Source organism: Castanea sativa, chromosome 5 (genome assembly GCF_040712315.1).
Source record: "Castanea sativa cultivar Marrone di Chiusa Pesio chromosome 5, ASM4071231v1".
In the NCBI taxonomy this organism is placed as follows: Eukaryota; Viridiplantae; Streptophyta; class Magnoliopsida; order Fagales; family Fagaceae; genus Castanea; species Castanea sativa.
The window spans coordinates 29,556,187-29,624,418 of record NC_134017.1 but is presented as its reverse complement, the minus strand read 5'-3'; the positions used below and the strand labels follow the sequence as shown (position 1 = coordinate 29,624,418).

Below are 68,232 nucleotides of genomic sequence, written 5' to 3'. Positions count from 1 at the left end.
ATTTTTTGAAAATAATTATTCCAAATAAACCTATATAAATTCCTTATCCATTTGAAAATTATTTTCCAAATGAGATTTTCTTTTCCTTAAAATTCAAATTATCTAAAAACCATGGAATTTTCCTTCTCTTTGAAAGACATGTTTTTAAAAGGCCAAAAATGAATTTAGTCATAAAAATACGCTAAATTTCCTATCAGAAACTGACGCTAAGTATTGAGTTGTTTCCCCTTCCCCTATTCCAAAAAAAAGAAAAAAAGAATCGGTTCATAGTTGAGTCTAGTCCCACATCGCTTAGGTTTGTGTTAGGAGAGGGATTTATAACTCACTCCGCGACTCTAACTACCGCATGCAGTTTTGGAGTTGGCATGTGAGTTTAAGTCCTTATTCCATTATGCTAAGTATTGAGTCGTTTCCCCTTCCCTTATTCCAAATATAAAAAAAAAAGGCAGTTTTAGAGTTAGCATGTGAGTTTAAGTCCTTATTCCATTCCGCTAAGTATTGAGTCATTTCTCCTTCCTCTATTCCAAAAAAAAAAAAAAAAAAACTAACGCTTGCCATTGGTAGTTGAAACCATTTTTAATAGTGCCGATTAGCACTTACTGCTCTATTTTCCTCTAAATTTTCAAGAAGTGTTGTTTTCTTTAAAAAAATTTAAAATGAGTTTTCCATGAAAATCCCCCTGAGGATATTTCCTGCTGCTTGTCCAAGGCTTAAATCAATTGGGATTATGGACTCCTAAATCTAGCCAAACGTATCCAAATTTATCCATTGAGTTTTCTTTGCATGAGGTAATAAACTTTGGGTATAAATTGGACAATAAGGCTGCCATGCTTTTTTAAAAGAGTTAAGTTAGTTGTATTTAATTCAAAGATTATGTCCCCCTCTCACTCTCTTAGGCTTGAGTGCTGCTATCCCACACTCACACGTTCACTATGGGTTTGTGAGAAATCGATCAATTTCTGGGCAATTAATCCTTCTAGATGGCAGACACTCAAGATCAGATGATTGGCTCATTTTCTTGCCAAGCAAGCTAAAACTTATTCATGAGCTACTTGATTAACTTATTCTTTTCCTATATAGTGTAAAACCATGACTAAAATGTTTTACCTCTTCACAATTTTATGAATTTTAACTATAAATATAATATTTATGTCATTAATAAGATATAATTAATAATTTAATATTGTATGAATCTATTGACAAATTTATACAATATAATTTCAAGTCTTTATAAATATATTTTTAGACAAGTATACAAATATAATATAATATTATATATAGTTAAATAGAGCCCTCGACCCTCGTGTTTATGAACACATTATTTTTTTGAATTTGACTTGTATAATAATCAAGCCTAAACTTAAGGCTTGAGCTTGTTTTGTTTTCTAAACAAATGAATATAAACAAGTTTTTTCTCAAGTCAAGCTCGAGCTGTTCATAAATAGCATGATTCATTTACTGCCCTAATAGATGTACTTGATGAAGGCTCTCTCTTTCCAAATAGAATTTTCATACCATCAAATAATTGGACAAATAAATGCAATCTTGGGTTAATGTGCTAAGCATGCTTAGGAGAGAGAAATTCTTGCTCAAAGCGAAGAAAACTGTGAGAGATGTATGTCTTGACCTCAAGGTTTGTGAATGTGCCCAAAGTGAAAGTTGCAAGCATATGCATAAGAGCTTATTTAGTATATTATACCGCTTGCATGATTGCCCCTACCCATATGTGCTAATCTCGATCGATTGTATGACATGCATCAAAGCTAAAAATCAATGGTATTCTTCTAGTAAAACAAAAGTAGGTTCTACTCAATGCATGTCATACATTCAATATAAGATATTTAACTTGGTTGTGCTAATTATTTAGGTCAATAGGAGACACCCTAGGTTGGGGGCAATGCCCCTTTCACAATAGCTTACATGAAGAGTGCTTGGGTCAATCATCACAGTAGACTTCTTATAGTATACTTTTAAATTAATTTCTTAGCTTGGTATTTAGTATATAAATAGAAAACAATGTAACAAGATTCTTGATTGCACATGAGAGATATAGGAAGTAAACAAGGGGGGTGTGTGTGTTGAGTTGAGTTGGGTCGGGTTGAGGGGTTTTTTTCAGGGAGAGGATCACCTCCAATTTAGAAATCTGCAGTTTCCTCCCATTTTAAAATAGATGAGTGGCACGTGGAAATAAAATGATCTAAAAACTAGAAAATAAGCAATTTGTGTTTTCAAAAATAGAAGCAAAAGTAAACCTTTAGGCCACAATTGTTGGATTTAGAGCCACAGTCAACAACGACAACACATGGATCAATGGTCAAAGTTCAAATTGCGCATGGTGGCTGAAGGAAAAAATTCTGGTTTTGTATCTCATACAAAACACATAGCGGAAGCAACGAACAAGGATCTATTTCATTCATGGTTGATAACGTGCACTATGTAAATTTCAGAATTTAAGAACAAGATAGCGTACCTTGGAGTGGAGAAATTCAAAACCAAGATTAGAAGCACTTGGGAACACTTTTAATCTTCACTCCAATTCCACTTTACGCCCAAGATGTGTGGTCTCTCAATCAGTTTTTCAAAAGGAGAATGAAAGTGTGTCTCACACTCTCTCACACACCGTTTCTTTTTCTTTTCTAATCTCTTCTAATAAAAATTCTGTATGTTTCTCCCTTTATAACTAACTGATTATCTAATTGGGCTGGCCTATTGGGCCTTTCCAATTGGGCTTTAGTGTGTGGCTTGGAGTGAGACCAAAAGGGACCAATAAGACACTAGCTCCAATGGGCCTTGGGCTTTTCCGTCAACTCTTGACAAGTCCAAAGTTACCATTAATTATATTTAATACCACTATATAAATATAATTGCACTCTAGGCCTTATTAATAAATTATATCCCAAGACTTTATTATACACGTAACCCCTTCATAAAATATTCGTAGTAACACAAAGTCATAAATATAGACTGCCACTTTGTAAATTACTACATCTTATCCTTGAGTACCCGGTTTAATTATTTAAAGTTATTCATTATATATTTATGAAATTCAATTTCATAAATATATACTTTAGTAATTTCTTACTAAAGTGGTTAGGCCTAACTCTCTGAATAACTGAAACCATTAAACTTATTTCAAGGGAATATTTTATATCTCCATCAAGAGACTATGAATTCCATCTTGAGAATATATGTTTCATCAACACTAAATGTGGCTGCCCAACATACTGAGGTTTTGACCGTCACTTCAGATCTCACTCCTGATATAGCAAAGCAACCTACACTTCATGATCAGGTCCATTATTCTCTCAGGATTAAGAGTTCATGAAAATAGAAGTCGTGAGATTTATTATTCATTTGACAGTTAGTAGGAGAATAATAAATCTCACAGCGGTCCTGTTCAATATGTCTTAACTCTTAAAACATATCAACATATCAACTAGAAGTCTTCACTTCCATGATCAAGACAAATCATCTTAGTTGACACGTTATAGTCTTCGCAGATGAAATGCCCAATTTCATCACCGACTACGAACTATAAATTCTGAGTTTACAAAGAACTTGTGATTTACATCTTCTGTGACTTTTCACATTAATCACATACAATGCATCTCATGGACTATATGATAATGTCTCATATTCATGTTACCATTATTTTAGATAATAATAAAATAACTTTATCAACCACAATATTAAGTCATACATCATGTCATACATAATATCATACATAGCATCATACAATAGGATTTAAGGGCACCAATCCTAACAATCTCCCACTTGCCCTAAAGACTATTGTGCACTAATCTAACTCCCATTCCCTCCAAATGTGACTCGAAAGTCCTTTGAGGCAAGGTTTTGGTAAAAGGATCTGCTAGATTATTTGCACTTTCAATCTTTGCTACCACAACACCTCCACGAGCAACAATGTCTCGAATGATATGGTACTTCCTCTCAATGTGCTTTCCTTTCTTGTGATTCCTTGGATCTTTGGATTGTGCAACCGCTCCACTATTGTCACAAAATAATGTGATGGGAACTTGCTCCATTCTCACAACACCAAGATCAGAAAGGAATTTCTTGAGCCAAACAGCCTCCTTTGCTGCTTCACAAGCAGCAACGTACTCGGCTTCCATGGTGAAGTCCGCAATACAAGATTGCTTAACGCTCCTCCAACTTATGGCTCTACCTCCCAAGGTGAAAACACATCCTGAAGTGGATTTTCTGAAATCTAGATCTGACTGAAAGTCTGAATCTGTATAACCAATGGGAATCAAATCCTCACTATGGTAAACAAGCATATAATCTCTCGTTCTCCTAAGATACTTGAGAATATGCTTTACAGCTTGCCAATGTTTTGGTCCTGGATTTGATTGATATCGGCTAACCATGCCAACTGAATAACAAATATCTGGTCTAGTACAAAGCATGGCATACATGAGACTTCCCACTGCAAAAGCATAAGGAACTTGTCTCATCATATTTTCTTCCTCTTGAGTCTTAGGCCTTTGGTCATCAGACAGAGGAACTCCATGTCTAAAATGAAGCAATCCTTTCTTGGAGTTTTGCATGCTAAACCGTTCTAGAACCTTATCTATATATCCAGCTTGTGATAAGCCTAACATCTTATTCTTGCGATCTCGCCAAAGCTTGATCCCTAGAATAAAGTTAGCCTCACCCAAGTCCTTCATAACAAATTGGCTTGACAACCAAACTTTAACCGATGACATTACCCCTACATCATTCCCAATGAGTAGAATATCATCAACATAAAGCACTAGGAACATTACTACTTTGTCTCGATGTTTTTTGTACACACATGGTTCATCAAGATTTTGTTCAAAACCAAATGACTTGATTGCTTGATCAAATCTAATGTTCCATGATCTAGATGCTTGTTTAAGTCCATAAATGGACCTATTCAACTTGCATACCATATGCTCTTGGTTCTTTGCTATGAAACCTTCTGGTTGCAACATGTATATTTCTTCTTCAAGTTTGCCATTAAGAAATGCAGTCTTGGCATCCATTTGCCAAATCTCATATTCATAATGAGCAGCAATGGATAAGAGAATTCTGATAGATTTAAGCATGGCTACTGGCGAAAAAGTTTCATCATAATCAATACCTTCTTTTTGTGTATACCCTTTCGCCACTAGTCTTGCTTTAAAGGTTTCAACCTTTCTATCTATCCCTCTCTTTCTCTTGTAAACCCATTTGCAACCAACAGGTTTAATGCCGTTAGGCGCCTTTACAAGATCCCATACATGATTGGAATCCATAGAATCCAATTCAGATTTCATAGCTTGGACCCAATGATGTGCATCTATATCATTCATTGCTTCATCATAAGTGTAAGGATCCGATTCAGCCTCTTCTGAGATAGCCTCATAAGTTTCTCCCAAACCTATGAATTTTATAGGAGGCCGAATAATTCTCCCACTACGACGAGGCACCTGTGTACTAGACATCTCATGAGTAGTATCTTGTGGTGTATCTAATACAGTCACATCATCCTTAGTTTCATCCATTGGTTGTTCAACTACAGGTTCATTCATTTCAGCCAAGACAACTCTACTTCTAGGAGTAAAATTATTCATATAGTCATTTTTCAAGAATTTGGCGTTTGTGCTAACAAACACTTTATTATCCTTATGACTATAGAATAAACCTCCAACTGTTCTTTTTGGATACCCTACAAAAAATACCACTTCTGTTTTAGATTGTAACTTGTCAGATTTTCCTTTCAACACATGTGCTGGACAACCCCAAATGTGGAGATGTCTCATACTAGGCTTACGCCCATTCCACAACTCTATAGGTGTTTTAGGAATAGACTTCGAAGGTACTAAATTCAGAAGATACATTGCAGTATTTAAGGCATATCCCCAAAAAGAAATTGGTAGAGTCGAATAACTCAACATGGACCTAACCATATCTAAAAGAGTCCTATTCCTTCTTTCTGCTACACCATTTTGTTGTGGAGTTCTAGGTGCAGTTAACTGGGATATAATTTCATTTTCAGTCAAGTAATCCTTGAAATCACCAAGAAGGTATTCGCCACCTCGATTAGATCGAATGGCCTTTATGTGTTTACCCAATAGATTCTCAACTTCAGCCCTAAACTCTTTGAACTTTTCAAAGGCTTTGGACTTTCGTTTCATTAGGTACACATAACCAAATCTAGAGTAATCATCAGTGAAAGTAATGAAATACTCATAGCCACCTCTTGCTTGGATTGACATAGGACCACATACATCTGAATGTAATAGTTCTAGCAAATCTTGGGCTCTTCTACCCTTTGCATTAAAAGGTCGTTTGGTCATCTTACCCTCCAAACAAGATTCGCAAACTGGAAAACCATCAAAGTCCATGGGCTGTAAAAGTCCATCTTTGATTTGTCTTTGAATCCTACTTGAATTAATATGACCTAAACGCAAGTGCCATAGATATGCATCACTAGTAGAAGGAAACTTTCTCTTTAATGATTTCACATGAGAGTTACTATCTAATTCAGAATTGTATAATTCATGCTTATCAGGAGTTAAAATATAAAGACCATCTACAATATTGCCAGAACAGATAAACACTTTATCCTTCTTTATTACAACATTGTCTTTCAGGATAACACAATATCCATGTTTACCTAAGTAAGTTGCAGAAATTAAATTCCTACGAACATTAGGTACATACAAACAGTCTTCCAATATTAAAACTCTAGACTTAAAACACAAATTAAACACTCAATCGGCTTCAACCGTAATCTTGCTCCCATCGCCCAAAGTAAGAAATAGTTCTCCCTCATTCAACTTTCTCGGTCTCCCCGGAACCCCTGCAAAGAATTGCAGATATGATTAGTACAACCTGAATCCACACACCAGGAATCCGTTGGATTCTGTACCAAACATATTTCAAGAAGAAATGAACTTTTCATACCCTTATTCTGGGCAGCCTTGAATGTTGGACAATTCCTCTTCCAATGTCCTTTCTCACCACAATGGAAACACTTTCCTTTGGTTTTCTTTTCTTTGTTGGCAACCCCTAAGGCAATTTGTTTACCATCTTTCTTAGTGAAGTCCTTCTTCTTCTTCTTCTTACCTTTGCCTTTCGACTTAGGTTGAGAAGTAGAAGCTTCACCCACATTGGCTTCAACACTAGAAGTACCAAGGATGCCTTCCGCCGCCACTAACTCATTCATTAATTCAGACAAAGAATAAATCTTTTTGTTCATATTATAATTGAGTCTGAATTCCTTGAATAATTCTGGTAGTGACTGGAGTATCATATCCACTTGGGATTCTCCATCAATGTCGGCACCTAAAACTTCCAATGTGTTCAGATTAGCAATCATCCTAAGACAATGCTCTCTCACTGAACTTCCTACAGCCATTTTGGTATTATAAATTTGCCTTATGGTTTCTTGCCTTGCAGAACGGCCTTGCTCACCAAACATCTCCTTCAGACTATGCATTATGTCCGAAGCAAGTTCTACATCCTGCATTTGATGCTGTAGAACATTTGAGATAGATGCTAGGATGTAGCACTTGATCATCTCATTAGATTTCTGCCAACGATCATATCGTTGTTTTTCCTCAAGAGGAGCATCTAATGAAGGAAAGTTAGGACATGGTTGAGTAAGCACATATTTGTGCTCTTCAGCAGTAAGAACAATGTCCAAATTTCTTTTCCAATCAACATAGTTGGATCCAGTCAGTTTGTTTTGGTTAAGAATAGAAACAAGTGGGCTAAATGATGCCATGACAAAATCTGAAAATAATAAACATGAATATAATAAGTAAATTGGACATTATCAATTTAGCATAAAAGCATATAATATGGAACCTTAATAAAACCATAAAATAATATATGCAACGACAACCCAATCTCATATTCAATATCCCTCAGCATAGAGTGAACATAAAATACTATGGTTGATTGAGAACTATACTCATTATTAGTACTATCATGATAACTCTTATCAAATACTAATAATATGCCGTTTTATATTTAGCTTCTAAGTAATAATAATAAGAACTCAGCATAGAGGATACTATAATACTTAGTCTAGTGTATACCATTGTCTAGAATTATGTGTAACCACATTTCATCCCTTTAACAGGCTTATTTTGTAGTACCATGATAAAGCACCCTCCACATGGAATGCAAAGCTCGAAGCTAAGACAAGGTGTTTATCAAAATACTATAAACCAGGAAATTCAATCTTGTAGGACCATGAAATAAATACTCTCCGCATGGAATGCTAAGCTCGAGGCAAAGACAAAGTATAAATTTCACACTACTATGAACCAACAATGGAGGCTGTGGGATCCAACCCTTGTATTTCTCTCCCACTAGATATTTTAAATTAAAGGTTTTTAAGGTCAAGAACCATAATAATGCTAGACACGTTGAAAAAATAATCCTAATCTAATTAGGAATAAAATTTCTTAATCCTAGCATTAATATATATAAATATATATAACATAATAAAAATCCATATTATATTATATATAATATAATATACAAATTAATATATATAATATATAATTATTACTTTATATATATATATATATAATATATGATTATTATATTATATTATATATATATATATATATATATGATTGTCAGAGAAGGTTAGAATCCATACGGATTCACCTTTCTAAAGCATGAAAAATGGCGGCCAAGCCATGCAACCATATTCATTAAATCCAGTCTGTGACATTAAGAACCCAAGCAGTACAAAAACTGAAGCAGTTTTTTTTTTTAAACGGTTACTTCATCAATTAATAACTACCATAAAGCATGACAATCCGTACATCAACTATGAATATAACAATCAATGCATCAACACTCAATTGTATTCATTTCCAAGCACTTTACTACAAGACACGGCTTCACACAAAAAACAATATATCCTTGTGAAGAAACGGATATGTATATACAAGTGATACAATTCTCTTCATTATATTCATATGATGCAGAAAATTAAAAACACAAAGACAACGGTTTTTCTTAAATTCTAAAATTTAATCACACATTATACAATCATGATATGAAAACCTGGCTCTGATACCAATTGAAGGAAAAAATTCTGGTTTTGTATCTCATACAAAACACATAGCGGAAGCAACGAACAAGGATCTATTTCATTCATGGTTGATAACGTGCACTATGTAAATTTCAGAATTTAAGAACAAGATAGCGTACCTTGGTGTGGAGAAATTCAAAACCAAGATTAGAAGCACTTGGGAACACTTTTAATCTTCACTCCAATTCCACTTTACGCCCAAGATGTGTGGTCTCTCAATCAGTTTTTCAAAGGGAGAATGAAAGTGTGTCTCACACTCTCTCACACACCGTTTCTTTTTCTTTTCTAATCTCTTCTAATAAAAATTCTGTATGTTTCTCCCTTTATAACTAACTGATTATCTAATTGGGCTGGCCTATTGGGCCTTTCCAATTGGGCTTTAGTGTGTGGCTTGGAGTGGGACCAAAAGGGACCAATAAGACACTAGCTCCAATGGGCCTTGGGCTTTTCCGTCAACTCTTGACAAGTCCAAAGTTACCATTAATTATATTTAATACCACTATATAAATATAATTGCACTCTAGGCCTTATTAATAAATTATATCCTAAGACTTTATTATACACGTAACCCCTTCATAAAATATTCGTAGTAACACAAAGTCATAAATGTAGACTGCCACTTTGTAAATTATTACATCTTATCCTTGAGTACCCGGTTTAATTATTTAAAGTTATTCATTATATATTTATGAAATCCAATTTCATAAATATATACTTTAGTAATTTCTTACTAAAGTGGTTAGGCCTAACTCTCTGAATAACTGAAACCATTAAACTTATCTCAAGGGAATATTTTATATCTCCATCAAGAGATTATGAATTCCATCTTGAGAATATATGTTCCATCAACACTAAATGTGGTTGCCCAACATACTGAGGTTTTGACCGTCACTTCAGATCTCACTCCTGATATATCAAAGCAATCTACACTTCATGATCATGTCCATTATTCTCTCAGGATTAAGAGTTCATGCAAATAGAAGTCGTGAGATTTATTATTCATTTGACAGTCATTAGGAGAATAATAAATCTCACAGCGGTCCTGTTCAATATGTCTTAACTCTTAAAACATATCAACATATCAACTAGAAGTCTTCACTTCCATGATCAAGACAAATCATCTTAGTTGACACGTTATAGTCTTCGCAGATGAAATGCCCAATTTCATCACCGACTACGAACTATAAATTCTGAGTTTACAAAGAACTTGTGATTTACATCTTCTGTGACTTTTCACATAAATCACATACAATGCATCTCATGGACTATATGATAATGTCTCATATTCATGTTACCATTATTTTAGATAATAATAAAATAACTTTATCAACCACAATATTAAGTCATACATCATGTCATACATAATATCATACATAGCATCATACAATAGGATTTAAGGGCACCAATCCTAACAGTGGCGTGTGAAGCTGAAGATGGAGGCTAGATTCTTGGGTTTTGTGTATTTGGTTTTGCAAAAAGGACTGAAAACAACTCAAAATCTAAAGGGGGACTTGAATTGCTTGATGGCTCGATTCTATGGCTTTTGATGGCGGCGAGGCAGCAGTGGAGAGGAATTTGTGAGGCCTTGTGGAGGTAGTGAAGGTAGTGGTGGTCTTGAGTTGAACAATGTTGGTGGTGAAAGCAACGATGGTTTAGAGATGGTGAAGGGAGAGGCAAGAGAAAGATGATAAATTGTTGGCTTTTTTTAACCGCTGGATCACTTTATTTCCATGTGTCACTCATCTATTTTACAATGAGAAGAAACTGCAGATTTCTAAATTGGAGATAATCCTCTCCCGTTTTTTCAGCATAACTAACCATAGTGGGTCAAAAAATCCAACCCAACCCGACCCATTATAAGGGCATAACCTAACCCACATGGGCTAGGTTGGACCATGGGTTGAAATTTTTTTTAATTGCTATTATTATTAAACTGAACATTAGAACAACACCACCACAAATTATTTTAAATTTTAATAGTGCTTCAAAATTCAAGCTAACACGTGAGATAAGAAGGAGATTGAAATGAGAACTTAGGGTTTGGTTTTTATTTAGGAAGAGGAGGAAAAAAGTAAATAAAAAAAAATGTTTAAAAAAAAAAAAAATATATATATATATATATATATATATATATATATATTAAATATAGGTGGGTTGGGTTAGGTTACCCAAACCCAACCTAATCCACTGCAAAAAAAAAAAAAAAAACCACAACCTAACTCAACCCACCAACCCCTAAAAACTGACCCAACCTAATGGGTTGGGTTGGATCAAGTCGATTTTTGTGGATTGGCGAGTTGGCTGCACACCCTTAGAAGTAAATAAGCCTATAGTTAGTACTCTCACCTATCTACGTGGGGGACATGAGTAAGATTCTCTTAGGGTCTGTTTGGTTGGAAGGGTGGAAAAGTAAGAGAATAGAAAATGGTGGGAGGATAGAAAATATTTTAATTTCTCTCTTTTTTGTTTGGTTGGGAGTGGAAAATTGGAGGGATGGAAAAAATGATTTTGTATAAATTTATTCATACACCCCTATTAAAAAATGATGGCCAATTAATACAAAAAAGTGACAAACAACAAAAAAAAAATAAAAAGCAATCACCAAATTTATTAAAAAATAAAAATCATGTCCCCAAAAAAAATCATGTCTAGTTTAAAAAAAAAAAAAAAAAAACTATAACACCCATAGCCCATAAAGAAAAAAAAAAAGACAATGTCCAAGAAAGAAAAGAAAAAAAAAGGAAAAAAAAAGGCAACGCGCCCACCACAACCCTAGAAATCAAAAAAATGAAAAAAAAAAACAAAAACAAAAACAAAAAAGCATCGTCAGGAAAGAAAAGAAAAGGAAAAAAAAAAAGGAAAAAGGCAACGTGCTCAACACCAAAAAAAAAAGGGGAAAAAAAAAAAGAAATGAATTGGATATGGACATTTTTGTCCATTAAGTAGCCTCATTTTCTTCTTTTAATTTAATCTCCATTTTGGAGAGAAAACTTTTTGATGAGCCTAGAGAAAACACCTGAGTCCCACCATTTATTTTCTTTCTTTTCCGCCCAACAAAACACACTCAAAAAAGTTTCATTTCCATTTTCTTTCCAAAGTTTTCCATCCACCCTATCTCACCTCCAAACAAACACACCCTAAGGAATGGATTGATGATCCTATCGTTCTTTATAAAAAAAAAAAAGATTCATAGATGTTTCAATAGAGAGCAATCTAGAAATATTAAATGCAAATCGGAGAGATGTACAAAGAACTAAATAATTAGAACTCCCTTACCCTTTTTTTTTTTTTGAGAATCATTACTCTCTTACCTAAGTGGACATGTATATGATTCTTTTTTTAATGAGTTCCAATTAGCAAAATTGATAGTCTCTTTCATCGAATAAAAAATCCGGGGTTCATACTTTGTCTACACTAGAAAGCAACTAGTGTCTTAGCTTTTTTTTTTTTTTTGGTTGAGAAACTAGTGTCTTAACTTGATAATAAGAGAAATTATCATGAAATGAACATTGTATATTTAAATTCTACCATATCAAATAAATAAATAAAGACATTGGCCCACATATTGATAATTTGATATACTAGAGCAATAAAGAACAATTAAGGAAGACTATTAATTACATATAAGTAACTACACAGAAAATAGTTACTACCTACACATAACTTAGATTGCAAAAATAAAAACATATAGGTCAATACAAATAAAGGACATGGGTCCTCGTGGGTTTTAATTAGCTTAATTATTAAAGTTTTCGATAGTTAAATAAGAGATTTGAGGTTCAATTTGTGCATACACCAAAAAATTGATTAATATGTTTGAGTAACAGATATCATTCAAAAAATATATATTAGGTTTGGAACACCCGTTATATCCAAAGACCAACAAAACATAAAACATAAAATAGTCTAGAATTACATACCAAAAAAGAACTTGAGATGGAACTAATTCTTAAGTTTGCATTTTTTTTTTTTTAATCTCAACTAGTTGGCATCTTTTAGTGTTTACAAGGCATTATAAGTTTCAAATCCCCCATTGTGACTATTGAATTATAAATACTAAAAATTTAAATTTAAATTAAAAAATACAGATGCAGAGAATATATATTATAATAAAAGACTTAAAAACCGGTTATTGTATGATTTAATTAAACTGGTTCAAACATGTGAGTTCACAACTCTTAACCAACATTCTAGGTTCATTGTTATCTAAAAAAAAAAAAAATCTAGGGTCATCATTAAGAGATTCATCTTTGTTGTCTGGTGTGTGCAAAGTGTACTATACACTTTAGGGAGAACAGTGTATTTAAAAGTTTTGGGCACTACCTTATGGGAGTCTTAGGTGGCAGACTCATTGGTATGAGGTGTAACAAACACATACCTGAAAGTCCTAGATTCAATATAACAAACTATCGATCCAAAGGGTTTCTAGAGTAAAATGAACCGTAGGTCCTAGATTTAATATAACAAACTATCAATCCAATGGGTTTTTAGAGTAAAAACTGCAACACTCCCTTCTTTTCTTAGGTTTGTTAGTTTAAAAAAGAAAAGGGGTAGGGACAACGTTTGGAGATAAAAACAGAACACTGGCTAGTTTTCATTTTAAGATTATTGGTTGAAACTTCAAAGATAATAGGAGACTTCCATCTACCATCTTTGCAAGCAAGAAAAGAATTGAATTGAAAAATGACACGTATCTCTCTATCTATGGGTATATACTAGTCCAGAAAAACCACGTTTGAAAGTTGAAGTTGAAACTTGAAACAGAAGCCGCAACGAAAAAGTAACAGAAAAACTGAGATCTCTTTCTTCCTCTCTTCTCTTCCATTGTGCAACAGAAAAAGCCGTTGACCCTAAGATCTAGGAAGTGAGTGACTCACAAAAGCTTCAATCTTTTGGTAAGTTTTCTCTCATCCGTTTTCTGAGATCTAAAATTTTCTTATTGCACAAAATTTTGTATTATAGACACAGAAAAATATGAATAGCGCTTATTCTTCAATACCCAAAAGATCATATTTAGAATTACAATCCCACAATGATTCTCAAAATCTTAGATCTCCTCCCATAACCCATGTCAATTTGGTCCCTTTTGATGATGAAGAAGGAGTTGGTAATGGTTATTTACATTCCTCCAACGGTTTACATAACGATGATGGTTTTGATGAAGATCTTGGTCCTGAATTTGATAATCATCCTCTTATTGATACTGGGTCTAAAACCGGGTCTGGGATTTCTGGGGCTGTCTTTAATTTAACTACTACCATTATTGGGGCTGGGATTATGGCCTTACCGGCTGCAATGAAGGTTCTTGGGTTGGTTTTGGGGATTTTTGTTATTGTCTTGATGGGTCTGCTGTCGGAATATAGTGTCGAGTTGCTGGTGAAGTTTTCGGTTTTGGTTAAGGCCTCCTCGTATGGTGAGGTTGTGCAACATGCGTTGGGGAGACCGGCTAAAGTGCTATCAGAGATTTGTATAATTGTGAACAATGCAGGTGTGTTGATTGTGTATTTGATTATTATGGGGGATGTGATGTCGGGTTCGCTTAATCATATTGGGGTTTTCGATCAGTGGTTGGGGCATGGGGTGTGGGATCACAGGAAGCTGTTGATCTTGGTTATTGTGGTGTTGTTACTTGCACCGCTTTGTGCATTGGAGAGGATTGAATCATTGAGCCTGACTTCAGCTGCTTCGGTGGCTCTTGCAGTTTTGTTTGTAGTGGTGGCTTGTGTTATTGCATTTATTAAGCTTGTTGAAGGGAAAATTGAGTCTCCAAGAATTGGTCCAGATTTTGGGTCGAAAAAGGCTATTCTGGATTTACTTGTGGTGGTTCCAATCATGACAAATGCTTATGTTTGTCATTTCAATGTTCAGCCTATATATAATGAGCTTGAGGGGAGGACTCCTCAGAAGATGAATCGGGTAGGTAGGATCACAACTGTTATTTGCATTGTGGTCTATGCCTTTACATCCGTATCAGGGTATTTATTATTTGGGCAGGGTACAGAATCTGATGTGCTGACCAATTTTGATAAGAACCTTGGGATTCGTTTCAGTTCAGAATTGAACTATATTGTCCGGGTTGGATACATTTTTCATTTGGTTCTTGTTTTCCCAGTAGTTCATTTTTCGCTACGTCAAACAGTGGATGCCTTATTGTTTGAGGGGTCGGCTCCACTTTTAGAGAGTAGGAAGAGGTCTTTAGGGTTAACAGCAGTTTTGTTGGTACTTATATATTTTGGGTCCACTATGATTCCCAATATTTGGACAGCTTTCAAGGTTACAGGGGCAACAACAGCGGTGTCATTGGGTTTTATATTCCCATCTCTTATAGCATTAAGGTTAGGTCAGCAAAGGGGTTGTTTGAGCTTTGGGGAAAAGTTCTTGTCCAGGTTGATGTTAGTATTTGCCATATTAGTTGGCATTTTTGGAATGTTCGGCAATATATATAGCATCGAAAGCCAATCCGAATGATCCTTTTCATAATGATTTGAGGGTATTGATTTGGATATTTTATGCAGATTAATGGACAAAGCGTCTCTGTTTAAGGTTTATTTTTTGCCCAATTTGAAAAATCTAATGAAATTGGGTGATGATGGATCTTAAACACAATGCTTCAGTATGTGGTGATTGAAAGATCAGAGGAGTTTGCTTATGTTCCAGATAGAATGTTCTTTTATGCTTCAGAAGAACTGTGACAAGGTAAGCTGACATGTCAGAAATGTTTTAGAGGAGAGTACATTGATATGTCCACCACATGCAGGTTGTACTGTATTCTCAAATTGATTTATGTCAAAATTTTCTTAGTCCCACATTTATTTTTTTAACAGGGGATGCTGTTGTAAGTTGTAACTGTATAATTCAGAAATAATACTGCTGTTTAAATGAATACTTCACTTTTATTAGCAAGGATGAGTATTTAATGAGATTATTCTTTTCCGTTTGGATTAAAATGAGTTGAGAACCAATATAAACATCGGCAATAGTGAGAACCTTTTATCATATCTATCTCTCCATAAAATCAACAAAAAACTGTATCCTCTAGTCTGTAATGTTGGTTGTGATGTCTCCTTCACTAAAAGGGTTCTTATGAATGCGTTTGGTCAGCTTTCACTGCTACACATTCCCTTGTCAATTTTTTTTTTTTGTTTTTTTTTTTTATATATTATTTTTTTAAAATTTCCTTAAGTTCATCATTATCTGTTAGTTCGGGTTTTGGAATGCTTAAAGATACCAGGTGAGACTGATTTTGGTAGTCAACTGATTGCTGCCAATTCTATAGGGGTAACTTTGGATTGTCTGTGTGGATTTTATTACAGGCCTTTTAGCATTTCTATCCGAGTAAGGAAATGTTGTTATGGACCTTTCATCTTACGAAACCAAGCATGGCTGGGATTTGTGCAGAAATCAACCTTTCATTGTCAAAGGCTAATTGGATCCTATTCCTGGTCTGGTCTCTGCTGTTGAGACAGTTGGGAGAGGTTGGGTGGGATGCTATATATTATGACAATTAGTTTTTGGTGTAGAATCATTGAACTGTGATGGAGTTAAGCTTCCGTCAAGTGAACTGGCATGAAGTGGTCATTTTTGGAGACGTGTTATGTTTGTGTCATGTGCAATATGCATTGGAGCACCAGATGCAATCAAACTCACAGGGATGGATTTACCAGTTATTTAGTGCTGGTTTGGTAATATTTGAAATTCGACAGTTCACTATGAAGTTAAGCCAGAAAACAAGAAGAAAGTAAACTGGTTAAGTGCCCGTTTGGTTGGGCTTTTAGGGGCTGAAACGCAGCTTTATGTAAAAGCTGGGTTGCTTTGGGCGTTTGGTGAAGCAAAAACGCAACTTTTGGGTAAAAGTTGCGTTTTGAGCCAAGGCAAAAACGCCCAATCCGTTTATGGAGGTTTGAAGGTCTATAAATAAAAAGTTCAGCAGCGTTTTCAACTATCCATTGGGCGAGTCCGAAAATTACCAAATTACCCTGACCTTCATTCCTCTCATCTCATCTCTTTGCTCCGCTGGGTGAATCTTCTTCCTCTTCTTCTGCTTTCTTCGTCTTCTTCTTCGTCTTCTCTGCTTCTTCCTCTTCTTTTGCTTTGTTCGTCTTCTTCGTTCGTCTTCTCTGATCTGTGTGTGTGTGTGTGTCTGGAGGAACTGAAGATAAGAAGATCAGGAGATAAGGACGAACAAAAGATGTGGAGGAGAAAAAAGTGAAAGAAAAAAAAAAGAAAAAAGAGTTTTTGGGTTTGGTTATGCAACATAGAAGAAAATATAATGAGTAAGAACACAAATTATTTTACAATTTTTTTTTTTTTTAAAGTTGTGATGTTATAGAGTATGTAGTGGAGAAAAAATTATGGGTACTAGAACAACTCATTTAAAAGATAAGTGTTAATAAATTTTATTTTACAAAGATTAATTTTAAATTAGTATTGTGAAAATATTGTGACATTTTATTATATATCTAAACTTCTTAAGTTAGTACTATTTTTTTTAAGAAAAAAAATAGTACTATTGACATAATATTTTTATAATAATTTCATAATAAAGTTTATATAGTAAGTTGTTATTAGTTCTCATCTAGATGTACTAGTGACATTTTTTTTTTCCTACTATTAACAACTTGTTATATAAACTTTATTGTGAAATTTTTGTGAAAATATTGTGTTCATAACTTGCATTAAAAGAGATAATTAAAACAAAAAATTCTTTTTATATAGACATTGTCCTTTTTAGTAATTTACCCTTCAAACGGCCACTTTTATAAGTGCTAGCCAAACACTCGCTTTTTCAAAAAGCACTTTTTAACAGTTTTTACCAAACACTCAGCTTTTTGAAAAATCACTTTTTCATTATGCACTTTTTAAAAACTCAACTTTTTCATTATGCACTTTTTCAAAAAGCCCAACTAAACTCACCCTAATTCAGATGACACCTAAAAACAATGGGCGTTAACGAGGAAAATGGAACTTGGAAAGTCTAAGCTTGGGGGGTTAAAGTGAGTACACTCATTGACATGTATTTGTTTGTGCTGGTTCAGTGGATAATCTAGTTCAGACCATCATTTTGGCCTAGTTGTCCTCTACCCTTCCTGATGAGCCGAAGTCTTCTGCAAATCTGGAACAACCTTGGCCATAAGAACTGAAGATAATGCTTGCATTTCAAATGTAATCCAAGTTGCCATAGAATAAGAATTTTGTTGGAAACGGAAGCATTGACCATAACAACAATAAAGCATGCATGCAATGCAGCTGAGATAGGAATAGAATGCAATTGTTACAGTAGTAAAGAGGGCAAATAAGCCATTAAAACAACTCTTTTCGTAACTGTTATATTTTAAAATTTTTGAATCAAGGGCAGTTAAGGAATCATGGGAACTATAATCAAGGATGAATTCTTTTAGAATTACAAATACGAATTTAGGTCTCTTATCTTTGCTAGCTCTACATTAGAATAGTGAAAAAGGAATACATGTGATTGGCCCAATTTTTAAGAAATTCCTAGCCAACCTCAAAATTTTGAATCAACATTTTCTTGTTATTGTAATGTTTGCATAACATCGTGTATAGAAAAAAAAAAAATCAAAGGTAACAACGTTTAGTTTTTACTAGGCAGAAGAGGCGAAGAATAGGAGCATTCATCTTACTACATCAGGATTAAAACAATGTACAGTATACAATACAAGAAAGAATAAAAATATGCTTGGACCCCTAACCAATGTTCAGCTAAGGGAAAGCCAAAATTTGAAAAACTCATATCTCAATAAGTCATTTTTGACTTCTATTCTATAGTCGGCAGAACCAGAACTAGAATCTGAACTTAGTAAAACCTAATTTCCTTGTTAAATTATGAAGTATCAGACTTGTAATTTTGAGGCTTTCGTTTGTCTAAGATCACAAATACGTGATGTTTAATCCAAATGAAAACAAGCCCACAGTGGTGCATTTCAACTCCTGAACCCTTTGGTTAAACTTAAAAGTGAAGGTGTTCAGTGCCTGAACTCGCCAATAATCCCCGAAAGAACACAAGCATCCCTTAAATGGTGGAATATACTCCCATCTCGAATAACAATCTTGCAGTGGCTAAAATTGGAAACAAATTTCTTAAATGAGTGATCACAAATTCAGAGATTCTTCATTATCTGAATTGGTGTTCCATTTGGCATGCACAAGATCCCATAGGCAATGGCGAGCTTCTCACCATGGTGGATAAGGTCAGCTTGTTTTTGCTCCTCTTCCACATCAGGCAGAACACAAGATCCCTTAAGGCAGTAGTGTAACTTGTTCTTGATCTGAATCCAGCTGATACCTGGTTCTTTGCTCACTCCCCTATCTTTCATTGATTGCCTTATTTTTAAAAATGTGTCCCACATACCTTGAGATGCATAAATATTTGGATGCAAGCTACAGCTTCAGAAATTCGTCCTGCTCTCCCGTGGAGATCTACCATACAAGTATAGTGATAAACCAAAGGGGTAATTCCATAATCTTCGCTCATGGAATTAAAATAGGCCCAACCTTTATCCAAAAACCCTGCATGGCCACAAGCGCATAGAACCCCAAGAAAATTGATTTTATTAGGAAAAATCCCTAAGGCTTTCGTTTGTTCAAAAATCTCAATCGCTTCTGTACCTAGTCCATTCTGTGAACAGCCACCTAAAACTGCATTCCACGGGACTATGTCTCGGTCAGGCATTTTTTCAAAGGCACAAAGACCATCCAGACTCCCACACTTAAAAGTACATTGTTATAAGAGCATTACAAACAGACAAGCAAGAATTAGTTCCAAATTTGTACACTAGGAAAACGATTAGTTCCCCAAAGCTTGGCTGCACCAAGGCATGCACAAGCACTGAGGAGGCTAGTAGCTGTTAGTTGGTTTAGACCTCTAGCTAACATGTGAACGAACAATTTAAAGGCAACATCTCCTTGCCCTGCTTGCTCATAAGCTAAAATAACCGCAGTTCATGAGACCACATCCTGCGAAAGCCTAGAAATGAGTGAGTTCCAAGAAACAATATCCCTCACTCTCTTTGTACTAAAAACTTGTGAACTATCTCCTATACTTTTGCACTTTCCATACATAGAGATCAGCCAATTTCCTACAAAATAATTGAATTGACACATTGTTTTAATGGTCAGTGAGTGTATCTGTCTACCCACCTCAATATCTCCAATGTCTGAACAATCAAAGGGAGAACTAGTAAAACTGGACTGATTTGGAACATTTCCAGATCTATGAAGCTCTGTAAACACACTCTGAAGCTTCTCTGCTATGTCCATTCTGTACAAACCCTTAAATCATGGCAAACCACGAAGCAGCATTTTGCACAGGGATAAGCAAAAAGATACCTTTTGCTTCTTCATTCATTCCATTCTGGTCATACGCAGCAACCATAGCATTCCGTATAACCACATTGGGGTTGAGAATCTCATCAAGTACGCATCTGGCTTCATATATCATCCCCTTTTGAGCATATGCAGTTTCAACAGTGTCATTTAGCAACACCCTTTACTGGATCCCTCTCATAAATTGCAATTGCTTTGTCCAAACTATGACATTCTGCAAATGCTAAAATCATTATATTGTGGTCCATGAGTACTCATTCCTTTCTGGCATCATCTCAAAAAACTAAACTCCAAACTACCAATCCTAGTATAATCATCCAAAATGGCAGTCCCCACAACCACATCGTCTTGATTGCCAGTGTCCTTAAAGTCTCAACCAACTCTAAATCATTCAACCTCATTACCGCTAATAATGCCACAACCAACACCGCCTGGTCCAGTCTCACCCCACTGCCCACCATCATCAAAACACACCCCACGCTACTCTGTACTCACTTATCTCAATAAACTCGGATACCATAACCATCCAAGACACCAAATTCCTCTCCCCCATTTCCGCAAATAACTCATCTGCCTCCCTTATAGTACTGCAATGGCAAGAGCGAGTAATCATTGAATTCGATGACATCCTCGAGCACTCCTCAAATCACTATTCTGCACATAGGCACTAATCATAGCATTCCAAGAAACCACATTTCGCTCAGGCATTGCCTTAACGAGCACTCGGGCCTCATCGACGAGCCTGAATTTGGAATACTTAGTTAACAAAATAGTCCAGGTTCTCACATTCTTGCCTTGAAACGCACTGAAGAGAGTTTGTGCCTCGTGTAAGAGACCGTTTTGGGAGTACTCAGAAATCATGGAATTCCAAGAACCCAGGTCTCGGTGAGGCTTTGATTGAGTCGAACAAGTGGCGTGCCTCTGCGTCACATGGTCAAATTTTTTGCTCAATTTTCTACCTGTAATGCCCTAAGTTCTGTTCGGTTGGAAGAGGGGTAAAGTGGGTGGATGAAAAAGTGAGAGGATGAAAAATATTTAGTTTTTCCTCTTATGTGTTCAGTTGGAGAGGTGGAAAAGTGGGAGGGTGAAAAACTCTCCCACTTGTTCGGTTTGAGAGAAAAATAGAAGGATGAAAAATGTAATTTATATAAATTGACTATTATACTCTTGTTACATAATAGGTAAGAAATAGATTTATTTGTACTCATTACATAATATAAAATTTATCACATCATATATATAAATTTATATTATTATTTTTATCATTATAATGTAAAAATTAGATTAGGTAACGTTGGAAAAAAAAAACGAACGTTCAAATAAGGAACGTTGAAAAAAAAAAAAAAAGAACGTTCTGGTAAAGAACGTTGAAAAAAAGAGAGAGAAGAGAACGTTGAAAAAAAAAATAGGTGGGAAGAGGGTATTTTTGTAAAAGTGCCACCATAACACTTTTCTCTCCAGATTTTCCTTCCGATTTGGAAGAAAAAAAAATATGGGCTCAGAGAGAAAACTTTCTTCTTGGTTTTCTCTCCTTCCTATTTTCCTTCTCCAAATGAACAGTGGAAAACAATATTTTCTACTCTATTTTCCTTCCTCTATTTTCCATCCTCCTTATTTTCCAGCAAAACGGACGGACCTTAAGTGTTGGAAAAATAGGATGGAGTGAATAAGAAATTGATATTTTCTATGTTCACTTGAACATGTTATTATAAGTGGTAAAAATCCAGAGTCCCACATTGAAAAGAAAAGAGTTAATATATGAGTTTATATACTCATGAGTTGGACATTGAGTTGGGCTTTTGGCATATGTGGACTGGGCCTACTTGTCCAAATAATAATATTTTATTATTTTAATTTTTTGAGTCAGTTAGTCTTTGCACAACAGTTTAAACAGAGAGCCTGTTCAGTAACGTATAATTTTTACATAATTCCTCATTCATAAAAACTTTTTTTTTTGAGAAAAAACTCTCCTAGTGAGAATATTTTGTACATTTCATTTTGTGTCAAAGAGAGAAAAAGAGACCTTGAGTAGTTCGCATAGCACGATATTGTATGCTTCGTTTTCGTGTTGTAGATCATTTTATCCTGGAAGGCAGACGTCCGTGAGTTTCAAAGCACCACAATAATTGTGTGAGGGGTGAAATCTGCTTTAAGAAAATTGTGTCAAACACAAGACTTGACCTGAATTGTTCATCCTTTACGCATTTGGTCTCTGAGTTGTTAATTATTTTGCAGATTTCTTTTTATATATATACTTTAAGTATTTGTTAATTGCCTTTGCCTATCACATTTATTTGTGTTATTACTTATTTTTAGATCTGTGTATTATTCCTTTTGTTTTATCACAAAAGTAAATTGTTGAAATATGTCCAACACTAAGTCCTTGACTTAGTCTAAGCCAACACCACACACACTACGGGAAACACTTAGAATAGATTATATAGGGACTCACACACATGACACACACTGTTTACAGAAAACCAACCCCCAACTTTTATTACTTAATATCAAGTACGAAGGAAACCCTTTAAAAGCCAGGAGAAACACAGAATTCTCCCTAAGGCAAAATACACTGCTGTTGACACCCTGACAACATTAGGGTCATATACATAGAAATAATTGCTATGGCAGCTACTGCCTAGTTACTGCATGGATCTTGGACAATCTGCTACTTATGGTCTGACTTAAGACACCTTGAATTGACGCTGTCTTAGTTTTCTCTCCACGATTTCAACCCCTACATAGTAGGTTTGAACATTAAGAAAACCAAAAACTACTTGGTAATTTCCTGGTAACTACTCCTGCATATCAGCACATGCACAACCCATGTCTCAACAGATCATAGGGCTTTTGCCCACCATTCAGCAGCCCACACAACATCTGAATAAATGTTTTCAAATGTTTGGCCCATGCCTAAGTTGTCCCCCATCAGCCAGCACAACCCACATAACATGCCCACATGCAGCACATACTAAGTAATTGCTATTAGCTTACTAGCATCTATCCATGCATTTAGCCAGCACTCACCAGCCCAATGCCTTGCACACATCATCTATTTGCACATCCTCATGTAGCCCAACCCTGCCTTGCACACAAGCAACCAAGCCTACACAAGCAATTAGCAACTAGGCCACCAATACCATGCACCACCAAATAGGGTCAACACCACCTATTGATGCTCATTATAAAACCAATTATGCCCACCATGGCCCTACTTTACCATGGTCTTGGGACATCATATGGAGCAAGGTATCTCCACATGTTGCCCCCTCAAACTGCTCATCGTTCCAACTCAAATAAGGAGGTTGGGCATGTCCCCCTTGAAGAGTCTTTAGGAGCATTACTAATCTAGCATGAGAAACCATCAATGTATTGAGAAAACATGAAGCCAAATATCTGGCCTAATGCTGCCCAAGCATCATCATTCATCATGCCATCATTAGCAATAAGTAAAGCTCCTATCAAACCACCCCACCAGAAGAAGCCGACCTCCTCGTCGGTAGGGTAGCTTCAAATGCCTTCACTTCCTTTTCAAACTACCATAGTGTTGATGCATTCTCCCAACTTGCTTCTAATTCAGTTGCCCCTTTCCACTTCACTAAGTAATGTGTTATCATGTTTCCTCCCTTTCGATAGCCTGTTACCTTCTTGCTAAGAATTCTGTCTACTTCATGGTCAAACTACACCATGATAGTAGGTGGAGCACGCCTTGTCTTATTCCTTGCAGGATCTTCACTATCCTCGTGGTAAGGCTTTAGAAAACCCACATGAATCGTTGGGTGAATCTCCAATCTTTCTAGTAGTTTCAACTTGTAAGCAATATTGCCAATTCTCTTCACAATTTCAAAGGGACCATCATACTTTGGAATTAAGCCTCAATGCACACTCTCACTTCTAAACTTCCTCCAAATTTGTGAAGTTAGTTTCAACAGCACTTTGTCCCCAACCTGGAACTCAAAAGGTCTCCTCCCTTTATCAGCATACTTCTTCATCCTTTGTTTTGCCTTCAACAAATTGTATTATTCTTTTTGTATCAACTCTTGCTTATTCATAGCAAACTTGTATGTTGCAGGATATCTGCCCCATGAACGCTGTTTTACTATTCCCTGAGGAGTCAAGGGCTGCTACCCCATTGCCAACTCAAATGGATTCATCCCAATTGAAGAAGACTTATGCAAATTATAGGCAAATTGCATTGAATCCAACAAGTCTAGCTAGTTTTTCTAACTTGCAGTCACAAAGTGCCTCAAGTAATTTTCCAATACAACATTGATTCTCTTGGTCTAACTATCTGTTTATGAGTGATTAGCAGTTGAAAACTTCAACTGTGAACCCAGCAACCCAAACAAAACTGTCCAAAACTGACAAGTGAAACAAGAGTCTCTATCACTTACTATATCTTTAGGCAAACCAAAGTACTTCACCACATTTTTGTAAAACAGATCAGCAACCACTTTTGCTGTATAAGTACTTGGTGAAGCAATAAACGCTGCATACTTTGAAAATTGATCGATAACTACAAACACTGAACCCATCCTTTTCACTTTAGGCAACCTAGTAATGAAATCCATTGAAATAGAAAACATGGATTCTCTAGAATAGGAAGTGGTTGCAACAAACCAGCTTCCTTTAAGTTATCCCCTTATCTTGTTGACAAACGAGACAAGTTTTGACATTCAACTCAATGTTCCATCTTAGGTCAATAGTAAGAACAAGACAAAAATGCATTCATTCTTTCCTTACCAGGATGTCTTGCCCATTGTGGATCATGAGTCTCTTTCAACAACTCTCTATGAATCTTTCCACCAAGAACATACAGCTTACCACCTTTTGCATACAGCAACCCATCCTCAAGCCAACAGAGACGCACTAGACTTGCAGTCACATCCTACACCAATTTCTGGTAGCTAGCATCAAGCTTTGAACTCCCCCTAGTCCTTTCCAAAAAATCTGACTCAACTCTGATCAAGGCATCAACATACTCTTGCACTTGTTTGTGGCTAAGTGCATTTGCTACTTGGTTGTACTTGCCAGGTTTGTGCTTCCACAAAAAATCATACTCTTACAACAACTCTTGCCATCTAGCTTGCTTAGGGGATAGCTTCTTCTGTGTGTTGAAGAAGGTGTTAGCCACATTATCATTCCGCACCACAAACTTAGGCCCCAACAGATACGCTTTCCATACTCACAAAAAATGTACCACTATAATCGTCTCTTTCTCATGTTCCAAACACTTCCGTTCTTCTTCATTCAGTTTCCTACTCTCATAGGCAACTGGATGCTTTTCTTGCACCAACACACCACCAATTGCTTTGTTAAAAACATTAGTATGGATTTCAAAGGGTAACTCAAACTCAGGCAAGCGCAGCACCGGCTCATTGACATAATAGCTTTAAGCTTCTCAATAGATTCTTGGCATGCATCTGTCTACACCCATTTCTTATCCTTTTTCAATAAATATATAAGAGGAGCAACCTTTTTTGGAATATCCTTGAACAAACTTCCTGTAATAGTTAGCCAATCCAAGGATAGACCGCAACTTAATCACTTTGCTTGGTGGAGGCCAATCAAGGATAGCCACTCATCCATCTTCACAAGACCTTTCCTAATTTTATGCCCTAGGAACATAATCTCTTGCTAGGCAAACTCACACTTCTCTTTTTTAACATACAATTGATGCTCTCTCAATGTAGACAATACCTTCCTAAGATGTTCCAAGTGATCCCTCAAGGACTCACTACATATTACTATGTCATCTAAGTAAACCAAAACAAATCGGTCTACAAACTCATAGAATACATCATTAATCAAATTGCAGAGTGTAGCAGGGGTATTAATTAAACCAAAAGGCATATCTAGAAATTCATAGGAACCATAACAAGTTACAAAAATTGTCTTTGGTTCATCCCCTTCAGCAATCCTCACTTGCCAATAGCCCAACCTCAAGTCCAGTTTGGTGAAGTAAGTGGCCTTGCACAATTTGTCAAAGAGGTCTTGAACCAAAGGCACCAGATACTTGTTCTTTACTGTTGCTTTGTTCAAATCTCTATAGTCCACACTTATTTGCAGCAAACCATCTTACTTCTTTTGGAACAGAACTGGAGCACCATAAGAAGCTTTAGGGGTCTGAATGTAACCAGTATCAAGCAACTCAGAAAATTGCTTCCTCATTTCAGCCAACTCAATAGGGGACATTCTGTTGGAAATATGCATGTACGCAGCGGAAAAAATAACGGATCTACTTCATTCGCAATTGAAAACATGCACTATGTAAGTTTCAGAATACAGAATCAAGAGAGTGTACCTTGGTGTAGTGAATTTCAAAACCAAAGATCAAAAGTTCTCGGGAACACGTTCAATCTTCACTCCAATCCCACTAACGCCTAAGATGTGTGGTCTCTCAATCAGTTTTTGTTCAAGGGAGAATGAGAGAGTGTCCAACACTCACATACACACCATTTCACAATGATGTCTCTCTTTTTCATATTTTAAAATTATGTATATTTCTCTCCTTATAACTGATTATCTAATTGGGCTAGCCTTTTGGGCCTTTCCAATTGGGCTTTAGTATGTGGCTTGAAGTGGGACTAATAGGGACTAATAAGACACTAGCTCTAATGGGTCTTGGGTTTTTTTGTCAACTCTTGACAAGTCCAAAATTACCATTAACTATATTTAATACTACTATATAAATATAGTTGCACTCTAGGCCTTATTTATAAATTATATCCCAAGATTTTATTATACATGCAACCATTTCATAAAATATTCGTAGTAATACAAAGTCATGAATGTAGACTGCCACTTTGTAAATTACTACATCTTATCCTTGAGTACCCAATTTAATCCTTTAAAGTTGTTCAACATATATTTATGAGATCCAATTTCATAAATATATACTTTAGTAACTTCTTAAAAAAGTGGTTAGGCCTAACTCTCTGAATAACTGAATTTATTAAACTTATCTCAAGAGAATATTTTATATCTTTGTTAAGAAACTATGAATTCCATCTTGAGAATACATGTTCCATCAACACTAAATATGGCTGCCCAACATACTGAGATTTTGACCGTTACCTTAGATCTCACTCCTGATATATCAAAGTAACCTACATTTCATGATCAGGCTCATTATCCTTTCAGGATTAAGAGTTCATGTAAATAGAAGTCGTGAGATTTATTATTCATTTGACAGTCATTAGGAGAATAATAAATCTCACAGCGGTCCAATTCAATATGTCTTAACTCTAAAGACATATCAACATATCAACTAGAAATCTCAATTTCCATGATCAAGAAAAATCATTTTAGTTGATGCATTGTAGTCTTCGCAGATGAAATGCCCAATTTTATCATTGATTACGAACTACAATTTTAAGTTTACAAAGAACTTGTGATTTATATTTTTTGTGACTAAATCACATAAATTACATATTATGCATCTCATGAATTATATGATAATGTCACATATTCATGTTATCATTATTTTAGATTTTAATAAAACAAATTTATCAACCACAATATTAAGTCATACATCATGTCATACATAATATCATACATAACATCATACAATAGGATTTAAGAACACTAATCCTAACACATTCGATATAGAGCCTTCGAATGAGGCTTTGAACTAGGAACCAACTCAATCTTGTGATCAATAGCGCACCTTGGGGCAAGGGTCTTATGTAATTATGGTGCCATTACATCACTAAATTCCTCTAGCAGTCTAGCAACAACATCTAGAACTTCAACAAACTTGTATTGCTTGACCCTAATCATTGTAGCCAAGTAAGTCATCTCCCCTTACTTTAGTCCATGCTCAAATTGCATGGTTGACACCATTGGCTCTTTCCCTTGCTAATCTTCCTATTTCCTGACATACGCCTAGAAAGAACATAGCAGGGCTGCCTCTCATAAAAAATAAGCATCACCCCAATGAATGGCAACAAAGCAACTCTTGCTTCCACAAAGAACTCATCACCCAAAATTACATCAACATCATTCGATTGCATGATGAGGAAATTTGCATTTCCTGCCTGCTCGCCAACCTTAAACTTCATACCAAAAGGAATTTCAGAAACAAGTTTTGCCTCAGAGTTCACTGTCTTGATCTTACTTGGACACTTACTCACTTTCAAACCAAGTTGTTGGACTATACAATTAGCAATGAAATTGTGGGTAGCACCAATATCAAGCATAGCTTTAGTCCCATTCCCGTTCATCTTCACTTGAACATAAGACTACCCCTGAGAAGTACCTTTTGCACTAAGTGCATTCAACAATTGTAAGGGGTTCACATGGTTGGGAAGTTATTCATCGAAATGCCCTCTATCATCGTCAGCAACAATGAAATTGAGCTTTTCATGCTTAATGTCACCAAAAATTACATCAAAATCATCCAACTACATGATCAGTAAATTCTCCTTTCATGTCCACTTGCCAACGTTAAACTTCACACCAAAAGCAATTCATGAAATAGGTTTTGCCTCTGAGTTCACTACCTTGATCTTACTTGGACACTTGCTCACTTTTAGACCAAATTGTTGGACCATACAATTAACAATGAAATTGTGGGTAGCACCAATATCAAGCATAGCTTTAGCCCCATTCCTGTTCATCTCTACTTGAACATAAGACAGCCCATTAGAAGTACCTCCTGCACTAAGTGCATTCAATAATTGTAAAAGGTTCACACGGCTAGGAACTTCTTCCTCTGACTACCCTTTATCATCTTCAGCAACAATGACATTAAGCTTCTCATGCTTAGGGCAATCTCTTGCTCGATGAGGGTCATTGTAGATAAAGCAGCCTGCATTAAGTTTTGGTTGCTCTTTTCTTTGTTGAGAGTTGGAACTTTCACCTTTGCTCTTACTACCCCAATTTTTCTGCTGCTTATCCTTATTCTTCTTGCCTTCTTTTTTCTTCTTGTCTTTGCCTTTGTTCTTAGACTTACGCTTCTCATCATCCCCACTAGGCTTAGTGTATTTGTAGTCCACTAAGGCATCTATAATAAACATAGCAGCAGACAGATCACACACAACTTGGCTCTTTAATTCCAACTGTGCCCAAGGCTGCAACACAAACATGAAATTGAACAACTTGTCTTCCTCAGACATGTTCTTGATATCAAGCATCAAAGATCTGAATGTCTTGACATACTCTCGCGTCGTACTAGTGTGTTTCAATTTCTTCAAGGAGTCTCTTGCAACCCAAGCAATATTTGTAGGCAGGAATGAATCCTTCAATTCTTTCTTTAAGGTACCCATAAGTCAACCTTCCCTTCTAGCACCATCTGCATCATTTTCCACACGAGTTCTCCACCATAACTTGGCATCCCCCAAAAGATACATGCTAGTGATAGTCACCTTCTTTTGATTAGGTATCTTAGCAGCCTTGAAGTACTACTTCATGTCCCAAAGGAAATTCTCCAAATCCTTGGCACTCCTAACACCATTAAAGGGTTTTGGTTCAGGCACTTTCACTTTTGTGGCCATGCCTCCCTCCCTAGAAAGACCACGAATTGCCCTCTTTAACAAGGCAATTTTTGTTTCAAGTTTCCTTGTGTCTCTCTTGCTGCACTGCTCTGGGCATTCAATGCAGCATTCAACTCTTTAATACGTATAAACACAACATCCCTCTGTTTAGAAAGTTCATTCCTCACCACTAAAGTTTCTGTAGAAAGTGCATTCAATCTGTCACACACAGAAAGTTGTTCTCCCTATGTAGAAACCCTAAGTATGGTTTCCAAGATTGTCACTCCTGCCTTGGTGTTCAAAGACATTGCAACCTGGCTCTAATATCAATTATCATAGGGTCAAATTTTTCACTTAATTTTCTGCCTGTGATGGTCCTACGTCCCTGACTTGGTCTCAGCCAGCACTACACACACACATACTGCAAGAAACACTTAAAACAGATTATATAGGGACACACACACACACACACACACACACACTATGTTTACAGGGAACCCACCCCTAACCTTTATTACTTAATCTCAAGTAAAAGAAACCCTTTACAATCCTGGAGAAACACACATAATTCTCCCTAAGGCAAAATACATTCTGCTATTGACACCCCCAACAGAATTAGGGTCATATACAAAGAAATAACTGTCATGGAAGTTATTGCCTAGTAATTGCTTGGGTCTTGGAGAATCTACCACTTGTGGTCTGACTTAGGCCACCTTGAATTGATGTTGTCTTGGTTTTCTCTCCACGTTTTCAACACTTACATTGCAAGTCTGAACATCAAGAAAACCAGAAACTGCTTGGCAACTGCTCTTGCATATCAACACATGCATAGCCCATGTCTCAACAGATCATGGAGCTTTTGCCCACCATTTAGTAGCCCACACAACATCTGAATAAAATTTTGGGATGTTTGGCCCATTCCTAAGCCATCCCCCATCAGCCAACACAACCTACACAACATGCCCACATTCAGCACACACACATTAAGTAACTACCATTAGCCTACTAGCATTTGTCTGTGCATTTAGCCAGCACCCACCAACCCAATGGCTTGCACATAGCATCTATTTGTGCATCCTCATGCAGCCTAGCCCTGCCTTGCACATAAGCAACCAAGCCCACATACAAGCAATCAGCAACTAGGCCACCAATGCCATGCACCACCAAATAGGGTCAACACCACCTGTTGATGCCCATCATAAAACCAACTCTGCCTACCATGGCCTACTCTGCTATGGCCTTAGGGTATCATATGGAGTAAGGTGTCTTCACATGTTGCTCCCTCACACTGCTCATTGTTCCAACTTGAATAAGAAGGCTGGATATGTCCCCTTTGAAGAGCCCTTAGGAGCATTACTAATTTGGTGTGAGGAACCATCAATGTGTTGAGAAAACATGAAGCCAAGTGACTGGCCTAATGCTGCCTAAGCACCATCATTCCTCATGCCATCATCAACAGCAAGTAAAGCTCCTAACACTCTATGACACGACTAAGTTTGGAGAGGTCTATGATGGTTTTGTTACATTGGAAAAGATGAGTTTTTTGGAGAGAAAGAATAATAGTGAAAGAAACGACATATCATCATTGAACATAGTGGGAGATGTTGGAACTGATCTCTCACTTTGAGAGGAATTAAGTCACTTTGTACTTTGCTAGCCACAACACACACACACACACACACACATTCAACGAGAGTAAGTGAGGGGATAAGAATCGGTTAATAAATCATGTTTTGATAATAGTTACTTAAAAAAAAAAATAAGTATGCAGTACAATTAAAAATAATCACAATTGTTATATATATATATATATATATATATATATATATATAAATCATAATTATATAGTTCAAATTATACATGACATTAGCTTACACTTTTTTATAAAATATACATTTCTAAAATATGTAATTTCTATAAGGGCAAATAGTTGAATCTTAATAGGAAATCGAAGGAATAGAATCCAAGTACTTTATCTAAGTTTTGTTCATTCTAAAATATGTAATAGTTTCTCATTACTTTATCTAAGTTTTGTTCATTCTAAAATATGTAATAGTTTCTCATTATATATATATAGATATGATTTATAAGTTAATTGGATTTAAACTCTTAGGTTTTTGCACCCAATAATTCACTTGTCACAAAAATTAAAAAATTAGATGGACATGCGGCAAAAATTGGACTCTAATTGATTTCCAATTTAAAATCTCATTGGACTCTTCGATTTTTACACTCAATCTTTTTTGGTACAAAAATTAAAATTTAGATGGGACACATGGTGCAAAATTAAGAATTCAATTTTTTTTAATTTAATTGAATTTTCTCTAAACTTTGGCTTTTAATATATATATATATATATATATAAGAAACTGTAAAAAAAAAATCATTTTTTCTTTCATTCACATAAAGGCACTTGTTAACAAAATTCAAAAAAAAAAAAATTATTGATCTATTCAACTCATTGTTATGGAGATATAATTACTAATATAGGTAATTATATATATATATATATATATATATATATATATTAGTAAACAATAATACTTATTAGAACAGACAAGAAAATAGTAATATTAGCGTTTTAGCTAATTGTATATGGGTCATATTAACAGTTGCAATTTTTTATCCTCATTTTTATGGGGTGTCAAGGCACTTTCAACTTACAATAGAGTTTTTTATTAAATTTTTCCATTTTCTAATAGGCGCAAATACTATTTTGGTCCTTACATTCTCAAACCATAGTCAATTTGGTCCTACATTTTGGTAGTAGCCAATTTGGCTCTTGCTATTTTCAACGTAAAGTCAATTTGATCCCTACCGTTAAATCACTAATGGAAAATAACTATGTGGCAAACAATGTCTATTATTAGGACACTTAGGGTTGATGTTGCTTATAAAGTAATATTAATAAACAAAAAAAATGTCACCTCACTTAAAAATATATAAAAAGTAAAAAAACACAAAACGAAAAAACAAAATTAATTCCTCAATTAAATCAAAAAAAGAAAAAAAAATCCCCATAAAGTTTTTTTCTTTCACTTTCTTGCCAACCAATCACACAATGCATCCAAAACAAATCATCTCTAATTCATTTTCTCTTCTTTTCTTCCACTTTCCTGATAACCATACACTGAAACCCATCTGGATATCAAATTCCCCAAGAATAGCTATCGGCCACCACTAATCATCCACATCCATTAAAACCCGGTCACACCGCAGCAACAAAACCCAATTGAAGCCATGCTAGAAACCTCAAATGATTACAACCCATTCGTAGCAACAAAACCCAAATCAACTTAAAGCAAAATTTTGAGACCCAAAACAACCAACTATGCTACAATGAGAGAGTTTGTGTTTCAAGTTCATCAAATCTCAGTTTGTTTATTGCGCAAAACTGGGATGACATTGCCATGACTAGCCATGTTTGTTTGCGTGCATGTGTGTGTAGGTTTGGTGGCTAATAGAAGACTTGTGCGCTAGCGACTTTGTGTATCACTGAAATTATTTCAGTGAGACCCACAGGTCTTGTGCTGCGTTTTGCGTTTTTTGGGTCCCATTACACTGTTTATGAGACTTACAAAAGTCATCCAAACACAAATTTCAATATAAATTTGAGTCTCACAACAATATTTATATATTTAAAAATTATTTTGGTATAGTGTTTTCAGGAATAAATTTTCAGTTTTCAACAAATAAGCGGTATCCAAACACACCTTTAATGGCTTGATGCTGTGGGGGGTAAAAGCTCTTGAATAAACGTTTGGGCTTTGGGCTTGATTGGCTAGTACCAATTTGTTTTGATCAGGGCCTCTAGGCCCACAAGTTAGTCTGCACTGTAGAGGTCCGAGGAGTTGTCTGAGGAGGAGTGCCTCCTCGGACAGGCCCAACAATGACCCTGAGACTTGCTAAATGGGTTAGAGGCAGGATTCTAGTGAAACTGATGAGTAAAAGGATGATCCAAGCACTCTTTAGAAGCAAGAACGTGTGAGAAATATCTGAGGAAAAAGCTGCTACCACCACATTAAAAGCCCTGCATCTACCTCTCTAGCCGCATTAATGGGGAAATGACCTCTGAACAGTAGAATTCAGCCTTCCTGCTATTAGTTGAAGACTTCGAGAAGGTGATGGATGGGACAAGTATCTAAGGGGAAGATTTGTATGACACGTGGATGAACCAGTGAAGAAGAAGAAGTATATAAGGAGACGAGAGAGGAAAGAGAGGGGGACCGGCTCCTTAGCTAAAAAAAGAACTAAGAATTGTAAACTTTGGCATAGAAAGAGAATATTTATACAAATCGTTCTCGGCTTACATCCGAGGTCTCTTTTTCATACTTGTTTATCATTTGCATAGATTGTGGCACTCTAGCTTGTTAATTGAACTTCCAACATCCCAAACCTAGGTTTCAAATCCATACTCTACAAATTTCGTTGTATAAGGCTCATTAGGCCTGAGCCCAACACTTGTTTTTGGGTCCGGGTACAATTGTGCACTTACAGATGCTATTGCTAAATCTTAGATTGGATTGATGACATTTTTATTGCTTAATTATGTGTTCATAACAGACCCACTTATGCCCCCCTCCCCCCAATCCATTCACTACTTTGCTCCAAGAAACTCTGCCCTTTGCAAATGACCCAAAATGACATGTCTAACAACTTTAGAAATTGTAGCTCACTGTGAAAACCTTCAAGAAGCCATCTAGACCCCAATTAGCCTTCAGACACCAATAAATTGTGATATTGTGAACGAATTGCAGCGAGTGATGATGCTGTGTTATACGATCGTGTTAACGAATTTCTTCTCGGATGCAGTGAATATTTTCAGCCTAATTAAAATTTTTTTTTGTATTTTTCTAATTTTAACATTTTTTTTGGTGGTGGCATTTTTTATGTTGGTTAAATTTTTTTAATATTATTTTATAAGCCACGTCAGCTTTGAATGTGCTAACAGAACACACATAGTTTGCCACATTAACATTTTCTGTTAATAACTTAACAGAGAGACCAAATTGACTTCAAGTTGAAAATAATATGGACCAAATTGATTCCTACTAAAATGTAAGGACCAAATTGACCACAACCCTAAAATATAAGGATCAAAATGGTATTTTCGCTTTTCTAATATAAGCCGATCTTTTTGAAGCCTCCGTAATAGGTGCCAAAGGCACTCGCTACAAGAATCCATTTTATAATTTTATTTATATATATATATATATATATATATATATATATATATATATATATATATTAAGCACAAAATAACTGATAATATACCTATTTTTTATCACATACTTTTATAGCATATCAATTCGAAAATCAAATAATATACATGAGAATATATGATTATTTTGAGATATGGTATAATATATAATTTACTTTCTAAATTTATGGTAGATAATTTGTTCTCCCTAAAAATTAAATAATTTCTAAAATCAATTTCTACTTCTCTATTTTTACAAATATATAATTTTATAATTTTTGGTGTTTGTAATTAATATCATTATTTTTTGAAGTGCTCCATGTTCTTCTAACTATTGTAATTATACAATACATTTTTCTAATTTTTTTTTTCGTACAACTAAAATTTTTAAGTTTCAAGTTTTGTTATTCAAATTTCTAATTCTCTTAAAGAGATTATTATGATAAGAAAAAATTATTACATAATTGCAATTGATATGCACATTCAAATACATGGTCATGTAGATTGTGTTTTGATATAAAATCAAATTCTCACTTCCAAACAAACTAAAGATTAACTCAAACAAAAACTAAACCAAAACTATAAGAGGAAGTGAGAGGACTTGTGATGAGAAACTACAAAAAACGCAATACCAAACGTATAAACTCAAAGTAGAGATGTTAAAAAACATAAAAATTCATCAACTTAAAGTAAAGTTGCAAGAAAGAATTAAAAATAGAGAGATGGAGATAACATAATCACCTTTTTTGGGAGAGAATGTAACAAAGAATAGCAAAGTTTTTTTTTTTTTTTGATAGGAAGAATAGCAAAGTTATAGAATAAAAGATGATAGGAAGAATATTCATGTTAACGTGTAATAGGTTATGGCCTTTGGCCCACCTTATTTTATTTGTATAGAACACATACTTGTATTGCACACTCTGCTTCCTATATAAAGATACTCATGTATATTTTATTATTTGTGAAATACAATACTATTGATTCAGTATTTCTAACATGGTATTAGAGCCACTGTTCTGACATTTTTGGTATGCTATTTGCAATCTAGTCTTCTCAGTGCTCTCCGCTACCCCCATCATCGATGTCGCCGTTAAAGTTACTGTCATACACTGAAGATCACTGCCTCCTCCAGAAGCCGCATTAAATTTTGCCTTGATCCTGTCGTCACCATTACCATCGTAATCATCTTTCTACAATCTACATCATTGGAAAAGAATTGGCGTCATCGGAGGTCTCATGCGCCTTCACGCGCCACCTGAACTCACTATGCTGCTGTTTTGAGCATTCTTTGATACCTAAAGGACACTCTCTTTCATGGTCTTTACTACTCTGCTCAGTCTCCTCTCGTTCTTCGTGCATTATCTGATGTTGATTTGGTAGGAGATCCCACTGATCGAAAGTCAACAACTAGTTATTGTTTTCTTCTTAATTCTTCTTTGATCTCTTAAAGAAGTAAGAAACAAAACGTTGTGGCTCACTCCAACATTGAAGCGGAATATCGTGCCCTTGTTGATACCACATCTAACTCTTCCGCTTTCGATGATGGCTTCTTAAGGATTTAGGTGTATCTACATCCTCTGCCACTCCTCTTTATTGTGATAACTAGATTGCCATTTGTATTGCTCACAATGATGTCTTCCATGAACGAAATTAACACATTGAGATTGATTGTCATTTTATCTATTACCATCTTGTCCATGGTGCTCTCAAGCTATTCTCGGTTTCCTCTAAAGATCAACTTGCAGATATCTTCACCAAGTCACATCCTAAGGGACATGTTTTGGTTGACAACCTCAAGTTGGTCTTACACCCACCTTGAGTTTGAAAGAGAGCTGTTAATGTGTAATAGGCTATGGGCCTTTGGCCCACCTTTTTTTACTTGTATAACACACATACTTGTATAGCATACATACTTATACTGCACACTTTGCCTCTTATATAAAGGCACTCATGTATTATTTATTACTTGTGAAATACAATACTATTGATTTAGTATTTCTAACAATTCAAAATAAAAGATATAGTTTTAAACACCAAATTACCAAAGTCGTGCTATGAAATAGAATAATATTATATCATAAGATATATATATATATATATATATATATATATATATATAATATTTATAATAAAATAGGATCGCATCTAACAATCAAAGAAAAAAAGATAATAACTTAAAAACACAAACAAATTATCAACTTAAAGTATAACTCAACATAAAAATTCATTAATTTAAAGTAGAGATGCAAGATTGAATTAAAATTCCACCGAAAGAAAGGAATATATATATATATATATATATATAGAGAGAGAGAGAGAGAGAGAGAGAGAGAGAGAGAGAGAGAGAGAGAGAGAGAGAGAGAGAATAACATCTTCTTGAGTGAGAAAAATATAGATTAATGGGAGAGAATAATATATTTATAATAAAGAAGATGGGATAAGAAGAATTAAAATAAAAGGAAGAGTATCAACTTATTTATGGGTTGGAGTGGGTAGACAAAAGGCTAAAAAAGAGGAGGAAATGTTGGAGGAAGTTGAAAATTAATAAAGAGAAGAATTTTTTATTTTGGGGTTAAAAATTAGAGAGTAAGAGTTGGAAATATGTGGATTTTTTTTTCCAGAGTAGCAGCATTTTTTTAGAGTCAAGAAAGTAGCAACACTAAATACTACGTTTTGGCTTTTATATATATATATATGAAACAACTTATTTATGAATACGTAAACACTAGAAATTAAATGGGTGATGTGTAGCAAAGTGATAGACTAGCATCAAAGTGGGTGACCCTTGATTATTATATCTCTCACTCCAAACAGTCAATAGGTTAACCAATGTCCCAAACCTTGACATTAGCTATATCCAACAAATACTCCCCCCCCCCCCCCCCTAAAAAAATCTAAGAATCATATCTATCAATCACTTTTTTAAAAAAAAAATATTACTATATAAATAGCCACCGCCCTCCTGCATGGGGATCAAATCAAGGCTACCTCATTTCCCTGTATTAAGGAGGTACCATTCGGCTCAACTCATATGGCATATCCATCAATCACTTGGTTGAACTATTGAGCAAGTATTGAAAATTGTTGGAGCATTTTAATATTAATCAATTAAAATGAATAAATATTACAACATAAATGTAAAGATGTGGAAGTGAATATGGAAGATGAGGAGTTAGTGAAAATGTTTAATCCCACATTGAAAAGGAGAGAGACTATTTTATTCTTTTAATTGTGGTGATTAATATGCTAATATGAATTGACTCAGATATTAGGCTAGATACATACGCAAGGGGGAGGTGAAGGGTGGAGGTGTCAAAAATAGAAATGAATCAGCCTCTTGGATATTCTTACTTGACAGCCCATTTAGAATAATTACCATATCCGTTGGTGAGTAAATGACCTGAATTAATACTCCATTTTTATTATGGAAAAAAAAGAGTCATTAACCCACTTAATGGACTATCCGTTTGGGCCTTTTCACTCTTCAGAAACTCCTTATCTCACCATCAATTGTGTAACTCCAGCCCTGTAACACCCACTACATCAGAATAATGGACATAATTAATCAGATTAATTTGGGTAGTAATTTCGTGAGGCCTATTGAGCCTATAAATAGACTCATTCAGACCCAACACAAATTACTACAATATACACTAAAAAAAAAGATAGAGGTTCTTAGGAAGGAAGGGTGTTCATTCTGGTGGAGCTTTGGGCTTGAATACTTTGTGCAAAGGTTGTTCTAGTCATACGACACTTGTTGGGTTGTTGTATCATGGGGGAGACAAGTCAGAGAAGGTTTGCACCGGTTACAAAGTTTAGCCAACCAATGGCTTGAATCTCCTTAAAGAAAGCGAGTGTCGCGCCTTAGTCTAAATAGTGTTGTGTAATTTTTCTCTTTAAATAAATAATATTCAGTTTCTCGTTGCGTTATTTCCATTATTATTGTGTTTGCACCAACAATTTTAAGGAGATTCAATGTATGGAACCTACATAGGAGAAACCAAATAAGCCTGTTGGAGATCTCAACAAGCCATTTCGCTTTAAGGGAGCCCACTTCAAGAGATGGAAAGGAAAGGTCCTCTAAGAGTCTTCTCAAAGTTGCCTATAGCCTCACTGACAAGAATCCATCAAAGGTTTCTACTGATGAGATGAATGAGGAAGAATTTAGTCTCCATCAAGAAAAAATAGATAAGTACACAAAAGATTAATATAATTATCACTCTTATCTTTTGAATTGTCTTGCCAATCATTTCTATGATTATTATGATACAATTTATAATTCTGTTAAAAAAATTTGGAAAGTTATACAAAGCAATTATGATACCGAGGAAGCCGGTGCAAAGAAGTATGCTGCTAGTAGATTTTTCTGTTACCAAATGGTGGATGAAAAATCAGTGGTGGATCAAGCACAAGACTTCCAAATGATTGTGGCAGAATTAAGATCTGAAGGTATAAAGATTGGAGACAATTTGGTGGTAGTTGGCATAATTGATAAACTACCACAATCTTGGAGGGAGTTCCAAAAGACTTTGTGGTACAAACAAAAGGAGACATCCTTGGAGACTTTGATCACACGCATCCGTGTGGAGGAGGAGGCTAGATGACAAGATATACTCATGACACAAGAGAGCAATGGTAATTCCACCACAAACGTAAACCTTATTTTAGCCAATAATAATATGCCCAAAAATCATTTTCCTAAAAATGGTCAATTGAAGCCTAAAAAAAGAGTTTTCAAAAATAATAATAGACCCCAAGGAAGGGGAAACCCAAATAAAAATTACAATAAGAACCAATGGCCCCCTTCACAAGATCAATTTAATAGATCCTGTTTTGTTTGTGGCAAGAGTGGGCATCTTGCTCAATTTTGCAAATTTCAGAAATGTAAATTTGTCCCGCAAGCTAATGTAACCGAAGAGCCTTTAGTGGGTATGGTTATAGACATCAATATGGTGCAATATGTTGAAGGGTGGTGGGCAGATTCTAGTGCTAATAGGCACGTCTGCTAGGACAAGAATTGGTTCACATTGTACACTCCTTTTGAAGAAGAAAAAATTGTTATGCTTGGTGACTCTAGCAAAGCCAAGGTTCTTGGGAGTGGTGATATTGATTTGAAATTCACTTCTGGACATGTGCTAACATTGAAAGATGTACTTTACACTCCGTCCATGAGAAAGAATTTGATGTCAAGTTTTTTACTTAACAAGGCTGGCTTCAAGCAAACTATGGAATTTAATAATTATGTTCACTAAAAAGGGATTATTTATGGGCAAGGGTTATGCTTGTGATGGAATGTTTAAATTGAATGTTGAGAATAATAAAGCATTTACCTGTTCAGTTAATATGCTTTCTTCTATTAATTTTTGGCATGCTCGTTTGTGTCATATAAATAGTAGATATATGAGAATCATGAGTAGTTTAAGATTAATTCCAAGACTGACAAAAGATTTTGAAAAATGTGAAACTTGTAGTTAAGCTAAGATTACAAAAAGGCCTCATAAAAGTATTGTAAGAAATACCGATTTATGTGAATTTGAGAGAATTTTAACTCATGGGGGAAATAAATATATTATCACTTTTATTGATGATTTCTCAAAATATACAACTATTTATTTGTTGAAAAATAAAAGTGATGCTTTTGAAAAATTTCAAGATTTTTTAAAAGAAGTTGTAAATCAATTCGGTAGAAAAATAAAAAGAATAAGAAGTGATAGATGCCGTGAGTGTGAATCAAGTGCATTCAACTCATTTGTGCAGTCTTTGAGAATTATCCATGAAATTACTGTACCATATTCACCTGCTTCTAATGGTGTGGCTGAAAGAAAAAATAGAACTCTAATTGAGTTAACAAATGCTATGTTAATTGAATCTAGTGCACCTTTACATTTTTAGGGTGAAATTATTTTAACTGCATGTCATGTTTTGACTAGGGTGCCACAGAAAAAGTCACATACCATACCTTTTGAGATGTGAAAAATGACATAAGCCAAATTTGGAATATTTGAGAGTATGAGGTTGTCTTGCTTATGTAAGACTTACTGATCATAAAATACCTAAATTAGGTATAAGAGCTACTACTTGTACTTTTCTTGGTTATGCAATTAATAGTGCAGCCTATAAATTTTTTGATCTTGAAAACAAAATAATTTTTGAATCTGGTGATGCAATTTTTCATGAAGAAAAATTTCCTTTTAAATTGAAAAATAGTGGGGGTGAAGAAAATATTTTGTCACAACCTAGTTCTTCTACTTCTCATTTACAAAATCAAGAAAATTTGAAATGGAACCTAGAAGGAGTAAAAGAGCTAGAGTTGAAAAGGATTTTGGTCCTGATTATTATGTTTTTAACATTAAGGAAAATTCCTAAAATTTAAAAGAGGTTTTAACATCACTTGATGCTATATTTTGGAAAGAGACTGTAAATGATGAGATGGAATCTCTAATTTCTAACAGAACTTGGAAATTAATAGATCTTCTATCGGGTTGTAAGACTATAGGTTGTAAATGGGTCCTTAGAAAGAAGTTGAAACCGGATGAATCAATAGATAAGTTTAAAGCTAAACTTGTTCCAAAATGCTTTAAACAAAAAGCTGATTTTGATTTCTTTGATACTTTTTCTCCGGTAATAAGAATTACATCTATTAGATTGTTAATTGCTATTGTTGCAATTTTTTATTTGAAAATTTATCAAATGGATGTTTATTCTGTTTTTTTAAATGGGGACCTAGAGGAAGAGATTTATATGGATCAATCCGAAGGCTTTGTAGAGCCTGGACAAGAAAGCAAGGTATGCAAGCTAACTAAATCCATATATGGCTTAAAACAAACATCTAAGCAGTGGCATGAAAAGTTTGATTCTTGCATGATTGAGAATTGATGCGAACCTCAATCGACACGCTTTGAGACCCAACAAAAATATTGGAATATTTACCCAGGAAAGCTAAAATTCAGATTTATGATAGAAACCCTGACCCAACGTTTATAAGAGAAACGCGAACCAAAGGTATAAGTTGACCTTGACCCAATGATTATAAAGAATCACGAACCAAAGGTATAAAGTTTGAACGCCACAAAGAAGAATCCTTGATAAGTTCACAGTTCTTGAAGAACCAAAAGAGAGCAAAGCCTCACCTTTTCTGATTTCTATTCAATAATATTCTTAAAAAACGTTTACAGACTTCAGGGCCTATTTAAGGACTCCACAAAACTTGATAGACAAGAAAATATATTCTAAAATAACCCCTAATTGATACCTTACCATATCAGGAATCAAGTTTGACCTAAAAAGCATTAAATGCACCTAAAAACAAGGAAAATACCTAAAAAACGTACTAAATAATAAAACCCTAAATAAAGGTTGATTTGGTCTGAAATTAGCAGATCCAAAATAGGAAAAAATCTTCCTTAACTGATACAGAGCTGGAAAGTCAATCAGCCATTAATTCATGCCATAAATCACTCCCAATTAAGTCAGATCAGCCCTAAATAGCTTGAATTAAATTTACTACACTTTCATCTTCCTTTGGGCCAAGCTTGGAATATCCTGCGTTAAAATCAGCCCAAATCTCTTGAATCAGCTCATTAAGTGCTTCTTGGATCTTCTTGAATCTTGCTCTTGTAATAGGCCCAACTGGAACATGCAATGGATCCTTGAATGCTTGTTGATTCTCATCAAGAATGGTTATAAATCAAATGAATATGATAAATGTATTTATTCTAAATTATGAAATAATTTACATGTTATTATTAGCCTCTATGTGGATGATATGTTGAGTTTTGGCTCAAATATGCATGTTATAAATGAGACAAAAAATATGCTTAAAAGCCATTTTGATATGAAAGATCTTGGTGAGGTTAGTTTTATTTTGGGCATGAAAATCATAAAAACATGTGATAGAATATTTCTTGATCAATCACATTATTTTGAGAAAATATAATTTTCATGATAACAAAAGTGTAGCTACTCCTTTTGATTCTAGTGTTCATTTATTTCCTATGAATAATGATGATGAGATTTTTAATTAAAAGGATTATGCTAGTATCATTGGTAGTTTGCATTAGGCTACTGATTGTACTAGACTTGACATTGCACATGCAGTAGGAGTGCTTAGCAGATTTACTAGCAAGCCTAGTAAAGATCATTGGCTAGCTATTGAGCGAGTCATTTAATTGGAACCAAAAGCTATGGCTTATTTTATAAAAAGTACCCTACTATGATTGAAGCGTTTAGTGATGCCAATTGGAATACTTTGTCAGGTGATTCTCTTTCTACCATAGGTTACATTTTTACCTTAGATAGTGGTGCTATTTGTTGGAAATCTAAAAAGCAAACAATAATTGCTGCTTCAACAATGAAGCTGAATTAATAGCATTAACTTCAACTAGTGAAGTGGCAAATTGGCTTAGCGATTTGTTATATGAAATTCCACTTCGGGAAAAACCAATTCCACCTATATTAATTCATTGTGATAGCACTGCCGTAATTGGTAGAGTTAAAAACTATTACTACAACAGTAAATCCAGACCTATAAGAAAAAAGCACAGTACCGTGCGATCTTATTTGAGTAGTGGCATCATAACTGTGGATTATATTAAATCTAATGCTAATCTTGCAAATCCATTTACCAAGGCCTTGGCAAAAGATAGAGTTTGGAATACATCGAGGGGGATGGGACTATAGTTCATAAAATCATGAGCCATGTATGAGGATACCCAACCCAAGGACCGGAGATCCTATGAATTGGGTTCAATAGGAAAAACGAATTATATGATGGTTGTAAGAAATGCACTATTTATTTATTTTTAATTATTTATTTTGTAAATAATTTTTTGAATTGTTCATCCTTATGATATAAGTGCATTTATCCTGTAATGTGGAAAGGTTGAGTAAAAAAACTCTTAATGAAATTTGTAGCTCATATGAGTGGGGTGTCAAAATTACATAAGCACCCTTGACAAAATTTCACCTATGTGAGTGTGGGGATGGGGCCACTCCCTATGAGATATGAACTTAATCTCAAATACACTCATGAAACTGGGATTAGCACACGGCCATGAAGTGCTAGCTATAAAAGCTCATGTCAACATCTAGGTTGTTATGTGTAAGCAATGACGTTTAATTTCCCTAAAGCAGTCCTAATTCAAGTCAGAGACCACTACAACTCTGGAGTTGAGATTGTTGTTTTACTAAGTGAAGGTTCAATGCAGATCACACCTTCATGATGCATAGTGACCCGTCTTTACTTGGTAATCTCTCTTTAACTAAAAAAATTAATATTAAAATGAGTGGAGGATTTTTGGAGCATTTTAATATTAATCAATTAAAATGAATAAATATTACAACATAAATGTAAAGATATGAGAGTGAATATGGAAGATGAAAAATTAGTGAAAATGTTTAATCTCACATTGAAAAGGAGAGAGACTATTCTTTTTAATTGTGGTGATTAATGGGCTAATATAAATTGACTCAGATATTAGGCTAGATACGTGCTCAAGAGGAGGTGAAGGATGGAGGTTAGATAATGTTGTGTAAATAGTGTTGTGTAATTTTTCTCTTTAAATAAATAATATTCAGAAGTATTATTTAGTTTCTCATTGTATTATTTCCATTATTATTGTATTTGCACCGACCAAAACTATCCAATCTACTACTCACAAGGACTCCCCAACTACCATTATTGGTTTTGGCCATATAGTTGGCTAAGTAGGGACTATTTATTTATGAGATTACCAATTAGCAAACCACTCAACATTAGGGATGGTTGCCACTATGCTCATATTTGATAAGAGCACCTCAACCTCATATCTTATCTTGAAAGGACCTTGGCTTAGATGCGATGTGGATCACATCGAATGTTTGGACAAAGCAAGGCTAACTTAGCGGCAGATCACGAGCAATCAGGTTGTTGATGCTTAGGTTGTCCATCACTCAAATCACAAGAATGTGAATAATGTGAGGCCTTGTTGGCCTTGGGTTGAGGAGTTGGCATGTCAAACCACGAGCCATGGTGTTAAGAGCCAACTCCACCAATGACATTGGGATAAGTTGCATGTCCATAAAGTCCTTGCCCAGTCGCAACTAATGGCTGAGTCCACAAAAGAGAGGGTTATATATGGACTTCATGGAATTCTGCTCTGTATAGGTAGTCACCAGGTGATACATGGCTCCTGTTAAAAGTCCTCAACAATAGTTATTATGTGAAAATAATCATTACATGTAAAGTTTGAGGTCCATGAGGGAGCTTCAATAGAAGATCTATAAACTGTATTAAAAATCAGAGATGAAAAAAGAAAACTATATTGTCATTCATCTTATTAAATTTAACTCTCTTTTTTTTTTTTGAAACATGTCATTCATCTATTAGACGAGAGCTATTACAACATTATTAGAATCAGGAGAAACAAACTTCATTATGAAATTTAACTAGAATGTCATTTATCACAAAATTAAATCTCATTAGAATGAAACTTGTCATAGGAAACCAGAGAATGTAAATTGGATTCCATCCTAAAATTTTTAAATAACTTTATTAGATTTGAAAACTAATTCTTTATTAAATTTTGATCTAAAATAAAATAAAATACTATATCATAAACGTTATGCTCTAAAAATCATGGTTGTGCTAAGTTGTTTAAGATATGGGTTACATGCATTTGCACACCTCATCACGTGACTCACGTACTCTGAATTTTTTCTTTTTTTCTGATTAATACGTGCTCCTAGTTCAAGAACTATAATTTCTCCTCATGCACATACTATCGTAGAGGCATATAGATTCTAAATTATTTCTTCACTAACAAACAATACCTTAGGTCTAAGTTTGAAGCGAACTTTTTCATCAACCTTTTCAATTTGCATGCGCATGCATAAAAAATAGTATCATACTATCATATCATTACACTACTAACCACCTTTATGTTAAACAAACAAAATTAGTTGTGAAATGATGAACCTAGCTCAAGCTCACACTAGTAAACTCCTAAGTTTCAATTATGATGTCCACATCAAGTGACATTACAACCATACTTAATGTCAGTTAGCTTGAACAACTAATTAATCTATGTTTGTAGTATGAGAAAATAGTTTTCTCTTTTCTTTTTCTTTTCTTTATCCTTATTGTACTCTAATTTTTGGGCCACTCAATGTGTGTCAATTATTATGCATTATTATTATTATTTGTTTGAAAGAGGATAGAACTGAATCTCGATGTCACCAAGTATACTCCAGAAATGAGACAACTGACAACATGCAAATATGCTCACATATTGAATTAAATTGACATTTTCAACCATGAGGTACTTTATTATTATTATTTAGTAGGTTTTTCACGGTCCACTTTAATGGTGTTAGGAAAAGTGCCAAAGCATCACTAACCCCAAACGATTAACTAATGTAAGCATTGCTGGATTGGATATCTAAGAGAATATTGGGAAAACACCATTATACTTATTGTTTCTCTCTCCCCGGGCAAATATCTTTGTGACCTTAATTTTTTTTCCCACCCATAAAAAACAAAAAACAAAAAACATTTGTAAAATTTTAGCTTTGTCTTATTTAGTTTTCTATCTCTATTTTATGGTTTAATAGTGTTATTTACTTGTTTATCTCTGTACAAATCATTTTTAAAATAAATAAAAAATTCAAAAGTCATTCTATTCTCATGTGCAACCTACCTCTGTGCAGAGATAATTACAATGCCACTCACACTTTATGACGGAAATAATTTTTTAAAAAAAGGTACACAAAAATAAATTATAACATAGATAAAAATTGTGATTACATAAAAGGCAGTAAGGACCATATATACTATGAATGTGTGAGAAATTGCGAGGTGATCCCCAAGCTTGCAACGTGACAAGATGTGGGATCTTAAATTGATTCATGTGGATTTGAAATGAAGCACACTTTGTACTCTTTTAGTTTACATCAAAAACTCCAAAGTTCATCATTAAGAAAAAGTTGTTTTACCCAGAAGAGAACATATGCTATTCACAAGCAAATAGTATTCTAACGTCAATTTGGGTCCCGTGAGTTCAAAATGTAATTGATAGGAGCATGTGATTGTATGCAAAACTGGGACACAAACAAAACTCTGTCGTAGTGACTTTGGAGACAATAGTTAGTGTAGGAGAATTAATAAAATATTAAGACTAGTTTTGATGCGACAGAAGAAGGCGCCAGCAAATTAAACTCTTTATTAAAGGCAGCCCATATGGCGTCATGCATGTGTGAGCGCGAACATTTGGGTGCCTAGCTAACACATTATGAGATAGTGATGTATTTTTCACCTTAAGATTCACTGAATGACTGAAAGATTAAATCATAAGTCAAGGTAAAAATATTATTAAAAAAGGGTAAAGTTAGACGCAAACTTTTCATCATAATTTGTTGAGTATCAAGTTGTGATTGGTATAATATTACTTTTGCATGGTCCTATCACTCACGTTATTTTTATTTTTTCCCAATCACCATATATGACTTCAATAATTATGAAGAAAAAAAAAGTTGGAAAATTTTTTATGTCACATTGTCAATATATGCCTTGTAATCTTAATGGTTGTCATGGATTCCTGTTTGTCTTTTAGGGTATGTTTGGAATTGCAATGAATATAGTTTAATTACAATGCAGAAATTTAATGAAGGTCACAGTTACATTGTAGATTTATATTTTTCAAATTCCTGTATTGCATTAGATACTCATGAATTTTAGGAAAAACCATAGAACAAAAAGGAAACTCCTTGTCATAGTGCTGACATTTTTCTATTCTTGAGTGTTGCAAATGACATCCTCAAATAAGTTAGCAGCAAATTGTTTCCAGAATATATTTCTTTTGAGTTGCCTACCGAGAGGATCAATTAAAGAACAAAGCCAGTGAAGTTGTTTGGGATATATTAACAATGGAAGCTATTACTTGAAGGAAAGCTAACTACGCCCTTAGATTCTTATATAAAATCAAATCATTGGTGGGCAATTTGTTAGCTCATAATCGATAATTAATATCATAATATATAATTATGTAATGAGGCCCCAGATGACAACAGTTCAACGTGCAACTTAAGCTGATATCATATCATGTTCTAAGTCGCCCATTAGATATAATTTAATCAGGAATTAGTTAGTGATGACAGACAAAACCTAATACAATTTAAGTAAACAAGAAAGTCCTATCTTAGATTAATACTTTCCAAGCCTTCTTACTTTCCTAGTAGTCCAAAGAAAGTTGATTCTCTATAGATACGGGAAAGCTTTTCTACATCATGGATACTGAAAAATTAAGTAACAAGTTCATTTATTTTACCACTTTTTTTAAAGCAACAAGTTCGTTTCCCCATCAATTAGTAGAGTTAAGGTAAGGACCATAAATACTTGAAAATTTTATTAATTCGATCTTTCAACATCGAATGAATTGGCTTCTTGAGTGGCATTTAGTTTTGGGGAATCGGAGTGTGCATCCCAATAGATGTGCCTATGATGCTGCGACCGAAAAAAAGCACAAAAATCGGTTAGTAATTTAGGGCAATTAATTAGTCATGGGAGTTCGGTCAATCATATGTAATTCATGTTGTTAGGTAGGAATGAATATAAGGGATTGCTTTTTGCTTAAACCAAACCCTTATCAGTCTTTGGCAAAAGGGTTGTCAAGTTTGAAATTGGAGCCCGAGCCACTTTCCTCCCAACTTCACACACAAAAACGAGTAGTGTGTGTCCCACACATTACTCTTTAGGCAAGCCGTGATTGATGGCAAACATTTCCACATGGAATCCTTAGGTCTCACTTCTCATAGTTCCATCACTCTTAGCCCTATTTTTTGGAGGGAACATGGGCATGCATACCCCACATTACTTTTCTTTTTCTTTAGTCACTCTCAAGTTTCAACTTTCAACTAACATCCATTCTATAAAAGAAAAACCAACCCCCCAAAAATAAAAGTCTAAGTAAGCCCTCAACTTCACCGACTTCTTTCCACATTATCTTCACCTCCAACTTTATATAAATATATATCACTCTGGCTCTTTCCCAAATTATCACACACACACACACACACACACACACACACACATTCATATCATTCCTATAGCCATGGATTGGTTCTCATGGCTATCTAAAACCGGCCTTGAGCCTTCTCTAGTCTACGAGTATGGCCTTGCTTTTGCTCACAATGAGCTTGAAGAAGAAGACATGGTTTACTTCAACCATGAGTTTCTCCAAAGCATGGGGATTTCCATAGCCAAACATAGGCTAGAAATCCTCAAGCTTGCTAGAAAGGAGAAGGGTGCAAGTCCACGCCCCATATCAAGGCTTCTCGTCGCGATCAAGAGGACAAAGAGGTGCTTAACTAAATACATTCGTACATGGATTCATCGCGAGGAGTCAGCTCTGGTGGTTGTACCAAGGCCTAGTTATGGGACAAGATGGAAGGGAGCTATGATGAAGAGGAACAAAAGATTGATGACGGCAAAACAAGGGAGGTTGTTGCTCACAAATGGGAGTCCTATGGTGGCTAAATCAGGGCCAATTTGTGTTGATAGTTTTTCAAGTCCTATGGTGCATGATCATCTTCGTAAGGATGAAAAGATGGATGAAAACGATGATGGGTACTGGTCGACTGGCATTGAAGAGATCAGGTGGGATACCATGTTTCAAGATTTAAAACCCACATAAATTTTTTTCCTTTTGTTTTGTATGTCTTAGCTGTATTTTGTATTTGATCTCTTTGTATTTTCCTCTATTCAAGTTAATTTAATGGTGAGAGATGGGTTTTTTTGGGATCTTTTACCAGAGAGTTTTGATTGTGTGTTTGAGAAGACTTTTTTTCATTAGTAGTGGTGGGTGGGTCATGCAGATGGCAGAGTTTAGTACCAAGGTCTGTTTCAGTAATGAGATTGTCTGCCCTGCTTTTGCATGTTTAAAGGCCTTTATTCAAAGATAGAAGAGAAAGCACTAGTATTTTTAGTGTCTTTGTTAGCAGAATTATAGTGTTTGATAATTTCACTCCATTTTTCAAGCATGGTTAAGTTCATTGTTATTATTCAGCCAAACAAAATCATCAGTTTTATTTTTGATGTTGAAGATGGCAAAAAAAATCCACATCAGTAAGGGAGAAAAAGGAATTTAAGTATTGTATCTCTTTTGATGCCTTTTGACTCTGACAAGTATACTTTAGTTGAAAATTTGACCCATCTGACATACAATATTGGTTCGACATGGCAAAATGCAATTAAGATCTTGAATATCTACAAAAATTATTCAAATACTTTATATACTCCTTTTGAGATGGGTTTGGGGCTCAGTGTATAAGGTATTTAATATTCTCGTATCAATTAATTACTATTAGGAAAGACATTATTTCATTACTTCAAAATCAGCACTTTTCATTTTCCATGGAAATATTGTAGACCTCAGCGTAACTTTCACTTGTAAAGCTCACTAGAGGTGGTGTCTCATGAGACGATCAGTTTTGGGTTCCACATGTTATGGCCTTGTGAAGGGGAGGTCGCATGAGATGTCTCATGAAATAATTTTCCCATTGCTACATGATATTGAGGAAAGTTTTAGAGTTTTACTTTATAATATTGAATAATTTATTTGTTAAATAAATGGAGGATGAGAAGTACTTTCTAGCTCAAAAAAATAGGATTAACCTGAAGTAAGCCAATTAATATAAAGTCAAGTACAATTCTGGGGGTGCAGTCCAAAAACTACATGATTCAACCAAACCAGCCCCAACTTGTCACTAAGAAATTGTGTCAACCAAATTTAAAATATAAGAAGGGGTATTTAAGGATATACGATATCAATTATCAGCAGAGCCATGTATTTTTCAAGTGTTTTGTTCTTATCATTTCTCCATGAATAATGCTAAATCTAAAACACTTGAAATAAACAATTTTAATCATAGTAGATACATTACCCAAATGTACCATAAAAGAACCCTTTCTTCAATTACTAAACGGTTTGGATATAGTTTTAAAAAAAAATCAGCCCAACCTGGCGTGAGATTTTCTAAATTCTAATTTTTGGTAAGTAAAAATTGTTTGGCCCTGGTGAGTTTAGCCAGCTAATTTGCATAAAAGTTAGACAAAATGTGTCTTCAAGATAATAGACTTATTGTTTAAATCCATTTTTTGTTTCACCAATAAGCAAATAAGCTGATAGCAAGTAAAAAAAGGGGAAAACTTCTAGCATATCTTCCCTAGAGGTACACTTCAATGGGTGTGAGAAAAAAGTCCAAAAAGACTTCAGATGCCATGGAAAGCATATTAAGAGAATTCATAGCCAATGTAATTTCACAATACATGCCATCTCTACAGGTAACCAATAAACACAGCAGGTTGATTGATGTCAAAATTTGGAAGATTCGCCTCAAGATGAAATGTGATTGTATTGATACATAAGGGAGGAAAAAAAAATAGTCCCTCAAACGCTAATAATGAAAACTTATATTCGAGACGCCTTCTCTAAGCCTCAAGAAACTATATCTTATTATAGATATAAATGACTTTAATCGAATCTTCCCCAAACAAACTGCCATCAGCTGGCAGCCTGGCACACAACCAACAAATAATTACCTTGGGGGCAACCAAGGCTTGGCAGATTGCACGCATATAACGATACTGCATAGTAAAGGCATGCCACAGATATTCCCTATGCAGCTGAGATAACTTTATTGGAGCATACCTCTACAAAACCGGCATGTCCCGATCCTATCGGGTATTATTAACTCCAACCATCAGTGGTTTGAACTTTGAGGATGTCGGAAAGAACCCCCAGCATAAAGCATTTGGTAAACTGGTCGTACTCTAATTGTCAGAATTATGCTCACAATGGTGCCCAGCCCACTAAGGCCAGCTAGAATCAGGAATGTCAGCCTGAAGCAATTGGGACCTAAACAGGTAGACGATCCTTGCTTAGCAGCTTCAGTGTCATATATATAACCAGCAAGCAGAGCTGAGAAAAGGACTGCACCAATTGGATTGCCTAAAGCCATGGAGTTGTAAATTATACCAAAATTTCTTAACCCAAAAATCTCAGAAGCAGTTGGGACCATTATAGAATACTGAACACCATAGCAGATTCCCAGCAAAGCAGTTGCAACGTAGAGAGTGCCACTGAGGCCTAACGCATATAAAAGGAATGATACAATCATGAAAAGATGTGCACATATCATCCAAAATGTGCGAGGAAGTGTTCTTGACCTGCGGTGAACATAATCTCATATCAAGACATTATTATGGCCTTATAAAATAGCAAGAAAATAACACCCATGAAAAAGACAAGGTTTAAAATTTACTCAGGATTATAAGAATTTAGGTCACAATAGAAAGGTTTGTGAAACTGTTGAGAAACATGTGCTAGAACCCAATTCAGAAAGATAAGTTCCCCGCATTGCAAAAGAAGAGAGAAACAAAGAGAAAAGAACAGAATGCTTGTAAGGGGCCAAAAAGATTTTTCCAGAATATACTAAGAGTCTTGTAGCTCAATTAGCCCCTCCTAATGTTTCCAATTGAGACATCCAAGGTTCAAATTCCACCTCTCACATTGAAACTATTGAATTATCAAAAAAAGCTTTTTCCAGAATATTCATAGAAGCTAAAATTAAGCTATGTATGCTTGATGAAAAAGTGAGAGCCATAGTTAGAAGAAGAAGAAGAAGCGAGTAATGACCTGACAAAGTGTTCAGAAACGACACCCGAGCCAAGACGACCCACAAAATTGCAAAAGCTGAAGAGAGACAGCAATAACGTGGTATCATCAACACCTAATGCAATCCCAATCTGAGCCAAATTATTGAGAACTGTTACTCCTGTACCAACTGCAAGGAAATATGAAAACCAAAGAAGCCAAAAATCAGCCTTGACAAGAGCTTCACGAAGCTTGAAATCCTCCCCCCTACGAGGAGGTCTCCTTTTCTTCTTGATTGCCCCCTCCCCAACAGCAAGAAGTGTTTCCACGTCTGAAGCTTCCTCATTCTCATAGAAACTTCCAAGATATGTAGCTGATGAAGATGGTGTCAACAAAGGACTTGTCTGGGTTGCAACACCTTCTCCCTGAACCAAATTGTCTGAAGAATTAACTGCAGAGGAAAGTTTCTTTGCAGGGAAAAGTGTCATTTTCACAGGAATTGCAAGGGGGGCCATTAGAAGGATGACCATTATGGCAACTAAAATGTAGGAAACAGTGCCACTTAGAGAAACTGTGTCACTAATCACTGTAGTTGAGAGAAGATAGATAGCAAGCAAAACACTAGCACCTTGAGTGAAAAGAAAATGGACATGCTCTGAAGAGTCTTCTCCAGATGCTGGAGTACAAGCTCGAATAAAGTACATCAAGGCTAAACATAAAACAGGAAGCCCAATCGCAAGGAACAACAACAGTTTTGAAGATGAGCTGTTAAGTACCGTACCATATATCACTGTATATACTGCAGCACTGAGTCCAATATAACCTTTGAGAATACCAGCCACAGTGCCCCTACTTAGAGGGAAGTTTCTCATGTTGGTTACAAGCACAGCTGTACCAAACCATGCATTGCTATTGGTGGCGATACATAGTGCAATCCATAACTGCCATTGCGTCAAGTACAGAGTTTAAGTAGGTATGCTACAAGATATATTTATATAGCAATAGCAAGTTTCTAAATGGGTATGCCACAAAAAAATTATAGCATGCAGTGTTATGAGGGAACCAAAAGAAATTAACGGTAATTGCAAACAGCTTAAGGGGGAAAAAGGTTGATATTTCAAATGAACGATCGTTTGTTCACAGAAACAACTCTCCTCTACTCACTCAAAGCATTAACTTCCACAAGAATTTATTTGTTTGTCCATAATATTGCATCTCTTCATTGAGATACGAGAAGAAAACAGAAAAGAGAATTAGATATCTTTTCAGAAACTGGAATGGATGATGCAGGACTACATAAACAGGTATTCACATGTGATATGAGGAGATAAAATCTATAATTTAATAAACTCATTTTCATTCACATCTCTGACTCCCAATCAGTGGTAAAATAATCCACCATCAAAAGGTCACATAATAATTGTAAAATGGCCTGGCTAGCTCTATAGCTTGCTTGCAGATAACAAATTTAACTAAAGTCTAAAACCAACATATATAGAGAGAGAGACATGCCTAAAATCATGGGAATCTAATAAGTTGCAAAGATGCAATCTAAAGTATTGGACAGGAAATGAACTGCATTAAATTTCACAAAAAACTTTATTAAAAAAGAATGTGAAGGGTAAACCAACTGATTTTCCTTCATCACAGCATCCACTCCATCCAAGCTCTGGCAGTGGAAGGGAACCAGAGAACTTATTATTGACAGAACTTATTCATGACATTTAACCAATAATGCAATAAGAAAAAAGAAAAAAAGAAACACACATGCAACAAACACAAACCTACAAATGTCATATGAAAGAACACGTCCTTTAATCACACTACAAAATCCACAACCTATAATGCGATCCACAAAAAGTAAATAGTATCAGGATCAGGGAATACAGCAAGTAATATGATTTGACTATGACCTGATCAAAATGTGATTAGGAAAAGATAAGACTTATCTGTTCACAAAATTGAATTGGATGGTCATTCAGTGCATGTGTTAATTTTGGTGTTTCCCACACTGATCTTTCGTGATAATTTGATAATTGGGGGAGGGGGTTTTCAACCCTAGATGCCCTTTTTGGAAAAACTAAGAAGTGCCAGCCAATTGAGCTACAAGGCTCTTGGCATTTCCCACAGTGATATTTAAAGAGAATGTTCAAGAATTAAAGAGACCATATACCACCCTAATTAAGAAACCACTACACCCTATAGCCAAGCGGTACCTCACTGGCTTTCTCCCATAATAAGGGGGTACTTTCAACTTTCAACCCATGGGAAGGGAAAGACTAGTCCCCGTGTAGCATTGCACCAACTTACTACTCTTAGAATAGTAATATAGGACGTGCATAGGAAAACCAATCAATCTCTCCATGATTCCATGATAGAAATTCTTCAAATCAATGAATACTTATGTCCATGTGAATACTAGTAGTCTAGTAGTCCATCTTAATTTACACATTAATATATGAAAAAACAAGTCTGTATGCCTTGTTACCTTGTCTTTAAAGCCTAGAATTCTTTTTTCCTTATTTTATTATCTATTTTGATATATAATGTTTAAGAATGTTAGGTAATTAAATCACAGAGCTTTGACCCCCGCGTCCTGATCCTAAGAAGTAAAAACAATTTTAAGTCCATGTTTGAAAATGACACTTCTATATTTTCATAGTAGTTACATTAGTAAAAATGACCTACGGTAACCTCTCTTAGACCCTGCAAAAGTGGAAGCTTTGTGCACAAGGTAAGAGAAAATACATTAGTAAAAATGACACTAGTATCATTTTTCACAGACTAGAGACTATGAGCTTATAAACTAAAAGTCACCCTATTCAACTTGTCGCAAAATTTAATAGGGATTTCTCATAAAATCCTTCTACTTCCTAGCTCTCTAACATGAACACCTCCATAGTTCTTAATTTTTTGTCACTTCCAGTTCTTAATTTTTTGTCACTTCCAGCTGTTTACAGGCTTTTTATTGCTATTCAAATATTACTTAGATAGACTAATGATTGCCATAGATTTATACAATTGAAAAGCTACTCTACAAGCTCCTTGGTGATTTCGGCACCCATATTTAGAAATTTAATTAATCTTACTTCGGGTTTGCACCAACCCAAACATTAATATGAGAGAACAAAGCTAAATGATGTACTTATTCTATTCAAGCTATCCATAAGCACAACCTGCACGAAGTTCAAATTGATGCAAAAATATATGATCTATTACATGGAGATTGAAAGATTTGATATTGCTTTTACTGCATGTTTACATTAGATATTCCATACATCACTGGGCATCCATGGACATTTGGAACACTACTGTAGATGATTAGCAAAATCCAATAATAAAAAATAAGGTGCTCAAGTTTGATTCTATACTTTCAACAAGGGAAAATCTGTGCATGAGGATTTTGTTCAACTTAAGGAAATTCATCCGCTCCAGGTCACAATGCTTAGACTGAAATCCAAATAAAGAAACTAAACTCCTAACATGTTGATATACAAATTTTACAGCCTTCATGAGTTTGAGAAATTATAGAGGCTCTAGACTTATGTTGCATGTGGACCTCACTAACAAGGATTAAATTAGATGGGGTCAAAAAAAGTAAACACGGTTACAAATTGATAATTTTTCATTTTGAAAGAAGATTTTCTTCAAAATTTTAAGGTATATTAGCAGTAGAAAAATGTCTCAACGTACCCTTCCAATAGTAAATAGAATTTCACTGATTTAAATGTTATTTTTCAGCAGAAACATGTCGATTCAAGAAGATGCCCTGTATTTTCACTAGCCCCTTAAGCATCTAAATGACAGCTCAGCAGGAAGTATTACTAAATTGCAGACAAATTCACCAAATTACAACATCAATTTCTGCAAGCTCAAGACATACAATTGGGCAGCTGTGGAATTCTTAAAAAAATATTTGCATAAAACAAGTAAAATTCCAAACATGAAATGCTATAATCAAGCAGTCATCTTAAAAAATTTTATACATAAACCATTAAAACTCTATTTTGAGGCAAAACCTAGTTCAAGAAATAGTCGTAAATTGTAATCTATTCTACATTTAAGTACAGAAGAGGTTATGTAAGGATTTACACTTTTACAAAGAAAATTTAGAAAGAAAGACAGTTCTTTCTCACAATCAATTTCAAAAGGTATGCATAGAAAAAACAAAACCAAAGGAATAATCCCACAACGATCAAATAGACAAGCAGGAATGCAAAAAAACACAACCTTGAAGAAACCAACTCACTAGCCAGTTGTTCCAGACAATCCATTTCAAAAGGGTATGTAATAATGCATAAAAAGACAACTAAACCCACCAAGCAATAATGCCAAAACAATCAAATCCACAAAAGGATATGCAAAAATTTCAATTCCAGAATAAAACTAACTCACCAACCAGTTGCTTTATGCAACCAAGTTCAAACATGATCTCCCCAAAAGAAGTCCTGGAATACATCAATTAAAACAAAACTAGATTGGTATAGAGTGATGAAGTGATCACTCACCAGCCAGTAAGGCAAGTTTTCAACAGTCTGACTAACAGAAAGCCATAGAACACCATATCCAGAGAAACAAAGCACAGTACCAACCAAAAGAAGAGACCAAGGTGGGAACTTGTTGCAGGCAATACCAGGAAGAATACCCACACTCTCTCCAATATCATTGGCCACTCCAAGTATTGTAATCTGCTGCTGATTGTAACCCATAACTGATTTGATTTCAGAGGAGAAGAGTGGGAAGTTGTAGGAATTCCCAGCAGCTATTTGGACCCATACAGCAGCTGCCAAACCCACCCATGGTGGCCTGCTTCCAGCTTTCAGAACTAGTTTTGGCATTGGTCACTGTATACACCTTTTCACTTTGTACTCTTGGGTTATGAAATCTAGTACATACGTGGATATATATACTATACTCAGAGCAAAAAGTATTGAAAAATTAGGACATAGAGAGATTTGCTGTTTGATTTTGATCGGAAAAAGAGAGGTATAAGGGAATTTCTTGCCTTATTGGGACTGTTGAAGAGAGAGAGAGAGAGACAGGATTTGAAGGGTCAAGGACAGGGAGGTGTTGTTCTTGTGGGAAAGGCAGCTCTGTTTTGTTATTTTTTGTTTTAGAAGTGTGTGGTCCGACCCCCATATAGTCCCACCCAATGAAATCTTACCATGTTCGTAGCGGCACGACTTCTTAGGGCTTCAGGTAGAGCCTACCTCCCATATCTTTCTTCTTCTTTTTTTTCTTTCTTTTTTTTTTGATAAGAAACTTGGATATATTTTCATTAGACACCTCCCATATCAGTTCTTATGCTGTAGTTCCAAGCCAACCTACCAGTATAGCCATAAGGCCATACCCTCAGGGTAAAAATAGTGTTACATAAATTATTAGGTTCAAAAGATAGAGGAACATAATGAATTGGTTCAATGGTATCTAAGGTCTCATGATATTAATAACATTTTAGGTTCGTAATCACTCGTTTCTATCCTTGGAAATAGTCAAATACTTGGGAATAGTATGGCATAGATACCATAGTAAATAATATCATTTGTGATGTCCTATTTTTATAGTCTTTAAAGCTTCGTTTGGATTGGCGTATGCGTCTTGTGTCTTTACGTTTTTGCCTTTCTTTTTTTCTTTTCTTTTTTTTTTTAACTAGCGTCTATTGCACTGTTCATGGGACATGAACAGTGCATTAAGGCAAGTGAACAATGTTTTCTTATGTGAACAGTAACTTAGAAATTATTATTTTTATTGTTTTTGGCAATAAATTTTCAGTTTTCAGTAAAATAAGCAGTATCCAAACGCACACTTATATCAAGGGTTTTAAAAACAAAATGATATCGGTTGTTTGACCATTACATTTTTAACATCAATTTAACATCTTTTAGCTACTTTTTGATTGAGGCAGCGAGCCTGGATGAGGAAAGTGTAGAATTTCTCCATTTTGAAAAATCTCATATTTGTGGTAAAATGAGATTTGAAAATCTCAAATTTATGGGTGAAATGAGCTTTAGAGAAGTGAGAATTGAAAATATATGGAAGTGGATCTAAGTACTTTCTGTTTGTAGTTTGTATGAGTGATTATGCATTTGTGTTTATGCTATGGTGGTAAAAGTGAGAAGCAACATTGTTAGATTTTAAAGGAAGAAGAATTGGGTTGTGCTTCACCAAACTTCAATTAGGGTTCGATGGAGAGAGTGAGAGAGAATTAGGAGGAAAATGCAAAATTGATTTGCACACTAATAAATCAAAGGAACAGGTGGGAATTTGGAAAGCGTTAAAGCATTCACATCAATTCTTCTAAAAAATTTTGTCTATTTTAGCATAAGATTTTACAGTTTCTATTATACATAATTACTTTTCAACAACACTCACTTCAGATTACTAATTATATAATCAATTTAATTTAAATAGTCATTGTAAGGACTGGATTTGGCGACCCAAACGATTGAAAAACTCAAGCCCAAATAGCCCAACACAATGAATTTGTTAGAGATTAGGCTCCGAAACTAGGCTTTCATGGGTGAGATAGCGCTTACCTTGTGCCAAGAAAATCAAAGAGATAAAGAAAAATAGATGGCAATCACAATATTGAGAAAGATAATTCTCCTCGGATGTTTTGTTCTTGAATATATCACTATCAGACTTGTTTACAATTTCTTTTTTTTGTGCTACAGTGTTTTCTCTGCTATTTTTTTTTTTCCGATCCCTTCTCTCCAAGGGACTTTCTACCTTATATAAGCCCTTTTAGACGATCCTAACCTTCCATTTGTTGATCACTTAGGCCACCACTCAAATTTCAATCTCATCATCCACCTTCCTTGTACCCTTGTGAGATGCGGCAACCAAGGCAGCATTGTTCAAGGGTCTTCTCCACATAAATGCGGCTAGGAGATTTAGTAAGATGCATTGAATGTGGTGGCAGCCTTCAACTCTTCAATCACATCAGTGCTAGTCCCCATCCCAAAGCTCTTTCACACAGTAAGGTCTCCTTTGATGACGTGATCATAGAAGCCGAGGACATGGACTCCTCGGTGCAATAACTGTCATTCTCGGCCACGCTATGACATGTGGCATAACTGTCTTACTCAGAATTTTAGTACCCCACAATCATTTTTTATTATTAGTTTAATTTAGTCTCTCTCTCCCTCTCTCTCTCTCATATCAAAAGAAAACTCTCTCTCCTCTCAATTCTATGCCTCTCACCTTTCTCTCAAAAGAGAACTTTCTCCTCTCTCACCTCTCTGTCATCGTTGCTTCTTCACCATTGCTGTCGTTTCTTCTTGTTCTTCTTCTATGATGATTTAAATGAAGTTGTATATGGATTTGATGAATTTGAGATCTAGAGTTAGGATGTGTTTGATGAATTTGATGATTTATATGGATTTGATGAATTTGTATAGCATTTTTTTGGGATTCTAGAGGAGACCGAGAAGGAAGAGAATCAAGGAGAAGAGAGGGAATATCATGTGAGAAGTGAGAGAAAAATATATTAAAAAATAAAATACAAAGTTATAGTAATCATGTATATTTATACAATTACTGTAGCAAAAAGGTAAATCTATAGTGATTTAGATAGATTGATATAGGGAGTCTTTGAAGAAAAATGTGTAAATTTGATACATTTTTCTATTATACACCTACTGATATGAATTATGTTAGGTTGGGAAAAAAAAAAAGTGGATGAGTGATTTATAGGTTAAGAGGCTTAGTTGATTCACTTGTAGAATTATTAAGTGGAGCTCTACTATGTATTCCTTCTAAAACAAAGCAAATTATACTTTCATATAATATTGTCAAGCATTAAAAAGGTACAATAGGACAAAAAATCCCCTGGATTTCTCTTATTATCTTACTATAATATTTAAAAATAACATAAACATTATTGAAAATATTTTAAATATTTTTATAAAATGCTATTAGTTATAAATTTATTATACATTATTTTATTTTAAATTATTTATGATCTCATCAATTCAACCATCATTCTTACTAAGGACATACACTAGAACCAGTATTCAGTTCCCTTCCAATTTTCTATCTGGTTTGATTTTTATAACCAAAGATATATTGTGACTTAGCTTTTTTTTTAAAACTAAATAAGCCAATAAATTTAAGCCTTCCCAAACAAATACTTAATTTGGGTTGTAGTTGTTATGGGGCTTGACTTTGGTTTTGTGATTATTTTATAGGTCTTGTTAACAAATGCCTTTCGGGCATTTGTTAGTGGGTTATTTTAGAAAAAATTTAATACCACTTTTATATGAAATATAAAAAGCTATAAAAAAACCAATTGTTTTTTTTTAAATAAAAAGTTTCTATAAATATTTCATAAACTAATTCCCTTAGAGCATTCTTTAACTTTTCCCTTTTCAATATATTTGTATATATAATAATAATAATAACAATAATAATAATAATAATAATAATAATAATAGGTAAAGCTAAGAATAAATCCAATTAGATTTCAAATTGAAATTCAATTAGAGTCTAATTTTGCACCACGTGTTTCATCTGATCTAAATTTTAAATTTTTGTGCTGAGTGAGTTAATTTAGTGTAAAAATTGGATTTCAATTAGTGTTTAATTTTGCGCCACGTGTCCCATTTAATATCAGTTTTTTTAATTTTTGTGCTAAATGAGTTAATTTAGTGTAGAAAACGAAGAGTCCAATATAAACAAATCATAAAAAACTAATCATATAGCTAAAAACAATTCAAATTTATAAGTCATTTATGTAATATACCATGACTATGTAATATATGTATTTTAACCAAGGTTTAGAGAAAATTCAATTAGAATCAAAACTAGATTTTCCTTTTGTTAGCTTTCCATACAAATTAAATTGTTTAGATTTTTTTTTTGAACTAATGAGCATATTTTTTATACAGTTTCTATTCAGATATTTTATATGTGAATATATTGAACGTAACAAATTCTAATTGTGCTAAACAATCTCATACACCTATCCTCTTTCAATTTAGGAAATACTATTTGACCAGTTTATTATTTTAGTTTGTGTTATATTTAGTAAAATTTCACAGACAATAATTATGACTTGATATTGTATATGTAGTATCCAATAATGATTTTCAAAATCATATACGTAACAACAATATAATAAGAAACTTGACGTAATCAATATCATGAAAAGTGTAAAGAAAAATTATTTTAGTACCTCTAAATGTCATGATCAAACTATGTCTTATATCTTTAATAACCCAAGCTAACATCAATAGCACAACTACAATTCATTATTCCCGTGCATAAGCACGATCTATATACTAGTTTATATATAAATTCATTTGAGCTCTCTCACGTTCTTGTGCTATAAATGCGGCAAACTCAAACAATTTAAGCCTCATTGATTGTTTTGAGTCAGTTTGAACTAAATATTAATTGGTTAACTAGGCAATTGACTATGATATTTTAGATTGTTGACAAATAAACTCAAACAATTTGAGCCTCATTGATTGTTTTGAGTCAGTTTGAACTAAATATTAATTGGTTAACTAGGCAATTGACTATGATATTTTAGATTGTTGACAAATAATTGTTCTTAATGGGCAATTGACTTTTTTTTTTTTTTTTTGTAGCAATGCTCTACATTCACAAAAAATTTTATAAATAAATTCTTGAGAGGGGATGATGTATTCACGTTTACCATATTAACTGATTATTATTGGCTTAATGTCAACTTTTCATACATAAAAGTAGTTCTAAAAGTTTTCTCCAAGACTCCATTTTGAGTTCTTTTTAAAGCTAAACTTTTTTTTTTTGATAGATGACCAAAGCTAAACTTGAATTTGAATTCAAGCATGCGCATTTGAAAATAGCATGTAATCTTTTTCTTTCCTTTTTTTTCTTTTTTGAGAAAGAAATAGCAAGTAATCTTAAGCATAAGTTCACAAAGAATTTATTTATTTATTTTTTTTCTTGCAAACTCTCCATGGATGATTTCCTAAAGCCATGCGTGATCCAACCCTAATAGTGAGATGTACTAATTGTTTAATTCAACCAAAGTCCTTGAAAATTAAGAGAGATATGTATTTTAATTTCACCAATATCATAAGCCAATTGATATCTAAAGTGGATATTATAGCTTTACTCATTTTTACATGTTTCCAGTCAATTTCAACGCATATTGGATTGTCCACGTACAATTCGGTCATGATGTTGGTAGCAATACTAGTAGATTGAGTGGAAATAACAAAATTTTGGTACAATACCTTAGATGTTGTTTCTTAGGTTTCATTCTTAAGATTCAGCTATATGTTTACTTAACTAAAACATACACTTCTATCTCATAAGAAAAAATATACATGGCAAAATCTTAAAAATAAAACTTAAGAAATAACACTTACGTGTTGTACCTAAGTTTTGCTCGAGTGAACAAATCTCCATCCTCTCTCTCTCTCTCTCTCTCTCTCTCTCTCTCCATGAAATAAGAGAAAAATTCATTTCCTTCCTCTTTTTCAGCAATCGTATTTTCCTCCTAACCAAACATTACCTAAAATGCGTTTTACATTTGTCATCTACCGTTCTTGCTATCTTTCTTCTTCACGTTTTTAAGAATGGACAATCACATTTTTCATCTTGCCATCTTTTCCTCTTTCTTCAAATAGGGACAGGTGTCATCGTGCCTTTTATAAATAGCACACATGACATTTTGTATTCCATATAATCTATACATCAAGTCACATTATCACACGTTTCTTCTCAAAAAAAAAAAAAAAAAGTCACATTATCACACACACTTCCCTTTCACTTAAAAATGGGTCGTCTTCTTGGCAAAATTCGCTTGGATAATTCATGCTGGTATTTCTTACATGAACACTAAATTCTGTGCAAGAACTTCATAAAGCGAAAAGGTAAAAATAAAGTAAAATAGAAGAAGAACAAGAATAATGGTGACACTCTAGTTAAAAATAAATGGTATCTAATCTACTATTTGCCATATTTTATATATTCGACTTTAAACTTAGTCTAATCACATTTGAAGTTTTTTATAAATGTTTATAAAGTCTAATTTAACCTAATATACATCCACATAATTTACACTTAGTGTGCATTTGGGTTTTTCGTCTAGCTCCCGTGTTTGCGTTTTTTGCCTTCTTTTTTTTTTTTTTTAGCGCCTTCACACTATTCATGCACGCGGATTACACTGTACAGGAAACATTGTGCACTGTTCACACACTATTCACGGGACCCACACCACTTTATTCAGAAAAAATATTAAAAATATGTCTCCTGGTACTATTTACACATTTAAAAATTATTTTGCTATAGTGTTGTCAGTTTTCAACAAAATAAGCTAATATTCAAACGAACCCTTAATTAATTAATATCAATATTACTATCTCATAAATAAAAATTAATTTTTTTTAATATTACTATATATATATATAATTTTTTGTTATAAATTTCCTTTTGGTTAACTAGTTGTAGTGTTTCCGAGCTTTTAGGTTTAGGAGGGAGGGTTAGATATGATCATATGATGCCTAAATGTATTGCAATTCAATTATTATAGAAATGATAAGGTGAGAAGATTCTATTAGAGTTAAGTTAAGAGGATTGGGCCCCTAATTAATATTGTGTCACGTGAATAGATTATTCAGCGCTTCTCTTATTCAACTTGTAACACAAATCCAACTTTAGTCGAGAAAAAAAAAAGAAAAAGAAAAAAAAAAGAAGACAAATCCGGGTATTTATTCTTAGGTGGGTAAGTGAGTCTTCCTCTTGATCTTAGCCCAGAAGTAAAGTGGTTAGTGTGCACTGTGCCATCCAAATATCCAATCTATATTTTTTACATTTTCTATTAGTTTGATATTCCTTTGATGGTCCCCAATAATAAAGCACAACGACACAATTACTGTACTAGTATAATAATTCGCGCAGCAAGGACATGATCAGATAAATATAATAATTTATTACTGTACTAGTATTCTGTATTCCTTCGAGGCGTAGTTTATAGAGGTGTGTTCAAAATGAACTTTGGTATACGAGTCGAACGCAAAAAATGACAGTCAATCTTTGCGCTACGGGCCACGTCACGATGATCATCCGTTTTTTTTTAAAATGGATTTTATTAACTTCTACCCAAATTAGTAAATCTAATATAGGAAACAAAAGTTGGATAATTTTTTCTGTTTCTTATAAATTTCTTTTTAAAGTAGACAATTAATGTATGCTTTAATAGCACACATTGATTGGACACTTTTTAAAGTAAACTAAAAGGTTTGAAAATTTTATTTTCATAATTTTATTGGTTTATTTTATATTTAAATACTATGTTGAACCCAGGAAAAAAAATACTTTGTCAAACAAAAATATAATTATAATGAGTCATGCTAATGAGTGCTGTGGGGATCAATAGCTCGGATAAGGGTATTTGGATCGTGGGCCGCGCCCGAGGACGTAAATGAGTCCGAGGACAAATAAGTATTAATAAAGGCAAGTAGGTCGTCGGACTAAAGACAAGGGCTAGTCAAGATAAGCAGAAGATGTTTTCCGAAGAGACAAACCTCTTTGGGAAATAGATGGAAGTTTGAAATCCGATCACCCAACAAGTACTAGGAGGGGGACAACCATGCTTGGAATGAGGATAAGTTTTGGAGGGAGGAGAGTCAATAGGGAATTGAGAAATATCTAGGAATAAAGCTGCTACCACCGCATTGAATGTTCTGCACCTAAACAACTGGCTGTATTAATGTGGAGGTGATGCCTGAATAATGACTTCTAGCCTTACAACTATCCACCAAGAACTTCAAGAAGATTTTAATGGAAACAAGTATTAAGAAGATGAGCTACTTGATTAACAGGTGGAAGGTCTAGATGAGAGGAAGGGGGAAGTATAAAAGAGAAGAAAGTCCCTTACAGAAAGGGGATCAGAAAAAGAGGGGAGAAAACCTCTTTGCAACCAAGAACTTGAATATTTGTATAAGTCTGAGAAATATATACAAGAACATACCATCCTTGGACTTGACTGAGAAGTGTTTTGCTTTTCAACTTGTTATTTACGTTCATTCCAAGATTAAACTAACCCATAGTGATTCTCACTAGACTCACTGAACATTCAGCATTAAATCCACTCTCTAACAAATTCATTGTTGTGGGCCTATTGCGTCATTGTCCAAACCCATTGGGCTTTGTACCAATTCTCATCCTTACAATTGGTGCCGTCTGTGGGGAGTTGAACACTCTTGAGCTTGTGCAATCATGGTGGGTTCAGGGCCACACCGAGAAAAATCTATGGGGTCTCAACGTCATGACCATTTCGTAAACCTGGAACGAAAGAGAGATCATGAAGTGAGTGTGCATATGACTCACACCAGCAGAAGCCAATCTAGAACTGGGAGTCATGTTTTACATGGGGAGGATACTAGAAACTTGCAATGGGAGATAGATCATTTGCGGAGGAAGTTACGTCGTAAGCAAAAGAGGGAGTCTCCATCGAGCTCAGGGTCCCCATCTAAAGATGATGACAGTTACAGGCCTAGATCAAGGACTCCTCCTAGTGAGTTTTTCTCTGACAATGAGGAACGCCATTATAAGCGAAGGAATAGGAGCCCAACCTATAAGGGTTTAGGAAATAATGCTATGAGCAAGGCTTTGCGCCAAATCTCAAAGTCACCGTTTACATGAAGGATTGACAGGGCAAAGCTTCTTCAGTGGTTCACACAGCCAACTTTTATCATGTATAATGGTAGGACGGACCCGGTGGAGTATGTAAGTCATTTTAATCAGAGGATGGCAGTTCATTCGAAGAATGAGGCACTGATGTGCAAGGTGTTTCCATCTAGTTTGGGGCCTGTGGCAATGAGCTGGTTTGATGGGCTAGAAGAGGGCTCTATTAGCTCATTTCAAGAACTTACCAGGGCCTTTGGGGCTCGATTTGTTACATGTAGCAGGGTTTCTTGTCCCTTTAATTCCTTATTATCAATGGCGATGAAGGAGGGGGAAACTTTGAAGACTTACTCAGATAGATATTGGGAAAATTTTAACGAGATAGATGAGGATTTTGAAGATGTGGCTATAAGGATGTTCAAGGTCGGGCTCCCTACTAATGAGTTGAGAAAATCATTGACTAGAAAGCTTGTGCGTAGAATGCGTCAATTAATGGATCACATTGACGAGTACAAACGAATCGAGGAAGATTAATAGCAAGGGAAGGGGAAGGCCAAAGTGATCCCCCCTGATTGAAGAGATTTCAAGTCGAATAACTACAATAACAATAGGGCCAGAAGGGACTTTCTAGGGGTCGAAGGACAATCCACTGCACAAGTAGTTAACACAGTTTTTAGGGAACCTGTACACCAAGGATAAAAAAAGAGCCGTACTTTAAGTGGCCAAATAAGATGGGAGGGGATCCTTCCTGGCATAACCAAAGTTTGCACTGCCGGTATCATCAGGACCGTGGGTACACTATGGAAGATTGCAAAACTTTGAGGGACCATTTGGAGCAGTTGGTCAAGGTCGAGAAATTAAAGCAATTTTTATTCCAACCATCAGCACAAGGAAGCCAGGTCGGGTCAATCCCTTAGTGGGAGAACTATTTAAGACCATCCTTGGGAATAATTAATGTAATTCTGGTGGCCCTAAGTCGGGCAGATATGTGCCAATCCAAGGTGATGTATGTGTCAAATTCACATGCCGAAGACCCAGCCTCTATGGTTAAGCGAGAGAAGACGCAAGCCCGACCAGTCCTGATTTTCTCTGATGAGGATAAGGCTGGAACTCATCAGCACCTAATGATGCTTTGGTGGTTACCATTCAAATTGGATGTTATAACATAAATAGGGGCCTGGTAAACCAGGGTAGTGGTGTAGAGATTATGTATTCTAATTTGTATATGGGGCTTAAGTTGAAGCCTGAAGATTTGGCCAGTTATGATTCTCCCCTAGTGAGATATGACGGGAAGATTGTTGTCCCAAAAGGTATGATTAAGCTGCCCGTTCAGGTGGGCTCTAGAGTAGTAGAAGTCAATTTCATTGTGATGGACGCTTATTCACCTTATACTTCCATTTTGGCGAGACTGTGGCTTTAGGCTACGAAAGCTGTATCTTCAACTTTGCACTTGAAGGTGAAGTATCCCTCTGGAGATCGTGTTGAGGAACTAGTTAGGAGCCAGGCTATGACTAGGCAATGCTTGGTTGCTGCTGTCAGACACCAGTCTGAAGACCAATCCTTGATGTCCTTAGACAAGGCATTATAGCAACTAATGGAAGGGGAAGAATCATCGGGTGCCATGATTGAAAAGGCAAAATGCGAGGGGTTAGAGAAGGTTACAATAGATGCTGATGAAGAAATTTTTTTTCAGATTATGGTCTAGTTTCCTCTTCAAGAGAAGGAGGAACTGCTAGTTTTCCTACAAAGGAATTTGGATGTCTTTGCTTGGAGTGCCTATGAAGCCCTTGGAGTGGACCCAGACTTCATATGTCATCATCTGAATGTCAATACAAACGTTGTTCCGAAGAAGCAACCACCTTGGCGCTCATCTAGAGAGCA

The 68,232-nt window shown here is 35.0% G+C and overlaps 3 protein-coding genes, 1 long non-coding RNA gene and 1 pseudogene across 4 annotated transcripts; 3 read left to right on the top strand and 2 right to left on the bottom strand.

Moving 5' to 3' along the window:
- Nucleotides 1–13,540: 13,540 nt before the first annotated feature.
- Nucleotides 13,541–15,970, top strand: LOC142633345 (uncharacterized). Its single transcript, XR_012843888.1, has 2 exons — nucleotides 13,541–13,977; nucleotides 15,598–15,970. It is a non-coding gene; the product is annotated as an uncharacterized LOC142633345 (long non-coding RNA).
- Nucleotides 13,977–15,970, top strand: LOC142633344 (amino acid transporter AVT6E). The gene has a single exon (XM_075807563.1). The coding sequence runs from the start codon at nucleotides 14,057–14,059 to the stop codon at nucleotides 15,548–15,550; it is 1,494 nt and encodes a 497-aa protein (XP_075663678.1). The 5' UTR covers nucleotides 13,977–14,056; the 3' UTR covers nucleotides 15,551–15,970.
- Nucleotides 15,971–18,970: 3,000 nt separating this feature from the next.
- On the bottom strand, nucleotides 18,971–31,487 carry LOC142635039 (putative pentatricopeptide repeat-containing protein At3g23330; annotated as a pseudogene).
- A 17,557-nt stretch (nucleotides 31,488–49,044) lies between these two features.
- LOC142634006 (uncharacterized) lies at nucleotides 49,045–50,076 on the top strand. The gene has a single exon (XM_075808270.1). The coding sequence runs from the start codon at nucleotides 49,186–49,188 to the stop codon at nucleotides 49,765–49,767; it is 582 nt and encodes a 193-aa protein (XP_075664385.1). The 5' UTR covers nucleotides 49,045–49,185; the 3' UTR covers nucleotides 49,768–50,076.
- Nucleotides 50,077–51,414: 1,338 nt separating this feature from the next.
- Nucleotides 51,415–57,817, bottom strand: LOC142636185 (protein NUCLEAR FUSION DEFECTIVE 4). The gene is made up of 3 exons (XM_075810312.1): nucleotides 57,237–57,817; nucleotides 52,771–53,669; nucleotides 51,415–52,301 (listed from the first exon to the last, which is right to left on the bottom strand). Exons 1-3 carry the CDS (start codon nucleotides 57,564–57,566, stop codon nucleotides 51,836–51,838), a joined length of 1,695 nt encoding a protein of 564 aa, XP_075666427.1. The 5' UTR covers nucleotides 57,567–57,817; the 3' UTR covers nucleotides 51,415–51,835.
- Nucleotides 57,818–68,232: the final 10,415 nt, after the last annotated feature.

Excerpts from the sequence above, each read along its gene's own strand:
- LOC142633344 (XM_075807563.1), top strand. The coding sequence starts at position 14,057 with ATGAATAGCGCTTATTCTTCAATACCCAAAAGATCATATTTAGAATTA.
- LOC142634006 (XM_075808270.1), top strand. The coding sequence starts at position 49,186 with ATGGATTGGTTCTCATGGCTATCTAAAACCGGCCTTGAGCCTTCTCTA.
- LOC142636185 (XM_075810312.1), bottom strand. The coding sequence starts at position 57,566 with ATGCCAAAACTAGTTCTGAAAGCTGGAAGCAGGCCACCATGGGTGGGT. Across the intron at positions 53,670-57,236 it reads AAAACTTGCCTTACTGGCTG|TTATGGATTGCACTATGTAT; the intron begins GTGAGTGATCAC and ends ACGCAATGGCAG. Across the intron at positions 52,302-52,770 it reads GTTTCTGAACACTTTGTCAG|GTCAAGAACACTTCCTCGCA; the intron begins GTCATTACTCGC and ends TGTTCACCGCAG.